At 39.2% G+C, this 72,089-nt stretch overlaps 4 protein-coding genes across 8 annotated transcripts; all 4 read right to left on the bottom strand.

The window, feature by feature from the left end:
* Nucleotides 1-20,529: 20,529 nt before the first annotated feature.
* LOC311084354 (uncharacterized protein) lies at nucleotides 20,530-22,261 on the bottom strand. The gene is made up of 4 exons (XM_084116340.1): nucleotides 21,938-22,261; nucleotides 21,685-21,795; nucleotides 21,452-21,549; nucleotides 20,530-20,943 (listed from the first exon to the last, which is right to left on the bottom strand). Exons 1-4 carry the CDS (start codon nucleotides 22,257-22,259, stop codon nucleotides 20,848-20,850), a joined length of 627 nt encoding a protein of 208 aa, XP_083972466.1. The 5' UTR covers nucleotides 22,260-22,261; the 3' UTR covers nucleotides 20,530-20,847.
* A 4,256-nt stretch (nucleotides 22,262-26,517) lies between these two features.
* LOC311085802 (uncharacterized protein) lies at nucleotides 26,518-28,719 on the bottom strand. The gene is made up of 5 exons (XM_084118425.1): nucleotides 28,668-28,719; nucleotides 28,252-28,584; nucleotides 27,996-28,109; nucleotides 27,271-27,335; nucleotides 26,518-27,085 (listed from the first exon to the last, which is right to left on the bottom strand). Exons 1-5 carry the CDS (start codon nucleotides 28,690-28,692, stop codon nucleotides 26,993-26,995), a joined length of 630 nt encoding a protein of 209 aa, XP_083974551.1. The 5' UTR covers nucleotides 28,693-28,719; the 3' UTR covers nucleotides 26,518-26,992.
* Nucleotides 28,720-41,695: 12,976 nt separating this feature from the next.
* Nucleotides 41,696-43,607, bottom strand: LOC311084352 (uncharacterized protein). The gene is made up of 5 exons (XM_084116338.1): nucleotides 43,526-43,607; nucleotides 43,110-43,442; nucleotides 42,857-42,967; nucleotides 42,625-42,722; nucleotides 41,696-42,115 (listed from the first exon to the last, which is right to left on the bottom strand). Exons 1-5 carry the CDS (start codon nucleotides 43,587-43,589, stop codon nucleotides 42,020-42,022), a joined length of 702 nt encoding a protein of 233 aa, XP_083972464.1. The 5' UTR covers nucleotides 43,590-43,607; the 3' UTR covers nucleotides 41,696-42,019.
* Nucleotides 43,608-44,512: 905 nt separating this feature from the next.
* Nucleotides 44,513-70,920, bottom strand: LOC311084349 (CD276 antigen homolog). 5 transcript variants are annotated; one of them, XM_084116318.1, is made up of 5 exons: nucleotides 70,844-70,920; nucleotides 57,351-57,416; nucleotides 46,204-46,244; nucleotides 45,779-46,111; nucleotides 44,513-45,531 (listed from the first exon to the last, which is right to left on the bottom strand). In XM_084116318.1, exons 1-5 carry the CDS (start codon nucleotides 70,897-70,899, stop codon nucleotides 45,356-45,358), a joined length of 672 nt encoding a protein of 223 aa, XP_083972444.1. In that variant the 5' UTR covers nucleotides 70,900-70,920; the 3' UTR covers nucleotides 44,513-45,355. The 5 variants fall into 5 exon arrangements, 2 of the variants coding, with proteins under 2 accessions (XP_083972444.1, XP_083972445.1); XM_084116319.1 differs by lacking the exon at nucleotides 70,844-70,920 and adding an exon at nucleotides 62,796-62,883; XR_014606489.1 differs by lacking the exons at nucleotides 57,351-57,416; nucleotides 70,844-70,920 and adding an exon at nucleotides 62,796-62,903.
* Nucleotides 70,921-72,089: the final 1,169 nt, after the last annotated feature.

The raw sequence follows: 72,089 nt of genomic DNA, 5'->3' as shown, positions 1-72,089 counted from the left end.
ATTGACAGAACGCAAAGCTTCAGAACCTCAGATCAGCTCTTTGTCTGTTACGGAGGCCAGCAGAAGGGGAAGGCTGTCTCCAAGCAGAGGTTAGCTCACTGGTTAGTGGATGCTATCACCCGAGCATATGAGTCTCTGGGTGAGCCTTGTCCTCCCAGGTTGCGGGCTCACTCTACTAGAGGTGTTGCCGCTTCCTGGGCTTTGGCTCAAGGCGCCTCGCTGACAGACATCTGTAGAGCTGCGGGCTGGGCGACACCGAACACGTTCGCTAGGTTCTATAGCCTACGTGTTGAACCTGTTTCCTCCCGAGTACTCGCTACGGCCAGTGCTGCGAGGGAATAGGTTGTGTCGGCTTGCTACGCCATTCCGTGCCTCGGCCGGATACGTGCGACTTTTGCTCCGTTGGCGCCCTACGTCGGTGAGCCTCGTGAGTTCCTCCATCACCCCTCCGGTGCCAGGCGTGGCGGACCGTCTGGCGCCAGGTCTGCTACCTCTAGTTGGAGTTGCTAGTAGACTGGGTGTTTTCCAGTGGTCTCTACGGTGACCCATTATGCCACGTGCAGTTCAGCCGTGTCTTCCCCTTGACAGACTCATTCTGTCGTCCCTGCTGAGTACGCTCCCACTTCCCTCGGATTGGGACTACCTCAGGGACTGCCATGTGTTTCACTACCCCAAATGGGTTAGTACACATGTGTATTCCTGGCCTTCTCTAGGCAGGCTGGGCTTCCGCAGCGTCCCCCCCCCCCCCCCCCCCCCCCGGGGGGTCAGGGCACGCTTTCCCAGTGTTATCCAAATCCACTGTGCGGGTCTTGCGGAACAGCAGTGTGATTCCCTAGCTAGCTCCCGCAACTAATTCAAGAAACTGCTGCAGGGTAGCTTAGCTGGGCGCTGGAAGGGGCCAGCACCATGGCGTTTTACTTGGGATCCCAATTCGTCAGGGAACTCCCCCGACGACACGTTGGAGTTCCCAGGACGAAAGGGAACGTCTCGGTTACGTATGTAACCCTCGTTCCCTGAGTACAGGGAACGGAGACGTGTCGTCCCATCGCCATGTTGCTGTACCTTCGCAGAGGACTGGACACTGTTCGGCTCCTCAGCGAAAAGCAATTGTGTGTGCGTTGCTTCCGCCTTTATACCCGCGTTGGTAGGCGGGCTGCGGAATGCAAATCCTGCATGCCAATTTCATTGGCTCGTTTTAATTCACTCGTAGGCAATTGGTCTCCCTAGCGTGATCCCAATTCGTCAGGGAACTCCCCCAACGACACGTCTCCGTTCCCTGTACTCAGGGAACGAGGGTTACATACGTAACCGAGACGTTTTCCCTACATAATGTATTACAAAAATGAGTTTCAAAAACACACTTATTGTGTTCAAGCAAGTCTTTTTCATGCTACATCGGCAGTTTGTTTAATAATTCACAGAGTTTGCAGGACACTTGTAAAGTGTGTGTATTTCATGTTATGTCCATAACACTGATAAAATGTATTCATAGTGTGTGTCTGTGTGTGTGTGTGTGTGTGTGTGTGTCTGTGCGTGTATGTATGCGTGCGTACATGTGTGTGCGCGTGTGTGTTTGTGTGTGTGTGTCTGTGCATGTGGATTTGTATGTGTGTGTATGGGTGTGTGTCTGTGCGTGTGGATGTCAGTGTGTGTGCATGCTTGCGTTTGTTTGTATTCCTGCATGTGTGTGTGTGACAGTATCATCCTAAACCAGCAACCCTTCGCTCAACACCACCATCTACAGGCCGATGAGTGTACAGTCACTAAATGTGCACATAAATGAATTTATTTTATACCCCCCCATGGATGAAATTCTATGAAACTTAGCATACCCCCAGAGGATGTCAAGTTAATCATACACATGAAATATGGTGCAGTTCTGAACATCTCAACTGAAGATAGGGGCGATTAAAGCAGAAAAATATTGCATTTTCATTTTTTATGGGAGGGGTGCAAATCACAAATGAGTGATTATGGGCTAGGTTGATGTGGGCCCTTAAGAGCAACATACCATAAAAATTTCTTCATCCTCGGTGCCACGGTTCAGGTAGTTATTTAGGAAAAACTGCATTTTTTGGGTTTGGGGGGGCCCAGTGCGGGGGGGGGGAGTGGCCCCCGGGGACCAAATGAAATTTTTCCGTAAAAGTCTAGTGGGGCTACATGTCCACCAAATTTCATGTTCCCCGGTGTTTCGGTGTCCCTGGTATCGTTGACGAAAAATTCAGTAGATGACGAAAAAAAAAAAAAAAAAAAACTTTGACAATCCGTATATGACCGCTTTCGCTAGCTACGCTAGCGGCGGTCATAATAAACAAACCCTTGGAATTAAACAGGCTGATTTTCCCGCTAAGCCTGCCAAAAGAGATTCATGTTTGTTCAGTTTCATATAGTATAGACATTATGTGCCAGAGAAACAAGCGCACAGCCATCTTTCGAATTTTGTGTTTGAACTTCAGTTTTTGCGGTAGCTCTGTGTATTTCTGTGAGATCGCAGTCGAACAGTAATAAGCTGGTGAAGGGGATTTACTTATTGTTGAGTTAATGAAAGTTATCATGAGCATTGTAATGTTTTAAGTGGATGTCATAACAAATGTCAGTAGACCAGGAAGATTTCACTCAAAAATCCATAAGATCTTACTTTGATGCTCTGGAAATACAAACAGGAAGACACATCGAGTGCAACTCTGAAAAGGGACGGGGCTACACAAGTTTACTGATAATAAACCTATACATAAAATAAATTTACAACACAGTAAAAAAAAATGATGAACACAGGATAAAGGTCTCTGAGTGAATTTCACAACGTAATTTCGGGAGGAGTGAACCCATCTAATCTTCCAATTAACTGCTGGAGCATATAAGCAGCTGCTCACCTTGTTCTGGCATCAGTTGTTTTTGTATCCCTACACCTCCCCAACTCCACCAACATAATTTAGGCATCTTGCTACCATACTCATCATCCAAGCATTAGTAGTCCCACTGGGGGGAATATTTAAGCTCAAGTTGAAGCTGCTTCCTCGAGCCCCTCCACTGCAGACAGCAAGCAAAATACGCTTAACCTTATTAGCTTAAAGATTATATGGGCAAATGAACTCGTAAAGTAAGTTTTAATATGACCTAAATTTAGCAAACAGACAAAATCCACATCCTAAGATTTAGTCCGTGCATTGTACCTTGTGTTTTAAAGCACACTCAGTGAACAAACAAAGGTTCACAACACAACGGAAATGCAAATTGGTTTTCATTTGTACATTTATAGCCAATGTAGTCACTATAGTCAATGTTTTTGATTTATTGCCAGTAAATGTTTTTTGAAATCCTGGTTTTCTTGCTCAACACTGCTCTCTTGTGGTCAGGAGGCATTTCCTTTGTGCTGTGGCTTTTTTTTTTTTAAACAGAAATAAACAAATTACAAAAGCATAGAACAAAGCCAGCAGGGAACATGAAAACATTATTTCTGGTCACATATTCCTGATTCTAGGACATATTATGAAAATGAAAATCTCACATGCATAATTGGGTATTATGTTTTTTATATTGACTTGCCCCTAAACAGCACATACATTGATATCAACCATATTTATAAGCTTTAAACTTTAACAAAGAGAAAGACATATTGTTTTACATTATATTTTCATGTAGCATATCAGTGTTTGTGTTGAGTCTTGAGGTTGTGGCCTACAATTTTGTAGGTCTGTGTCTTGAAATTGTTTCAAGTCGTCTCCATTTCTTGCATGAACAAACACCTTTAATAGTCCTTAAAAGTGAATTCAGATTTATCATTAAATGAGTAGTTCAGCCAAAAACATGATTTATTCACCCACATTTCATGGTTTTGTTCTTTCTGTAACATAACAATTGTATTCACTATAAAGAGCTGTAACTGCAAGAGCTGTTAAAATAAATGTAAAATAGCATACTGATATTATAGTGGGAAATCAAGAGCACAATGTCCACGTTTGGAGCCATACACATAAAATTTCACCAAAGAGCTCACCTATGATCACGATGATCAGAAGACCATTTATGAAAGCAGATATGAAGATAGTAATCTGCCAATGTGTCTGATTCTTCTCAATGTAATTCACCACTGTATGATTCTGGATCTTTGCAGTCGGTTCTATATAATATATAATATATTCAGCACTGTGCATCCATTGAAACATTTAGTTACTTTACATAACGGTCTAAAAAGGATGCATTGTAATAATTCATTGTATGACATCAATATGATCACTGAATGTTCACTCACCAGTGATGTGCAGTCTGGTGCCGTCCATGGCTGGACTGGCCATTGGGCATACCGGGCATTTTCCCGGTGGGCCGACGTGCTTTTCGGGCCGATACATCTCATACTCATATACATAATTTTTTTTTTTTTTTTTAAGGCCCATAAAATTTGTACATCGGCGGCCCATTCGTTTGGTTTTGTTTTGCTTAATTGGCGGCGCTGGGTTTGTGCCGGTATAATGCATTGGTCCAAAAAAGTCAGTGTTAGTTTTTTTTCTTTTTCTGACAGACCAGACCAGAGTGTCAATCTTTTCTTGATTGACACTGGGCTGGCCCAATCACAACTTTAAACGAGTGAGCGAGCGTGCTGCAGTGTCAGTGTGTATCTGTCAAAATAGTCAGCGAGATGGAGAAGAAACGCAAGGAATGTGCAGAGAAATGGCGTGAAAAAATACAACCAGGCCCTTAAAGCAGACGCTTATGTTTTCTGACCTTCACCAGCTCCTGTGATGATAATGATAGTGATGAGGATCAGGAGAGAGATGAGAGAGTGTAGAGCCTGTGGTAAGCAGAACTACTTTCAAAACACTTAGGCTATGTCATGAGTGTAGGAACCCATAACCCAGTTACAGATTATTTCCACATCTGCATAGTTGACGATTACCGCAATTCACTAGAAATTTAATGAGAGGCGTTTGTAAACCATGTTTTCCGCCAAAATAAAAGCTTGATGCAGTTTGAGTCAAAATAAAAGATCATGTGCTTATCTCTTTCAAGTATAGAAATTGGTACAAAACTAATTATGAAAGTTTCCTTTATTTTTTAGTGCATTTGTTTTAAAAAATATGGCAATTACTGTCATTGGATTAATATTATAACTATTATTATGTAGTAGGTGTAATGTAAATAGACACTGTAACTAAAAGAGGTTTGAATTTTTCTTTGTTTAATTTGCACACTGAATATGGGTTGGAGCTTTTAATTTTGAACTCTCAAAGTGCACCAGATTGATGAATTTAACATTAAAATGCACAAAATTTTCTCACGGGGGGGGGGGGCATGCCCCCGAACACCCCTAGAAGGACCGAGGTCCACCCACCACAGTTTTACCAAAAATCCTGTAAGAAACACTTGTATTGCTATGCCAGAGCCGCTTATAGCTTGTTTTAGGATTCACCACTGTGAAGTATAGTTCAACTGTATTAATAAATGTCAAATTTTTACTTATTTAATCTGTTAACTCTCACTCGTTCCTATACTCACTCATTACATGGCATTAGTGGTTTTAATGAATAGGAGTTGGTATGCATATAATTAAGGGCGTGCAAAGATGGGTGGTGTTTATGATCATAGTGGGCCGGTCTGGGCCAAAATACCCGGGCCGATTTTTTGTCCCAGTCCAGCCCTGGTGCCGTCGCTGTATTTTGGAGGAGCGTCTGTGGTCACACAGTAATAAAGTCCTAAATCATCAATAGTGACATTATTTATGAAAAGATGAGGTTTTCTTTGCACTGAATATTTGTGTCTAAATCTATTATTGTAGTAATGAGGAGCTGTAAATGAGAATGTGCGTAATATCAAAACTGGAGAATCTGGTAGTTTCAGTAATAACCAGTTAACCTCCTTTACATCAAAATCACAGTTTATAGTCACATTTTGACCCAAATCTGTTAGTTGATCAGTTAAAGTCTCCGCAGCATCACACCATATGAGCAGATCTGTGGAATAGACACAACAGACACACTAAATATGGATTAATGTGTCATTAAACATTATAAATCAACTTATAAAGAACAATAAAATATTCATAAAGTACAATAAACTCACAGAGGTAAAGCTGCACAATCTTCATGATGTTAAAACACTTGTTTCTTTCACACGACTGTAGAGATGTAACTTTACCTCAGAGCTTTCAAATGAATAGTGTGATTAACCACAATCAAGAGGAAGTGAAAGGCAGGTTTGCTCTGGCCACACGTTTAGACGTTTATGGCTTCTCTCTCTTGAATTTCAATGCTCTCAGCAGCCACTAATTCACAATTAACAACATTTATCCTCGAGGCAAGTGAGAATGTATTTTAATTAATCTGGATTGAATTTATTTTTGCCTAGTACGCCCTCTTTTAACTAGAAAATAGTAGGAAGTGTGAAACTTATTTCTCACATTTGTTATACAATTTATTAATATTTTTTAATGTTAGTTAATGCAAATTCAGCTGTTCATTGTTAGTTCATGTTAGCTCAGGTTCATCAAATAATATTTATTAAAATTTATTTTTAATAATGTATTTCAATAAATTTCAATCAAATTTAATTAGCATGAATTAAAGTTAATAAATGCTGTAGAAGTATTTATTTTCATTGTTAGTTCATTTTTACTATTGAAGTTAACTTATGTTAATAAATGGAACATAAATAATTGTAAAGTGTTACCATGGTGTTTCGTGTCATGTTCACTTGGTTAAAGTTTAAACCACTTCATGCAAGTGTGATCGTGTTGTTCATCAAGTGACCAAACCAGTGGAACACTTCATTTGCACGAAACCATGCTTGTGTTAACCACAAAAAAGAAAACTGTGCAAAAGTTATATGTTAGGGGTGTAACAATATATCGTGTCACAATATATCGCAATACAAAAATGCAACAATATGTATCGTGGCTAGTTCACCCAAAATAAAAATTACCCTGTGAGAAAAAATTTAAGTTTTCAGAGTCAGTACTACATTAAACAACAATATATTATGTTGAATATAATGTATAATAATGGTGGAATATTAGTGGGTCCTGATAATGCTTATGTTATAAGTCTTATGTTACCAGTAAAAAGTGGCCTACATTATTTTAAAATATATCTAGCCAGTGATAGAGTGCAAGCATATTCGTCTAAAATAATTCTGTATTTTCAGGTTCAGAATCATGAATATATTTATTCTGGTGTCACCATTGTCCAAGCCTATTGATTATATATTATATCAAATTTAGCATTTAATCAACAGTAAATATTTTCTTAACCTTTTATTATATGTCTTGGAGTATCGCAATAATATCGTATTGTGAGTTCAGTATCGTGATATGTATCGAATCGTGAAATTAGGGTATCGTTACACCCCTATTAGATGTTTTTAAATATGTGCAAAAAATATTAAAAACAATTAATATGCATGCCAAAAAAATCTTTACATTTATTGACATTTGTTTTCTTGACTTAAAGTTTTGTCAAATCTATGTAAAATATTAAACATAAACTAGCAGAAAATGTCATGATTTCAAAAAAATTGTTGTATGTGATGTGATTATATATCAAGAACAACTACATATTTTGCTGATAAAAAAAGCTGTTTTAGCCCCAAGAAAGCTCATCATCCATGAAGTTTACAACTTTTACTGCTGAGCATGTCAGCGCACTTATAATAGAGAGAGAGAAAAATGATTATATTACTATATATAAGCAAGATCTCCACTTAAAACAGTAACAGCAAAAAGTGTTACTATGCTGGACGACAAAGATGACTTGGAGCTGGGCTTAACCAGGGACAACTTGAATGACTTGGAACTGAACTCATCCCGCGATGACTTGCAATTGGATAGGACCATCTGAGAAGCAAACACCTCCTCATAATTCAGACAACCAGCTTTGTTTATGTTCCTCAGCGAGAGTGTGGGCAGGGCTCCAATGGGGCCTAAAACTCCTGTAGTGTGAGCCAGGCATTAAGGAAAACTTTCTACTACAACAAGACTACAACAAGTACATTTAAACAAATAATAGTTTGTTGAACAAACTTAATTATTTTAAGTTCTTGTGTAAGTAAAAAATACTTGTTGAGTGAACTTAATTAAATTAAGAAAAACCTTTCCATGAAATTGAATTAAATTTTTCCAATGAAAAATAATTACAGTCAACATTTGAAGTGGATCAAAAAAGTTTAAAGTTGTCCTAAGTCAAGAACGGGTATTGTTCAAAATTCATGTATAACTGTGATGAAAGGTTTTGATCCAATTCAAATGTTGACTACTGTAGTTTGGACTGATTTATTGTAGTTTTGTTGTATGAAATTAAATTAATTAGCCAAATAGCCAGGGTTTTGCAGAGCGGGGTGGAGACGGTGGGAGTGGGACAATGGTGGAGGGAAGCAAGAGCCCAGCAGAGCCAGACGGGTGGAGGGTCGAGACACAGCAGCTGACTCGAAAGTCTGAGGGTGACAGTCAACCTGAGGGATGACAGTCAACGGTGGAACCGGGGGAGGCAAGGTAGACCTGATGGGTTAGGGGGCCGAGGTTGAGTCTTGGGTTTGGAGGCTTGAAGTGAAGCTGAGGGATCCAAGAGCCAAGTCATAGCTGATGACTGGGAAGTACCAGGCGGATCCATGCAGCAGAGTGGAACCACTGGAGGAGCTGAGGGGCTAAAGGGAGACCGCGGAGATGATGAACCAGATGGCATTGACAGTGGAGGAGGGAGAGCGATGCTGGGCAGGACCATATACAACAAAGGAGATTTGGTGCTGGACGACAAAGATGATTTGGAGCTGGGCTTAACCAGGGACAACTTGGATGACTTGGAACTGAACTCATCCCGCGATGACTTGCAATTGGATAGGACCATCTGAGAAGCAAACACCTCCTCATACAGCTCATCACACATTAATTCAGACAACCAGCTTTGTTTATGTTCCTCAGTGAGAGTGTGGGCAGGGCTCCAATCCATCACCACAAACTCCACCAATATGATGATGGATGCTGTTGCCGGCTCACATACATTGACAGATTTCGCGTTGGGCTCAGGCTCCAGGATAAAATTGGCCTCTGGCAATCGTTCTGGCTCTGTTTTAAAGGCTGGCTCTGGCTCTGAGTCAGCGGTGGGCTCTGGCTTTTCTGCGGCGTGAATGGCTGACAGGGCTGGGCTCTGGGTCTGGAGTGGGGCTAACGATGTCCTCATCAGCAAGGTAGATGGTAACATGGGAGTCATTTCTAACCAGAACCCACTCCACATACTGAGCAAAGCTCCCTCGAGGACCATCTCGGACAGGCGTGCCTTCGAGGTAGTGAGTGAGGCACACCAGATTGAGGAAATCCCTCATGTGATACTCGAGGGAGCGATCCCCCCAAAATAATCCAATCTTAGCGGTCTTGTGCTCTGTCAGGGGTTGCTTGAATAACGATCCATGGATGATGGAGGAACAGGGAACAGGTGTGACACCAATCAGGGACCATGCAACTAATCAATGACTAAACTCAGACAAATGGTGACAAAAAAAAAAAAAAAAAATATGGCTGTGTCCGAAATCACCCCCTATACCCTTAAATAGGGCACTGTTTGAGGGTACAACCATTTCTAGTGTTGTCCGAAACCATAGTGGACATAATCAAGTGCACTCATTCAACCCCACAATGCACCGCAATAGTGAGTGTACAACTGATGTACGCTCAACGGCTAGAGCAGTGCTGCTCCGACACAATCACAGAATGCTTTCGAGAGAGGTAGTGCTTTGTTTAATTTAATTTTTAATTAACTTAATTTATCTTTTTTTATTCAACGTATTAATAATAAAAAATAATGAATAATATTAAAATATTAAAATCAATTTTAAGTTATCTCGCGGCCCCCCTGGAGGATCACTGAGGCCCCCTAATGGGTGGCGGCCCACAGGTTGAAAACCACCAGGCTAGAGAATACCCAAAATGCACTGTGAGAGTTGTGCACTGAATGAATTCCCGCGTCTCAACAGGAGATGGCGCCGCAGCTGAATCAATCACAAAGTGTGGCAATGATGATCTCAGGTACTGTTTATGTGCTTTGTTTAATGTTAAAAACATGTAATGTGACTTTGAATATCATTAAGTGCTCCCAGCTTTGTAGCTGTAAAAGCAACAATGGATAATTCACCTCAGATCTTGAAATTAAACAAATGGAAACAAGAACGTTCAAACTGTGAACAAACAAGTGTATTCTTTGAAGATTGTTTTAGTAACTCAGTAGCCCATGTATTTTTAATAATGTTTAAATTGTGTAATATTTGTGAATTTGATTATGTAGCCTACTTATCCATTTTCTTGCAAGTGCCGTCAAATTACTCTTTGGTGCTGTGCACTTGCTGCGAGACTCCGCCCACACGCTGTTCTGATTGGCTGTGGGGTTTGATTGCCCCGTCACGTGATGTGAATTTAGCCTGTGGCGGAAAACATTGCCTTTGCGCTAATTGAAATACACGGTACAGTTGCTGTGTCGTTTTCTGTACCGCCAATAAACAAACAAATTATGAATTTAAGTTCTACATCCTTCCTAATAAACACACAGAACCGGAAAGGAGGACAAAATGGCTACAAGCGATAAGGCGTGAGGATGATCAAGGGAAGTTGTGGAATCCCAAGACTAAGCATGTGTGTGTGTGCAGTCGGCATTTCATCACAGGTAGGCTATGTTAACATTGTGTTCATTATTAACATTATCAAAACTGTGTAAGGTTTTTTCAGAAAGTGGCATGCATATATAATTAGCCTCATCATTCTACCTTAAGCAAAACTATGTAGCCTAGTGTCGAACCTAAACTCGCATGAAAGCACGTCTGCTAAGAAACACTTGGTAGGCCTAACCGAGTAGGCCTAACTCTTTCCCTTTCAACATAGTCATATTGATAACTGCTGTCAGATATAATTTAGACATAACCTCCCATATTCATTCGTTTGTTTACACCGTTTTGCTGTAGGTTTTAAAAGTGACAAGGAAGATCACCCGGACTACATGCCATCAGTGTTTCCACAAAGAACACAATCAACGTTGAAATTGAATAGACTGCAGAGACTGAAGAATCGCTCTCGTAAAAAACTTCAATGTGAACTGTCTCAACAAGTCCTCACGCCAGACACAGAGACTACGGAGAGTGAACACGAGCTGGATACCGATCCAGTGGCGCTAGAGAGTCAACAAACACTGCTTCCCCCAAGTGAACACGAGCTGATACCGATCCAGTGCAGCTAGAGAGTCAACAAACACCGTCGGTGCCTCCCATGGAAAATGAACTGCTGGTTGAATCTACCATGCCTCCATGTCACCATCATGGTGAGATAGAGCAGCTCCATGAGGAGATAATGCATTTAAGGAGAGAGCGGGATGAAGCCAGGCAGAAAAGACTTGATGTGGTGATGGAGCTGGAAAGGGTGACATTTTCAGCAAACAATGTCAAGGGAAATGATGAGAAATGCAAAGATATGACAGGCCTGTCATGGACATTGTTTGAGACTCTGCATCAGTTCCTTGCACAATTTGTGGTGCCACATCCTCGGTGCAAGCTGTCAACGCAGGACCAGCTATTCATCACATTAGTGAAATTACGACAAAATCCATCAACAGACCTGATGTGCTATATCTTAAATGTAGCACGCAGCACCTTCCTTGGTATATTCTCCCGTTGGCTGGATTTAATGTATGCCAAAGTCTCTTTTTTGGTTGCCTGGCCAGACAGGGAGTGTATCAGGAGTACAGTTCCTGCCGAGGTTCTGCTTCATTATCCCAGACCAGTATAATTTTGAGATACAAACCAGGTGAGCCCCCAACCCCCCCTCAGAAGTACGTATGGGTATAAATGTTTAATAGACTTAAAACGTGTAAGCGGGACAAACTACTGGACCGGACTGATTAATTACGTCATGTCATTTCTGTGTTATTTCTTTCCTGAAAGAGCGATTACATACTCAAGATATAAAAACTGGACCACTGTGAAATACTTCATCGCCTGTCACCCATCAGGAGCGATCACCTACCTCTCCAAAGGCTGGGGTGGCAGAGCCTCAGATGTACATATTGTGAGGTCTTCTGATTTTCTGTCTTCGAGGTACCATTACATTGGAGATCAAGTAAATTGTTAATTTCAAATGTTATTTATGTCTTATGAAGGCCTACACTGTAGAGACAGTTTCACGCTCAGCTCCCATACTTTGATACTGAATATGTCCATATAATACAGGAACAGTATATTAAAACATTGTTTATATCAGATTCTTGCAGACAGAGGTTTCACATTAAAGGATGACTTTGCCATTTTGGGTGCAGAGCTGATTACACCATCTTTCACCCGTGGTCGAAAAGAAGAAGAAGAAGATGTAGCATATTCTCGTGTGGCATCCAACATCAGAATTCACATTGGTTAGTGTTATTGAGTCATAAGTTAGCTGTGCATTATATGAATAAGGAGTCAGTCATGAACTATTTTTGAGTTTTTTTATTACAAATCCAAAGTAACTGGTGATTAGACAATTGATATGTTCCCCAGAGAGAGTGACTGGTGCCCTGAAGAACCGGTACCACATCCTGGATGGGCCACTTCCTATGCGTCTGGTGAAGAGCCTGATGGATGAGCGACAAAACAGAGAAGAGGCCATGATTGACAGAATTGTGCATGTCTGTGCAGCATTAGTGAACATGTCTGGCAGTGTTATGTACAGCCGCTATTAAATCACAAAGTAAGGATGCAACAAATGAACCATATTTTGATCGGCTACTCTACAATATCATTCTTGCATTCTAATTGTACCCTCTGTTGATTGTCTTATCCAGAAGTGTCTAATGGAACCCTTGACGGGCCTCCTCCACCACCTCCTCCTCCTCCTCTGCACCCTGACGGGCCTCCTCCACCTCCTCCTCCACCTCCACCACCACCTCCTCCTCCTCCACCACCCCACCACCTCCACCACCCCACCTCCTCCTCCTCATCCGCACCCTGACGGACCTCTTCCACCTCCTCCTCCTTCTCTGCACCCATCTTTCAGTCCTTCTCCGCACCCTGAGGGACCTCCTTCTCTGCACCCTGATGGACCTCCTCCACCTCCTCCTCCTTCTCTGCACCCATCTTTCAGTCCTTCTCCGCACCCTGAGGGACCTCCTTCTCCGCACCCTGACGGACCTCCTCCTCTGCACCCTGACGGACCTCCTTCTCTGCACTCTGACGGACCTCCTTCTCTGCACCCTGACGGGCCTCCTTCTCTGCACCCTGACGGACCTCCTTCTCTGCACCCTGACGGACCTCCTTCTCCGCACCCTGACGGACCTCCTTCTCTGCACCCTGACGGACCTCCTTCTCTGCACCCTGACGGACCTCCTTCTCCGCACCCTGACGGACCTCCTTCTCCGCACCCTGACGGACCTCCTTCTCTGCACCCTGACGGACCTCCTTCTCTGCACCCTGACGGTTCTACTCCGCCACCTCCTTCTCTGCACACTGTTATTCTTCTATTTTCACCTCTATCTAATTGTCTGTGTTCAGCTTCCTTGACAGAAAAATGTAAATACAGTATCTTAACATTAACACATGCTATAACTGCATGTTAATTTTGAAAATATGACATTGTTGACATTGAAATCACAGTACATTATTGCAGTTATCCTAACATGATTTTAAATACATTGTTACATTGTTTTGATATTGTTTTGATATTGTAGCCAGGTTTACAATGTCATACAAAGTCACAGTGTGCTACATCAGTTTTCAAAACATGAATAGAAATGAAATAAATTCATAAATAAGGTACTTCCAATTGTAATGACCTTATTTGTTTACAATCAGATTGCAAATGAAACCATTTACCTGTGCATCTTTCAGTTCCTGTAATTTTGGAAAGATGTGCTCTAACCAAAATCTTTCAGTGACGCTGACAGCATTATTGATGAACTCCTCATCCCTTGTAACCCTGAATATCAGGCAAGTCTGAGGAGTCCATGTAATGAAGTCTGCATATGCTCGCTGAATGACGAACATCTGCATCTGGACCTACAAACATTGTACATGTAATGACAACTCTGTTTCTGTAACTGACCAGGGCTGCATTTCCCAAAACCATAGTTGCTAACCTGTTACTTAACTTAGTTAGCAACTATGGTTTTGGGAAACGCACCCCAGGGGGGTACCATTTACAATAGTAATGAAAAATGTGACTTACCTGTGTAAAATATGCATGGTCCCTCTTCAAAGCTGACAAGCTTTCCAAGTGTCCTTTTGGATCTTCTAGCCACTCTTGCCATCCATTAGAATTTTGTTGCCCCCACCTGTAAGGGCAGTTCACTTCGACCACACCCTCACCACAACAGGACACATAGCCATCACAGGATACTCCCATGAATGACATGGCCTGGCAAATTCTGAAACCTGCCTTGGTTATGTTGAGGTTAAGGTGAGGTTGGCCAACAGGAGCACAGATGTATATAGCGGCTGATGTGCATTAGCTGTGGTACCTTCCATCCCAAGAGCATGTTTGTATGTCACCAGGCCATCTTCCTCATGGTGCCTCCCCCACTGGATCCATGGCTTCATAATTGGCCTGTGCCTTTGCTGGCATATGCTGTTGATAAAGGAGCAGCTCGGCACATTAGCCTTCAGGACACGGTGTGCAATGGACCCTGTGATGCGTCCCACTCGCTCTTGGTGCCATTGCACACACGATGCCTGGCTGATTGTGGCCCTCTCCACCTGTTCCACCTCTGCCTCGGTTACCTTGTGCTGGCTAAAACACCATGGCTTTTTTGATGGTGTAGAAAAATCCCGGAAACTTTTCAGTGCCACCGCATCAGACCTTTCAGCCAGCATAGACAGGAACTGCTGCTGCTGTGAAGCAGAGGCTTTGGGGATGGCATGTTTTATTTTTTGGTTTTTGGTCGCTGGATATAAAAAGTGGTGTTTGCAACAAGTGCAGGCTCAATCTTTTTAACACACACCTGATTCCATTCACAGGCTTTACTCGTGCATGCTACTTTATTAATACCCAAGCGAACACGCCTCCAATTTGAAAAGCACAGCAGCTACATGAGAGCATGATTCACCAAGACTGAAAACAGAAAAAGTAGAGAAATGGCTTTGTTGTAGTACAAATTACAGTGTTAATACAAATAAGTGTCACGTATAAAGAATCAGTATAAGTATAATCAACCACATACCCTGCCATACAGTTGCAGTGACCAGTCAGGATGGCCCCGTCCTGCTGTACTGCAATCCAGGTCTTATGTGGCTTGTCTGTTACCCTCCATGACAGCTTTACATCGCATCTCATGAGACATGAGAGTCCTGGCATCTGGTGGTGTAGAACCACCCCAACAAACCCGTTGGTAAAAGGTGTGAGCCTCCAGGGACTTGTCATTTTTGAGATTACAGTGTGAGTAGATCCATGTGTGATATAGTAGTGGCTGTTAAACTCGTATTAGGCAGTGGGCCAGATTTGTCTACATCCCTTACAAAAAACAACTATAGTAATCCTATAAGATTTCTATAGTAGTGTATAATACTTCTGTGATGTTCTGTAATACCTCTATAGTACTTCTATAGTATGTCCCAAAATACTACAAGATTCCTATAGTTGTTTTTCATAAGGGATTTCTCATTCACATTAGCGTTATCAGCTGAAGGCTCGCTTGTTAGGCCAATCGCGAACCTATGGAGTAGTTCGAGGTCTACACTCAATACAGACTGCAGTCTGTGAGTTAGGGATAACTGTCAGCACAGTCCCTCGGCAACTTCGTACTACTGATCACCGTTTTACAAAAGGATTAATAGTTTGGAGTGAAGCATACGTACAATTGGTACAAGGTTTTATGGAGTTATAGTATGCAACATATACGAAAGTTGATTGAGTTATAGGCTAATGTTACCGCTACAGCTACCGCGATGTCTTACCTGGAGATTCAACCAGATAACAAAATATGTCTGGAAACGACACCTCCGGCCATTTGGTTGGGTCATTGACCCTGTTTTTAATTAAATAAGGGCATCATAACCTATTGCAGTTAATTTTGCAATGTACCGTTGCCGGTCGGCAGGCGTCAATGACTCGCAATACGACATTTTTGTCATTCAAATACACACGACGTTCGATGTGTTTTCCCCCCCGCCGACTCCACTCTCGCCACGCCAGACCACGCCCTCAACTATGACTAGATGCCGACTGTATGTATCTCGAGTCTAGTGTGGACAGACTAATTATTTGTCGCTGGAATCTTATCGCATCGCGTCTGGTTAGGACACGGTGTGTATGTGGTTAGGATTGTTGCATTATTCCAAATAAATAGATTTAGATTCACAAACAAATGTAAAGAGATTCTCAAAAATGTATTAAATTCACAAATAAATAGATTAAGATTCACAAATAAATGTAAAAAGTTTCACAAAAATGTATAAAACTCACAAATAAAATAAAATGAGATTTGAAAATAAAATGTTTACTCAAGCCAATCAGATAACGGCCACATTGAGCTGACCAATTGTAGCACGTTCTTGCTACAACCAATCACGTTAGACTTTACACTCAGGGCAGAAACTGAATTTGATTCATTTTGCAGATATTTGCACCCCTGAAAGGAGGTGTAATGGGTGCTTCATTCAAACTGAGCTGTTTGTGTGTGGTTAAAACACCCCATTTCCAAAAGATTGTTGGAGTTTAAGGGTTCTTTATATTTCCATCAGGATAAACTCAGGATTACACACAAATTATGATCATCATAGATCCCGAGCATCATATAACACCCTCTCTACACCGGACGCAAGCGGCGTGACAGCACGTCAAAAGCAAATAGTTATCTTCCCTGCTGCCATAGCAGTGTCAAATAATGTAAAACTAACATGTTTGTAATGTACACATTTTGCCCATGATGTCTGTTTTTTTACCTGCAGTGCCATTGAATGACTTTTTTGATGTGGATGTGGATGTTGCAATCCTGTATTTGTGAATAGTTCTTCAAAACATATTGTATACCTAAGAATCTGCATCTGGTCAGTATTTTTACTTTGGTCAATAGCTCATTCTGCTCATTCTCATTCAAAAATAAATATTTGAAAAAGCCTATCACATTTGTGGTGTATGTATTGCCTTTTAATTGATCTACATTGCCTTTTTATTTACATTAATCAATTTTGCGAAAAAAAAAAAAAAATTGTGCTTGTCAGTACTTACCACTTAAAGGGATACTTCAGGATTTAGCATTAAGCTTTGTATTAGTAGAAAACCTGTAGTATTTTCGAATTACCGTGCTTTCCACCCTCATATCCCCCTGAGATGAGAGATTTATGTATTTTTTGTCTGGAAAAAATCCTCCGATGACGCAAAAAACGTAATTTTGCGTCATCAAAGGATTTTTTGGCCAGAGGCTAAAGACTACAGCCAGTAGTAGGGGCTGTCCCGCATGTTTTCAACCCGCCCATAGGAGGTGGGATCTCACTCACAGAATGTACACACAGTGTCAGCCGTCTTTCTTTGGAAGCTAAGCTAGCAGGCTCTTGCTCTGTGGAGAAAGCTGAGTAGTAGGGGTTACCATCCTCTTTTTCCCGGACATGTCCGGCCGTCGAGATCGTCCAAAATGTCCAGGATTCGGCTTTTGCTTTCTGCAGTCGCCATTCATTGTTTACATGCACACCTTTTGTTTCAATCTAACTGAATTCATTCCGATTGGTGAATCTGAATGTAGTGTTTACATGAACGCTAAACAAGTGATTGGTTGATGTGCGTTTAGAACATTGCTAAGAAAATTCCCGCTCCTCCGTGAGAGATACGAGACCGGTGCGTCTCAGTAATCACGCCACCGGCCTCGCGCCGTTCTCCCGCGCCCCTCAGCCTCGTCCTGCACGCCACAGTACACATAATGAATGGCGACTGTAGAATGCAAAAGCCGAATCCAGGACATTTTGGGCGATCTCGAAATCCCGGGCAAACTCGTCACGGAGACTCACTAGTGGCCTAGCCTTGTTGTTTCACTGCGCTGTCTTACCGGTAGGCGTGGCCTCCTAGGGCAGCGAAGCAAGTGCATTCTGGGAGTTGTTGTCTTTCATCCACATAAGCCAAAAATACATTTTCTGGCTTTTCTCAGTCTAGAAAGCTCCAAATTCAAAAATAATTTCACATTTCTTCTACATAAATGACCTATTTTAAATACACATTCATCTTTCCAGAGGTGAAGTATCCCTTTAATTATCACTTTTGTATCTGCATAGCTCAGCTTATGGGGATGAATGAAACATCAACCTTGAGTAAGTTGATGTGTTTGGGGATTTGTCCATTGACATATAACATTTTAATTATGAACAAGATTCAAAAGATCCGAGTCAGTAAAATGATCTGAACTTCCCATTACAATGAAGTTGAAAATGTAGGCTACAGTATTTGTGACGTAACATGATTCACATGTTAAAACCTATTACAACATGTGCATATATTTGTCACATGAGCTCCACATTATAACCTATAGTAACATGTTTTCCACATGTGCCACGTGCTCCATTATGTTCACAAGTGGTGAAACGTCGTTCACATGTGGTGAAACGTTGTTCACATGAGGTCACGTGATCACATGTAAAATTCATGTGGTTTTTCTGTAAGGGGATGTAAAGTGTCTGCATAATCTTCCTTATTGACTATAGTGCCGGTTATGAAAATGTATAATTCGTGATACTGTCTACACTGGATGATGACACGATGATTCACTGACATTCTTCTTCTGAAGTAGGCAAATGATTTGGTCTAACACTTATGAAATGCAAATTTTAAACCTATTTTACTGTAGCAATTTTATGGGCCTTAGCCTTACACTTTCTATTTGAGCTAATGCAGATGAACGAGCAAAGTTATTTCAGGGCAAGACCACCCTGATTGTAAAACCAAATGTGATTGGTTGTAGCGAGAACGTGCTACGATTGGTCAGCTCAATGTGGCCGTTATCTGATTGGCTTGAGTAAACGGTGGGTGGAGTCCACTTATTTGTGCACGTCCACACTAGAAGTGTTTCAAAATCCACAGATGCGTGAGGGGATTTACAAATGCACAAGAAGAGATTCACTAATGTGTGCAGCGATTTACAAATTCACAGAAAGCGGTTCACAAATAAATGCCAGGCAGAGTTGTGTTTGTGACATAAAACACATTTGAATCTCAATCTATTTATTTGGAATAATGCAACAATCCTAACCCCATAGGTGTGAGACTGAAACTACACAAGACAATGACACTGAATATAACTGTGACAGGTGAGGAGGGAAGCTTGTGCTTAGGTTGTGGGTAGGCCTAGCGGTTGTGCACATGAGCGTTCCAGTCTGATACGGCTGCACACAGAAAGCATAATCTGCATATGGAGAAGAGCAGCACTGTTATCAACTAATCTTAATTCAAGTTACTACTAATAGCTAACATGACACAAGTTCATTCTGAATCTAACTTTCTATAGAATGTGAATATTATGAACAAGAAGTTACTTGTCTCTGCACTGATGCTAGCATAGCTACACAATGGCTCAATGATAAAAGCAACACATGATAGTCTTAATGTTGCCACCCCCAGCCTACAAGCAGACAAATAACCACAATCAAGGGGGAGGTAAAGTTAAATTTGCGCCGACCACACAAGCAGTTGTCTATTCCATTTGATCATTTTCTGAACTAGTTATATATAATCTTTAATACCTCAGTTTTTAGGGAGCATTCGGCTAAAAGCATAATGAGAGCATGTTTTATACAGTTGTTGTCTTTTTTACTGCTGAATGTAAATTAGTGCAGTGTTTCTCCACTGGTTTACTTCTCCACTAAGTGCAAATAGCCCCTCTTGTTGACAGAGGCTATTTATACTAACTCTGCCCTCCATTGTGTCTTTGAGTCAGACAAATTACAAATGAATGCAACCGATGTGAGTTTGAAGCTGCCATTTACCGAACTCATTCTTTTCCCATCGCACATCAGCTCAGAGAGGTGTTTATTCTAAATAAAAATTAAGACATTTTTCGAAAAGTGGAAATAAAGTGCCAAGTGAGTATTTAATAGTGGGAATACTGTGTTTAATGGGTCGGGTTAGTGGTAGGCGTAGAGCAGGGATTTCCCAAACACTGCAGGTTTTGCATGTTAGCGGCGCCAGGAACGTGGTTGGGATCCCCTGATGTAGAGAAGGTAATGTCAACTACAAGTAATATCCCAATAAATCAGCATATTTATGATATTCATGACATATTTATATTTTAATAAATATATTCATTGACACTGAGTACGTTGTTATTGTTGTTTTATAATGTACTACACTACACTGAGATGCAAATACTGTAGTATCTGCCACCACTATTTGCACTTAGTATGAATAGCATCTAACTACTATTTACACTTAGTGCAAAGAAAATACTGCCATTTTCACTTAGTGTACATAAGATCTCCACACGTCTTCACTTGATAAATGTTTAAACCACCGTCTATATGTATGCAAAGTTTAATGTTTGTTTCGTTTATCAACTGACCAAACTAGTGGAACATTTCATTTGCATGAAACCACACTGTATGTTAACCACACAGAAACAGAGCAGAAGTTACCAGTTTTAATACAAGAAGCAAATTATTTAGAACAATTAATATGCAAGCAAAAAATATATAAATAAGATAAAAAAAATACATTTATTAAGCGCTGTTCATGTGATTTCTACTCTAGCTATATGCCAAATTTCTTTAACATACAAATACACATACATAAATTAGCTCAAATTTTCATTTGTAAAAAGTTGCTCTAACACACAGAAACCACATTGCCTTCTAGTTTACTGCAAGCATGAACATCTCAGAGCACTGGCAAGAAGAAAAATAGATAAAAAGGTCTGTATAGAGACAATAATTCCAGAGAATACTTCATACAGCTTTTACGGGCTGAAGAAAAGAGTAGGTGGTCTGATCCTGGCAAGGCTGGTTTCGTCTGGAGCGCTTGGAGAAATCAACTTCAGCATACTGGAAGAGAAAGATCATACAAATGAATGGCCATTACAGTGTGTAAGACATAATGTACAGTCAGCCGATAGGGAATTAAACCCTAATAAGGTGATCAGGACCCCGAAATGAAGCATAGGGGTCTTGTATCATCCTGAAGGACCAATAGAAACAGATGAAGGATGATGTGAGAGATATAAAACTAGCACAATGATCAAATATAAGGTTTAGCACTAATTACAAGAAATATATTTGACCAGAATGCTGCAACTAACCAATCAGAATTGAGTATCCCAGACAGCATGTGTACTATGTTTTTAAGTAATTTTCTAAAACACATTCATATAATTTATTTAATGTAGTACATTATCTGAAGTTGAAAGGATTTAAGTAGATTAACCACTACTAAAAGATAACTATTATATCACTATACTAACCTAAGAGCATAGTGCAAAAATAATGTGGCCAGGTTATATTTAAACTAATATATTAAAAATAATTAAGATAATTTATTTAAGAAGTGTCTTACCTGTGGATCATTTGTGTTTTGAGCTGCAGTGGTACTTTGAGGTTTATTTGAAGTATTTTTAGATCTTCTAGTTGCGTCAATGCAACTCTTCACCAAACCTGAAACAACAGCGAATAAACACCACTGAGACACTTCTTGACAGTTTAAACAAAGAGCAGATATGAAATGGCTGAATTTGTGTATTGATTTAGAGTTTGTCTCCATGTAGTTAATTCAATGAAATTTTTACAAACCTATCACTGCAATGGTCAGAAGCACATTTATCAGGACAGATATGATGGTCATATTTCTCCATGGTATCTGGTGTTGTGGAGCGTCATCTGTCTGATTCCTGTGGACGGAGTCTGTAAAAGGTTTGTAGTTCAGTCTTTATTCAGTTTCAGTCTTTAACAGAACAATAAAACTATTATTAGATCTTCATACAGTATATTCAATCTGGGATCCATCATGTGGTTTATAAAGACATGAAATGATAAAATAACTCACCGCTGATGTAGATTTTGGTGCCGTTGCTGAATTTTAGTGGTTTACTAGTTTTCACACAATAATAAACTCCTAATTCATCAATGGTGATATTTTTGATGAACAGACGACTGTTAGTTTTCACTGAGTATTTGTGTTCAAAGATGCTGTTTTTATTTTTAGGTCCTTTATATGTGCTGTTGTAGCATACGATCAACACTGGAGGATCCGGTAATCTCAGTTTGTACCAGTAAATCTCCTCTATACCAAGATCACAGGTTATATTCACATCAGATCCTAAAGTTACTGGTGTGTTTGTTAGACTCTCTGTGGCTTGATACAACATGAACAGATCTATGACAGAAAGAAAAACACATTTATTAAGATATAAAATCAAAACTGACTCAATCAAATGTGACGTGAGAAACTCACAGATCTGCAGCTGTATGATCTTCATTGTCTGATCCAGATGAATAATATCTGCTATAGTGATCATTCACACATCTCGAACTGTGAGCGGAAACACAAACCTCGACCACACAGACGAGAGGGGAAGTCAGAGATGGCCTTCTCTGAGAACATGATCATTCTTACATTTTTGTTAAATCAACATCATATGTTAAAGTAAGTAATAGTTATGTGTAATGTAAGTCTGTCAGAGCTACAAATCTTATTTCAGATTAATATTTAAGATGGTAAACTGAATGCACAATATTTTTAATAACCCAAAGAGATCGCACTGTCAGATAGTTTGGGAATATTCACACATAACGTATACACATAAAACATGATATCAGAGTTTTAAAATCAAACATTTTAAAAGAGAACAATTTAAACCAATGCAGCATTAAGCTGTGTCGTCAGCAAGTCGTTTCCCATCATGCTTTTGATCAGCGCAGTCGGTGGAGAGCAACTGTGCTCGACTACAGAATCCGACACGTCCGCCTTGCGATCGCGAGAGATTTTTGACATACATCAGCATGACATCAGAGCAAGGCGGACCGCACTCGGACACATTTCACAAGTTTGTCTCTTAAGAACGGTGATTTTACTGATAATAAACCTATACTTAAAATACATTTACAACGCAGTAAAATAAATGATGAACACATGATAAATGTCTCTAAGTGAAGTTCACAACAATTTCAGGAGGAGTGAACCCATCTAATCTTTCAATTAACTGCTGGATCATATAAGCAGCTGCTCACCTTGTTCTGGCATCAGCTGTTTTTGTATCCCTACACCTCCCCAACTCCACCAACATAATTTTAGTATTTACCATACTCATCATCCAAGCATTAGTAGTCCCACTGGGGGGAATATCTAAGCTCAAGTTGAAGCTGCTTCCTCGAGCCCCTCCACTGCAGACAGCAAGCAAAATACACTTAACCTTATTAGCTTAAAGATTATATGGGCAAAGGAACTCGTGAAATAAGTTTTAATATGACCTAAATTTAGCAAATAGACAAAATCCACATCCTTAGATTTAGTCCATGCACAGTACCTTGTGTTTTAACGCACATTCAGTGAACAAAGGTTCACAACACAACGGAAATGCAAATTGGTTTTCATACATTTATAGCCAATGTAGTCAATATAGTCAATGTTTTTGATTTATTGTCAGCAAATGTTTTTTGAAATCCTGGTTTTCTTGCTCAACACTGCCCTCTTGTGGTCAGGAGGCATTTCCTTTGTGCTGTGACTTATTTATTTATTTATTTATTTGTTTCAACAGAAATAAACAAAAGCATAGAACAAAGCCAGCAGGAAACATGAAAACATTATTTCTGGTCACATATTCCTGATTCTAGGACATATTATGAAAATGAAAATCTCATGCATAATTGGGTATTACGTTTTTTATATTGACTTGCCCCTAAACAGCACATACATTGATATCAACCATATTTATAAGCTTTAAACTTTAACAAAGAGAAAGACATATTGTTTTACATTATATTTTCATGTAACATATCAGTGTTTGTGTTGAGTCTAAATCCATATCTTGAAGATTTTGTAGGTCTGTGTCTTGAAATTGTTTCAAGTCGTCTCCATTTCTTGCATGAACAAACACCTTTAATAGTCCTTAAAAGTGACATCAGATTTATCATTAAATGAGTGGTTCAGCCAAAAACACGATTTATTTACTCACATTTCAGGTTTTGTTCTTTCTGTAATATAATAATTGTAGTCACTATAAAGAGCTGCAACTGCAAGAGCTGTTAAAATAATCTTTTTTTTGTTTTTTTTAACAGCATACTGATATTATAGTGAGAATTCAAGAGCACAATGTCCACATTTGGAGCCATACACATAAAAATTCACCAAAGAGCTCACCTATGATCACAATGATCAGAAGACCATTTATGAAAGCAGATATGAGGCTAATAATCTGCCAATGTGTCTGATTCTTCTCAATGTTCTTCACCGCTGTATGATTCTGGATCTCTGGAGTTGGTACTGTGTAATATATAATATATTCAGCACTGTGCATCCATTGAAATGTTTAGTTACTTTACATAACGGTCTAAAAAGGATGCATTGTATAATAATTTGTTGTATGACATCAATATGATCACTGAATGTTCACTCACCAGTGATGTGTAGTCTGGTGCCGTCGCTGTATTTAGGAGGAGCGTCTGTGGTCATACAGTAATAAAGTCCTAAATCATCAATAGTGACATTATTTATGAATAGATGAGGTTTTCTTTGCACTGAATATTTTTGTCTAAATCTATTATTGTAGTAATGAGGAGCTGTAGATGAGAAAGTGCGTAATATCATAACCGGAGAATCTGGTAGTTTCAGTAATAACCAGTTAACCTCCTTTACATCAAAATCACAGTTTATCGACACATTTTGACCCAAATCTGTTAGTTGATCAGTTAAAGTCTCCGCAGCTTCACACCATATGAGCAGATCTGTGAAATAGACACAACAGACACACTAAATATGGATTATTGTGTCATTAAACATCATAAATCAACTTATAAAGAACAATAAAATATTCATAAAGTACAATAAACTCACAGAGGTAAAGCTGCACAATCTTCATGATGTTAAAACACTTGTTTCTTTCACACGACTGTAGAGATGTAACTTTACCCCAGAGCTTTCAAATGAATAGTGTGATTAACCACAATCAAGAGGAAGTGAAAGGCAGGTTTGCTCTGGCCACACGTTTAGTTTTGTTGTTGATTTGTTCAAAACTCAACCCTTGACCTATATATATAATCTCTTGTCTTTTTAAAAATATATATTTATCTCAAAAATTCACTGGCAGCAAAATGACCCAAGACACTGAGAACAGCCCAATTTTCTTTCTTTAGTGTCATACAAACACATATATTATGTTTTCTTCAATTGTAGTATCATTCTAACCCGTGATTATTAACTCATAAGTTTAGAGGAGGTTTATGGCTTCTCTCTCTTGAATTTCAATGCTCTCAGCAGCCACTAATTCACCACCATTAACAATATTTATCCTCGAGGCAAGTGAGAATGTATTTTAATTAATCTGGATTGAATTTCTTTTTGCCTAGTACGCCCTCTTTTAACTAGGAAATAATAGGAAGTGTGAAACTTATTTCTCACATTTGTTATACAATTTATTAATATTTTTTAATGTTAGTTAATACAAATTCAGCTGTTAATTGTTAGTTCATGTTAGCTCAGGTTCATCAAATAATATTTACAGATACAACATTTGTTTTTAATAATGTATTTCAATAAATTTCAATCAAAATTTAATTAGCATGAATTAAAGTTAATAAATGCTGTAGAAGTATTTCTTTTCATTGTTAGTTCATTTTTACTATTGAAGTTAACTTATGTTAATAAATGGAACATAAATAATTGTAAAGTTTTACCATGGTGTTTCGTGTCATGTTCACTTGGTTAAAGTTTAAACCACTTCATGCAAGTGTGATCGTGTTGTTCATCAAGTGACCAAACCAGTGGAACACTTCATTTGCACGAAACCATGCTTGTGTTAACCACAAAAAAGAAAACTGTGCAAAAGTTAGATGTTAGGGGTGTAACAATATATCGTGTCACAATATAATACAAAATACAAAAATGCAACAATATGTATCATGGATAGTTCACCCAAAATAAAAATTACCCTGTGAGAAAAAATTTAAGTTTTCAGAGTCAGTACTACATTAAACTACAATATATTATGTTGAATATAATGTATAATAATGGGGGAATATTAGTGGGTCCTGATAATGCTTATGTTATAAGTCTTATGTTACCAGTAAAAAGTGGCCTACATTATTTTAAATATATCTAGCCAGTGATAGAGTGCAAGCATATTCGTCTAAAATAATTCTGTATTTTCAGGTTCAGAATCATGAATATATTTATTCTGATGTCACCATTGTCCAAGCCTATTGATTTACACCCACAATATTATATCAAATTTAGCATTTAATCAACAGTAAATATTTTCTTAACCTTTTATTATATGTCTTGGAGTATCGCAATAATATCGTATCGTGAGTTCAGTATCGTGATATGTATCGAATCGTGAAATTAGGGTATCGTTACACCCCTATTAGATGTTTTTAAATATGTGCAAAAAATATTAAAAACTATTAATATGCATGCCAAAAAAATCTTTACATTTATTGACATTTGTTTTCTTGACTTCATGCTTTGTCAAATCTATGTAAAATATTAAACATAAACTAGCAGAAAATGTCATGATTTCAAAAAAATTGTTTTATGTGATGTGTGATTATATATCAAGAACTACACATTTTGCTGATAAAAAAAGCTGCTTCAGCCCCAAGAAAGCTCATTTGCCATGTGGTTTATAACTTTTACTGCTGAGCATGTCAGCGCACTTATAATAGAGAGAGAGAAAAATGATTATATTACTATATATAAGCAAGATCTCCACTTAAAACAGTACCAGCAAAAAGTGTTACTATCACACACACACTGCATATTTACATACAAAGAAGCAAAGTCATAAATGGAAATTAAAATCCACACATATAAAACATAATAACAGTAAATTTTAGTTTGTTAAAAAAAAGCATATGTAGGTACACTTTGTCTTCATAAAGTGTGTCACATCATACATTGGCTGTAATAGACAGTAGTGCTCTGCTCCTGACTAGGCCTGGTGTTACTGGAGCACATGAAGAAATCAACTTCAGCACACTGAAAGAGGACGATATTATATATGAATGGCCATATACAATATGATAGACATAATGTACAGTCAGCTGGTCATAAACATTTCAGAGCATTTAATGAATCTTGTGCAGCTTGAAGTTGCACTGTAAGAATCTCCAGGATAATAGAGGACAAAACAAGATAACATATATTAATATTGAAGATCTTACCTGTGGATTATTTGAGTTTTGAGCCGCAGATTTTCCAGTTGCATCAATAAAGCTCTTCACCATTCCTGAAACAGCACTGAATATGAATATCACTGAATTCACACATTGTAACAGTCCAAGAGCTGATTCACAGAGAGTGTGTTTTACTGTGAAAATGTGAGATTCAGACCAGGGGAATGAAAAAAGTGTCTAGAGAGAAAAATGTAAAAGTTTAACTTTTTTTTAGGCATTTTTAGAACGCCATGTGTTTTAGACGCTGCAAAAGAGGCGTGAGATAGAGGAAGATATTTAGAAGAATGTCATTAACCAGACAGTTTCTGGTCTCATTGACTTCCATAGTAGGAAAAAAATATATACTATGGAAGTCAATGAGACCAGAAACTGTCTGGTTACTGATATTCTTCTAAATATCTTGCTTTCTGTTCAGCAGAAGAAAGAAATTCATAAAGGATTGAAACAACATGAGGGTGAGTATATGATGACAGAATTTTCATTTTAAAGTGGAGTATCCCTTTAAAAGTTTAACTTTTTTTTTGGCATTTTTAGAACGCCATGTCTCGCACAAGATGCTGAAACAGTAAGCGTTTACATGAAAAAACAATGCAAAAGTAGCGCAGTGGAATAGAAAAACACGTTCTGTGTGAACCGGCTACATTTAGTAGATCTATAGAGTTTGTCTTCTTGTAGTTCAATGAGACTTTTACTGTAGTAAAACAAGTACAAACCTATCAATGCAATGGTCAGAAGCACATTCAGCAGGACAGATATGATGATGGTCATATTTCTCCATGGTATCTGGTGTTGTGGAGCGTCATCTGTCTGATTCCTGTGGACGGAGTCTGTAAAAGGTTTGTAGTTCAATCTTTATTCAGTTTCAGTCTTTAACAGAACAATAAAACTATTATTAGATCTTCATACAGTATATTCAATATGGAATCCATCATGTGGTTTATAAAGACATGAAATGATAAAATAACTCACCGCTGATGTAGATTTTGGTGCCGTTGTTGAATTTTAGTGGTTTACTAGTTTTCACACAATAATAAACTCCTAATTCATCAATGGTGATATTTTTGATGAACAGACGACTGTTAGTTTTCACTGAGTATTTGTGTATAAAGCTGCTGTTTTCATAGTCACCTCCTTCTAATGTACTACTGTAAGTGCGTAAGATCAACACTGGAGGATCCGGTAATTTCAGTTTGTACCAGTAAATCTCCTTTATATCAAGATCACAGGTTATAATCACATCAGATCCTAAAGTTACTGGTGTGTTTGTTAGACTCTCTGTGGCTTGATACAATATAAACAGATCTATGAGAGAAAGAAAAACACATTTATTAAGATATAAAATCAAAAGAAAACTGACTCAATCAAATGTGATGTGAGAAACTCACAGATCTGCAGCTGTATGATCTTCATTGTCTGATCCAGATGAATAATATCTGCTATAGTGATCATTCACACATCTCGAACTGTGAGCGGAAACACAAACCTCGACCACACAGACGAGAGGGGAAGTCAGAGCTGGCCTTCTCTGAGAACATGATCATTCTTAGTTGTTTAAATCAACAAGTAATTAGAAGATACAGTGTGTGTAAATATGCCAGTGTGTTTTATTCAAATATACAGATGTGTGAATTTTGATTTGCTCCTCAGAAAAACACATAACTTTTATATAACTATATAAAATTTGATTTATTTATTTTTTGCTACCAGCATACAAGTGACATAGATTTACATGAACTAAAATGTCATTGCAAAGGCTCATGCTTAAAGAAAAACATCTGACGATATCTTGATGAACAGATGAAACCAAAGCAATAAAAGTGCACATTTCCGACTGGCAAAACAAACACGTGTGGAGTTTCCACATTTTTATAATGCAATAATTTTGTCTCAGAATTTTGTTTAAATTAAATATAGTTATATATAGTATGTGGTTTGCTTATTTTGTTAATTGTGAACATTGCTAGTCAGTCCCACTCTCACGCTCATATCTTATCTTTGAAGATTTACCAGAGAAATAAACACACTATGGTCCGTTATGCAGCCACAGACATGATCCTCATAACAGAGTGAATATAAAAATTCATCATTATAAATAATTTTAAGAAATGTATAATTATACTATGGGAATTATATACATGAATTATTATTATTCAAAATTACTCAACCCCTTCATGACAAGCATCTTTAGTACTTAGTAGAACATCCTTTTGCTGTGAAGACCTGCTGCAAACAAGATGTATAACCAGACACCAGCTTCTGTCAGTGTTCATTAAAATGAATTGAATTATACCTGGCTCACACTACAGGAGTTTTAAAATCCTAACCGATTGTGAAATCTGGTTTCAGCACACACTTAAGGAGAATCTTTGCAGATTTTCTTCCCTCAAACACAAACACTACAAGATTTGAAAATCGCAGCGCATCACACACTACAAAATGTTATTAAGATTATTGTGCCAGAGGAAGCGGAAAAGCAGATGTAAACAAAATGGATACTGTAACAAGACAACTTGCTGTATCAATAAGAAGATTAAAGTGTGTGGATAAGGAAATGGTTGGGGAGACAGGGTCAAAATGGATTGTCAGTTCTTCAGTGAGAATTGGAGGTAAGAATTGAATTGCCCGTATTACTATCTGGTAGTGTGCTAGAATTTTTTACCGTTATATAATGCTAACGGCTGGCTAGTCACTCCTCCATCTCCGAAGTCCAGGTTTCGCGGTGCAAGATTCGATATGTGAACGCCTCACATTACCAGATAATATGTGCTTAACATTCAAACCGATCGAGGTCCTCGAAAATATTTTTTCTCAGATTCTCGGGAAGAGAAAATCGGGGTTAAATCGGCCTAAAACTCCTGTAGTGTGAGCCAGGCATTAAGGAAAACTTTCTACTACAATAAGTACATTTAAACAAATAATAGTATGTTGAACAAAATTATTTTAAGTTCTTGTGTCAGTAAAAAATATTTGTTGAGTGAACTTAATTAAATTAAGGAAAACCTTTCCATGAAATTGAATTACATTTTTATGACAAATAATTACAGTCAACATTTGAAGTGGATCAAAAAAGTTCAAAGTTGTCCTAAGACAAGAACGGGTATTGTTCAAAATTCATGTATAACTGTGATGAAAGGTTTTGATCCAATTCAAATGTTGACTACTGTAGTTTGGACTGATTTATTGTAGTTTTGTTTGTAGCTTTGTATTGTAGCCAAATAGCCAGGGTTTTGCAGAGCGGGGTGGAGACGGTGGGAGTGGGTCAATGGTGGAGGGAAGCAGGAGCCCAGCAGAGCCAGACAGGTGGAGGGTCGAGGCACAGCAGCTGACTCGAAAGTCTGAGGCGGAGCCAGAGCGACAATAGATCAAGGTGAAGCCAGAGAAATGAGGGAGCCCAGAGGAACCTGAGGGATGAGAGTCAACGGTGGAACCGGGGGAGGCAAGGTAGACCCGATGGGTTAGGGGGCCGAGGTTGAGTCTTGGGTTTGGAGGCTTGAAATGAAGCTGAGGGATCCAAGAGCCAAGTCATAGCTGATGACTGGGAAGCACCAGATGGATCCATGCAGCAGAGTGGAACCACTGGAGGAGCTGAGGGGCTAAAGGGAGACCGCGGAGACGATGAACCAGATGACATTGACAGTGGAGGAGGGAGAGCGATGCTGGGCAGGACCATATACAACAAAGGAGATTTGGTGCTGGACGACAAAGATGACTTGGAGCTGAACTCATCCCGCGATGACTTGCAATTGGATAGGACCATCTGAGAAGCAAACACCTCCTCATACAGCTCATCACACATTAATTCAGACAACCAGCTTTGTTTATGTTCCTCAGCGAGAGTGTGGGCGGGGCTCCAATCCATCACCACAAACTCCACCAATATGATGATGGATGCTGTTGCCGGCTCACATACATTGACAGATTTCGCGTTGGGCTCAGGCTCCAGGATAAAATTGGCCTCTGGCAATCGCTCTGGCTCTGTTTTAAAGGCTGGCTCTGGCTCTGAGTCAGCGGTGGGCTCTGGCTTTTCTGCGGCGTGCATGGCTGACAGGGCTGGGCTCTGGGTCTGGAGTGGGGCTAACGATGTCCTCATCAGCGAGGTAGATGGTAACATGTGAGTCATTTCTAACCAGAACCCACTCCACATACTGAGCAAAGCTCCCTCGAGGACCATCTCAGACAGGCGTGCCTTCGAGGTAGTGAGTGAGGCACACCAGATTGAGGAAATCCCTCATGTGATACTCGAGGGAGCGATCCCCCCAAAATAATCCAATCTTAGTGGTCTTGTGCTCTGTCAGGGGTTGCTTGAATAACGATCCATGGATGATGGAGGAACAGGGAACAGGTGTGACACCAATCAGGGACCATGCAACTAATCAATGACTAAACTCAGACAAATGGTGACAAAAAAAAAAAAACTATGGCTGTGTCCGAAATCGCCCCCTATACCCTTAAATAGGGCACTATTTGAGGGTACAACCATTTCTAGTGTTGTCCGAAACCATAGTGGACATAATCAAGTGCACTCATTCAACCCCACAATGCACCGCAATAGCGAGTGTACAACTGATGTACGCTCAACGGCTAGAGCAGTGCTGCTCCGACACAATCACAGAATGCTTTCGAGAGAGGTAGTGCTTTGTTTAATTTCATTTTTAATTAACTTAATTTATCTTTTTTTATTCAACGTATTAATAATAAAAATTAATGAATAATATTAATATATTTAAATCAATTTTAAGTTATCTCGCGGCCCCCCTGGAGGATCACTGAGGCCCCCAAATGGGTGGCGGCCCACAGGTTGAAAACCACCAGGCTGGAGAATACCCAAAATGCACTGTGAGAGTTGTGCACTGAATGAATTCCCGCGTCTCAACAGGAGATGGCGCCGCAGCTGAATCAATCACAAAGTGTGGCAATGATGATCTCAGGTACTGTTTATGTGCTTTGTTTAATGTTAAAAACATGTAATGTGACTTTGAATATCATTAAGTGCTCCCAGCTTTGTAGCTGTAAAAGCAACAATGGATAATTCACCTCAGATCTTGAAATTAAACAAATGGAAACAAGAACGTTCAAACTGTGAACAAACAAGTGTATTCTTTGAAGATTGTTTTAGTAACTCAGTAGCCCATGTATTTTTAATAATATTTAAATGGTGTAATATTTGTGAATTTGATTATGTAGTCTACTTATCCATTTTCTTGCAAGTGCCGTCAAATTACTCTTTGGTGCTGTGCACTTGCTGCGAGACTCCGCCCAGACGCTGTTCTGATTGGCTGTGGGGTTTGATTGCCCCGTCACGTGATGTGAATTTAGCCTGTGGGGGAAAACATTGCCTTTGCGCTAATTGAAATACACGGTACAGTTGCTGTGTCGTTTTCTGTACCGCCAATAAACAAACAAATTATGAATTTAAGTTCTACATCCTTCCTAATAAACACACAGAACCGGAAAGGAGGACAAAATGGCTACAAGCGATAAGGCGTGAGGATGATCAAGGGAAGTTGTGGAATCCCAAGACTAAGCATGTGTGTGTGTGCAGTCGGCATTTCATCACAGGTAGGCTATGTTAACATTGTGTTCATTATTAACATTATCAAAACTGTGTAAGGTTTTTTCAGAAAGTGGCATGCATATATAATTAGCCTCATCATTCTACCTTAAGCAAAACTATGTAGCCTAGTGTCGAACCTAAACTCGCATGAAAGCACGTCTGCTAAGAAACACTTGGTAGGCCTAACCGAGTAGGCCTAACTCTTTCCCTTTCAACATAGTCATATTGATAACTGCTGTCAGATATAATTTAGACATAACCTCCCATATTCATTCGTTTGTTTACACCGTTTTGCTGTAGGTTTTAAAAGTGACAAGGAAGATCACCCGGACTACATGCCATCAGTGTTTCCACAAAGAACACAATCAACGTTGAAATTGAATAGACTGCAGAGACTGAAGAATCGCTCTCGTAAAAAACTTCAATGTGAACTGTCTCAACAAGTCCTCACGCCAGACACAGAGACTACGGAGAGTGAACACGAGCTGGATACCGATCCAGTGGCGCTAGAGAGTCAACAAACACTGCTTCCCCCAAGTGAACACGAGCTGATACCGATCCAGTGCAGCTAGAGAGTCAACAAACACCGTCGGTGCCTCCCATGGAAAATTAACTGCTGGTTGAATCTACCATGCCTCCATGTCACCATCATGGTGAGATAGAGCAGCTCCATGAGGAGATAATGCATTTAAGGAGAGAGCGGGATGAAGCCAGGCAGAAAAGACTTGATGTGGTGATGGAGCTGGAAAGGGTGACATTTTCAGCAAACAATGTCAAGGGAAATGATGAGAAATGCAAAGATATGACAGGCCTGTCATGGACATTGTTTGAGACTCTGCATCAGTTCCTTGGACAATTTGTGGTGCCACATCCTCGGTGCAAGCTGTCAACGCAGGACCAGCTATTCATCAAATTAGTGAAATTACGACAAAATCCATCAACAGACCTGATGTGCTATATCTTAAATGTAGCACGCAGCACCTTCCTTGGTATATTCTCCCGTTGGCTGGATTTAATGTATGCCAAAGTCTCTTTTTTGGTTGCCTGGCCAGACAGGGAGTGTATCAGGAGTACAGTTCCTGCCGAGGTTCTGCTTCATTATCCCAGACTTACCAGTATAATAGACTGTTTTGAGATACAAATCGAACATTCCAAGCAGCTGAAAACCAGGTGAGCCCCCAACCCCCCCTCAGAAGTACATATGGGTATAAATGTTTAATAGACTTAAAACGTGTAAGCGGGACAAACTACTGGACCGGACTGATTAATTACGTCATGTCATTTCTGTGTTATTTCTTTCCTGAAAGAGCGATTACATACTCAAGATATAAAAACTGGACCACTGTGAAATACTTCATCGCCTGTCACCCATCAGGAGCGATCACCTACCTCTCCAAAGGCTGGGGTGGCAGAGCCTCAGATGTACATATTGTGAGGTCTTCTGATTTTCTGTCTTCGAGGTACCATTACATTGGAGATCAAGTAAATTGTTAATTTCAAATGTTATTTATGTCTTATGAAGGCCTACACTGTAGAGACAGTTTCACGCTCAGCTCCCATACTTTGTATTATGTCCATATAATACAGGAACAGTATATTAAAACATTGTTTATATCAGATTCTTGCAGACAGAGGTTTCACATTAAAGGATGACTTTGCCATTTTGGGTGCAGAGCTGATTACACCATCTTTCACCCGTGGTCGAAAAGAAGAAGAAGAAGATGTAGCATATTCTCTGTGGCATCCAACATCAGAATTCACATTGGTTAGTGTTATTGAGTCGTAAGTTAGCTGTGCATTATATGAATAAGGAGTCAGTCATAAACTATTTTTGAGTTTATTACAAATCCAAAGTAACAGGTGATTAGACAATTGATATGTTCCCCAGAGAGAGTGACTGGTGCCCTGAAGAACCGGTACCATATCCTGGATGGGCCACTTCCTATGCGTCTGGTGAAGAGCCTGATGGATGAGCGACAAAACAGAGAAGAGGCCATGATTGACAGAATTGTGCATGTCTGTGCAGCATTAGTGAACATGTCTGGCAGTGTTATGTACAGCCGCTATTAAATCACAAAGTAAGGATGCAACAAATGAACCATATTTTGATCGGCTACTCTACAATATCATTCTTGCATTCTAATTGTACCCTCTGTTGATTGTCTTATCCAGAAGTGTCTAATGGAACCCTTGACGGGCCTCCTCCACCACCACCTCCTCCTCCTCCTCTGCACCCTGACGGGCCTCCTCCACCTCCTGATGGATGAGCGACAAAACAGAGAAGAGGCCATGATTGACAGAATTGTGCATGTCTGTGCAGCATTAGTGAACATGTCTGGCAGTGTTATGTACAGCCGCTATTAAATCACAAAGTAAGGATGCAACAAATGAACCATATTTTGATCGGCTACTCTACAATATCATTCTTGCATTCTAATTGTACCCTCTGTTGATTGTCTTATCCAGAAGTGTCTAATGGAACCCTTGACGGGCCTCCTCCACCACCACCTCCTCCTCCTCCTCTGCACCCTGACGGGCCTCCTCCACCTCCTCCTCCACCACCACCACCTCCTCCACCACCTCCTCCTCCACCCCACCTCCTCCTCCGCACCCTGACGGACCTCTTCCACTACCTCCTCCTCCTCTGCACCCTGACGGGCCTCCTCCACCTCCTCCTCCTTCTCTGCACCCATCTTTCAGTCCTTCTCCGCACCCTGAGGGACCTCCTTCTCCGCACCCTGACGGACCTCCTTCTCCGCACCCTGACGGACCTCCTCCTCTGCACCCTGACGGACCTCCTTCTCTGCACTCGGACGGACCTCCTTCTCTGCACCCTGACGGACCTCCTTCTCTGCACCCTGACGGGCCTCCTCCACCTCCTCCTCCTTCTCTGCACACTGTTATTCTTCTATTTTCACCTCTATCTAATTGTCTGTGTTCAGCTTCCTTGACAGAAAAATGTAAATACAGTATCTTAACATTAACACATGCTATAACTGCACTATGTTAATTTTGAAAATATGACATTGTTGACATTGAAATCACAGTACATTATTGCAGTTATCCTAACATGATTTTAAATACATTGTTACATTGTTTTGATATTGTTTTGATATTGTAGCCAGGTTTACAATGTCATACAAAGTCACAGTGTGCTACATCAGTTTTCAAAACATGAATAGAAATGAAATAAATTCATAAATAAGGTACTTCCAATTGTAATGACCTTATTTGTTTACAATCAGATTGCAAATGAAACCATTTACCTGTGCATCTTTCAGTTCCTGTAATTTTGGAAAGATGTGCTCTAACCAAAATCTTTCAGTGACGCTGACAGCATTATTGATGAACTCCTCATCCCTTGTAACCCTGAATATCAGGCAAGTCTGAGGAGTCCATGTAATGAAGTCTGCATATGCTCGCTGAATCACGAACATCTGCATCTGGACCTACGAACATTGTACATGCAATGACAACTCTGTTTCTGTAACTGACCAGGGGTGCATTTCCCAAAACCTTAGTTGCTAACTTAGTTAGCAACTATGGTTTTGGGAAACGCACCCCAGGGGGGTACCATTTACAATAGTAATGAAAAATATGACTTACCTGTGTAAAATATGCATGGTCCCTCTTCAAAGCTGACAATCTTTCCAAGTGTCCTTTTGGATCTTCTAGCCACTCTTGCCATCCATTAGAAGTTTGTTGCCCCCATCTGTAAGGGCACTTCACTTCGACCACACCCTCACCACAACAGTCACAGGACACATAGCCATCACAGGACACTCCCATGAATGACATGGCCTGGCAAATTCTGAAACCTGCCGTGGTTATGTTGAGGTTAAGGTGAGGTTGGCCAACAGGAGCACAGATGTATATAGCGGCTGATGTGCATTAGCTGTGGTACCTTCCATCCCAAGAGCATGTTTGTATGTCGCCAGGCCATCTTCCTCATGGTGCCTCCCCCACTGGATCCATGGCTTCATAATTGGCCTGTGCCTTTGCTGGCATATGCTGTTGATAAAGGAGCAGCTCGGCACAGTAGCCTTCAGGACACGGTGTGCAATGGACCCTGTGATGCGTCCCACTCGCTCTTTGTGCCATTGCACACACGATGCCTGGCTTATTGTGGCCCTCTCCACCTGTTCCACCTCTGCCTCGGTTACCTTGTGCTGGCTAAAACACCATGGCTTTTTTGATGGTGTAGAAAAATCCCGGAAGCTTTTCAGTGCCACCGCATCAGACCTTTCAGCCAGCATAGACAGGAACTGCTGCTGCTGTTAAGCCTCATTCACATTAGCGTTATCAGCTGAAGGCTCGCTTGTTAGGCCAATCGCGAACCTATGGAGTAGTTTGAGGTCTACACTCAATACAGACTGCAGTCTGTGAGTTAGGGATAACTGTCAGCACAGTCCCTCGGCAACTTCGTACTACTGATCACCGTTTTACAAAAGGATTAATAGTTTGGAGTGAAGCATACGTACAATTGGTAAGTGACAAGGTTTTATGGAATTATAGTATGCAACATATACGAAAGTTGATTGAGTTAGGCTAATGTTACCGCTACGGCTACCGCGATGTCTTACCTGGAAATTCAACCAGATAACAAAATATGTCTGGAAACGACACCTCCGGCCATTTAGTTGGGTCATTGACCCAGTTTTTAATTAAATAAGGGCCATTTTAACTACTATTGTAGTTAATTTTGCAATGTACCGTTGCCGGTCGGCAGGCGTCAATGACTCGCAATATGACATTTTTGTCATTTAAATACACACGATATTCGCGGTGTTTTCCCCCCCGCCGACTGCACCCTCGCCACGCCAGACCACGCCCTCAACTATGACTAGATGCCGACTGTATGTATCTCGAGTCTAGTGTGGACAGACAAATTATTTGTCGCTGGAATCTTATCGCATCGCGTCTGGTTAGGACACGGTGTGTATGTGGTTAGGATAACAAATAAATAGATTAAGATCCACAAAAATGTATAAAACTCACAAATAAATAAAAATTTTACTCAAGCCAATCAGATAACGGCCACATTGAGCTGACCAATCGTAGCACGTTCTTGCTACAACCAATCACGTTAGACTTTACACTCGGGGCGGGAACTTAATTTGATTCATTTTGCAGATATTTTCACCCCTGAAAGGAGCTGTAATGGGCGCTTCATTCAAACTGAGCTGTTTGTGTGTGGTTAAAACACCCCGTTTCCAAAAGATTGTTGGAGTTTAGGGTTCTTTATACAGGTGCTGGTCATAAAATTAGAATATCATCAAAAAGTTGATTTATTTCAAGAATTCAACTTAACAGGTGAAACTAATATATTACTGTATATAGACTCATTACATGCAAAGTGAGATATTTCAAGCCTTTATTTGTTATAATTTTGATGATTATGGCTTACAGCTTATGAAACCCACAAAATCAAAATCCCAGAAAATTAGAATATTACATGAAATCACACAGTAATTACACAGTAATACCATAGTCATTGAACCAGGTTTTGGTTCTTTTGGCAGTGTGGGCAGGTGCAAATACTGCTAAAAACATTTTAAAAAGCCTATCACATTTGTGGTGTATGCATTGCCTTTTAATTTATCTACGTTGCCTTTTTATTTACATTAATCAATTTTGCGAAAAATTTGTGCTTGTCAGTACTTACCACTTAATTATCACTTTTGTATCCGGCACTAGACTGCATAGCTCAGCTTATGGGGATGAATGAAACATCAACATCGCGCAAGTTGATGTGTTTGGGGATTTGTCTATTTTAATTATGAACGAGATTCAAAAGATCCGAGTCAGTAAAATGATCTGAACTTCCCATTACAATGAAGCTGAAAATGTACAGTATTTGTAACGTGGTAACATGATTCACATCATTCACATGTTAAAACCTATTACAACATGTGCAAATATATGTCACATGAGCTCCACATTATAACCTATAGTAACATGTTTTCCACATGTGCCACGTGCTCCATTATGTTCACAAGTGGTGAAACGTCATTCACAAGTGGTGAAACGTTGTTCACATGAGGTCACGTGATTACATGTGAAATTCATGTGGTTTTTCTGTAAGGGGATGTAAAGTGTCTGCATAATCTTTCTTATTGACTATAGTGCCGGTTCTGAAAATGTATAATTCGTGATACTGTCTACACTGGATGATGACACGATGATTCACTGACATTCTTCTTCTGAAGTAGGCGAATGATTTGCACATTCGCTCTGTCCAGTGTAGACAGGCTTGCACGGGGTAGACACGATGCAAGAAATGGCAAAACGGATGATTTTGACTTGACTTGAATCACAATCTTGGTCTAACTCTAACGAAATGCAAATTTTAAACCTATTTTACTGTAGCAATTTTATGGGCCTTAGCCTTACACTTTCTATTTGAGCTAATGCAGATGAACAAGCAAAGTTATTTCAGGGCAAGAACACCCTGATTGTAAAACCAAACGTGATTGGTTGTAGCGAGAACGTGCTACGATTGGTCAGCTCAATGTGGCCGTTATCTGATTGGCTTGAGTAAACGGTGGGTGGAGTCCACTTATTTGTGCACGTCGACACTAGAAGTGTTTAAAAATCTACAGATGCGTGAGGGGATTTACAAATGCACAAGAAGAGATTCACTAATGTGTGCAGCGATTTACAAATTCACAGAAAGCGGTTCACAAATAAATGCCAGGCAGAGTTGTGTTTGTGACATAAATCACATTTGAATCTCAATCTATTTATTTGGAATAAAACAACAATCCTAACCCCATAGGTGTGAGACTACATGTAAAACTAAACAAGACAATGAAACTGAATATAACTTTGACAGGTGAGGAGGGAAGCTTGTGCTTAGGTTGTGGGTAGGCCTAGCGGTTGTGCACATGAGCGTTCCAGTCTGATACGGCTGTACACAGAAAGCATAATCTGCATATGGAGAAGAGCAGCACTGTTATCAACTAATCTTAATTCAAGTTACTACTAATAGCTAACATGACACGTTCATTCAGAATCTAACTTTCTATAGAATGTGAATATTATGAACAAGAAGTTACTTGTCTCTGCACTGATGCTAGCATAGCTACACAATGGCTCAATGATAAAAGCAACACACATGATAGTCTTAATGTTGCCACCCCCAGCCTACAAGCAGACAAATAACCACAATCAAGGGGGAGGTACAGTTAAATTTGCTCTGACCACACAAGCAGTCTTCTATTCCATTTGATCATTTCCTGAACTAGTTATATATAATCTTTAATACCTCAGTTTCTAGGGAGCATTCGGCTAAAAGCATAATGAGAGCATGTTTTATACAGTTGTTGTCTTTTTTACTGCTGTATGTAAATTAGTGCAGTGTTTCTCCACTGGTTTGGTCCTTCAATAAGTGCAAATAGCCCGTCTTGTTGACAGAGGCTATTTATACTCACTCTGCCCTCCATTGTGTCTTTGAGCCAGACAAATTACAAATGAATGCAACCGATCTGAGTTTGAAGCCGCCATTTACCGAACTCATTCTTTTCCCATCGCACATCAGCTCAGAGAGGTGTTTATTCTAAATAAAAATTAAGACATTTTTCAAAAAGTGGAAATAAAGTACCTAGCGAGTATTTAAAGCTACACTGTGTAATATTTTAAGTTGATTTTTAGCAAAAAACACTTTGTTCTTTCAAAATTATACGTTCTCATTAATGTGTAATCACTAATCACAAGTATTCTCGTAAGCGTATAATCTGCCATTTAGAATACATACGAGCGAGTCGCTCGAATGGCGGAAGCCATGTTGTGCATCCATCTTGAAAATATATTAGACAAAGAGGGACATACCTGGAAATTCAAGCTTCGCCTTTCGCGTTTTTACACTCAGTGGCACCGTGACGAATGTGAGGGGGAGATTACTCACGACTGCCGGCAGATTTGAAATAATACGGCCACCGTAGGAGTTAAAACGCCCTTGGAATGGGAGGGGCTAGAAAGTAATATTCAGTTGGTAGTCATATACAATTTCACCGCTAGATGGGAGAAAATCCTACACAGTGTAGCTTTAATAGTGGGAATACTGTGTTTAATGGGTCAGGTTAGTGGGAGGCGTAGAGCAGGGATTTCCCAAACACTGCACATTTTGTATGTTAGCGGCTCCAGGAACGTGGTTGGGAACCCCTGATGTAGAGAAGGTAATGTCAACTACAAGTAATATCCCAATAAATCAGCATCTATTTATGATTTTAATAAATATATTCATAGACACTGAATACGTTGTTATTATTGTTTTATAATGCACTACACTGAGATGCAAATAGTATCTGCCACCACTATTTGCACTTAATATGAATAGTATCTAACTACTATTTACACTTAGTGCAAAGAAAATACTGCCATTTTCACTTAGTGTAAACAAGATCTCTATTATTAGTTAGTGTAAATAGCATCTATTGCTAAGCAAATTCAGCATTGTTTTTCCAGATTTACCTGAAATATATGGTCTATTTTTGCACCGCAACCCACTATATTTTAGCTCAGAAGTTGCTGGAAGAATAATATCATAAACTGAATGTCATTTTCAGCAAAGCTGTCAAGTCTGTACTTCCTGATTCTAAAACACAGGGTGATGGTTTTGCTGAGCTTTTCGAAATAGTCACGGGAAACTGAGTAATTAAAAGGTTCAAGTAAAATCTTTTTAGAGTTTTGTTTATAGAGGCAGAAAGTGCTCCACACGTCTTCACTTGATAAATGTTTAAACCGCCTGTCTATATGTATGCAAAGTTTAATGTTTGTTTCGTTTATCAACTGACCAAACTAGTGGAACATTTCATTAGCACGAAACCACACTGTATGTTAACCACACAGAAACAGAGCAGAAGTTACCAGTTTTAATACAAGAAGCAAATTATTAAGAACAATTAATATGCAAGCAAAAAATATATAAATAAGATAAAAAATATACATTTATTAAGCGCTGTTCATGTGATTTCTACTCTAGCTATATGCCAAATTTCTTTAAAATACAAATACACATACATAAAGTAGCTCAAATTGTCATTTGTAAAAAGTTGCTCTAACACACAGAACCCACATTGCCTTCTGGTTTACTGCAAGCATGAACATCTCAGAGCACTGGCAAGAAAAAAAAGAAAAAAAGATAAAAAGGTCTGTATAGAGACAACAATACCAGAGAATACTTCATACAGCTTTTACAGGCTTAAGAAAAGAGTAGGTGGTCTGATCCTGGCAAGGCCGGTTTCGTCTGGAGCGCTTGGGGAAATCAATTTCAGCATACTGGAAGAGGAAGATCATACAAATGAATGGCCATTACAGTGTGTAAGACATAATGTAGAGTCAGCCGATAGGAAAATAAACCCTAACAAGGAGATCAGGACCCCGAAATGAAGCATAGGGGTCTTGTATCATCCTTGAAGAGTAAGAGGAAAAGAATGAAGGATGATGTGAGAGATATAAAACTAGCAAAATGATCAAATATAAGGTTTAGCACTAATTATAAGAAATATATTTGACCAGAATGCTGCAACTAACCAATCAGAATTGAGTATCCCAGACAGCATGTGTACCATGTTTTTAAAAGTAATTTTCTAAAACACATTTCATATAATTCATTTAATGTAGTACATTATCTGAAGTTGAAAGGATTTAAGTAGATTAACCACTACTAAAAGATAACTATTATATCACTATACTGTAAGAGCATAGTGCAAAAATAATATGGCCAGGTTATATTTAAACTAATATATTAAAAATAATTAAGATAATTTATTTAAGAAGTGTCTTACCTGTGGATCATTTGTGTTTTGAGCTGCAGTGGTACTTTGAGGTTTATTTGAAGTATTTTTAGATCTTCTAGTTGCGTCAATGCAGCTCTTCACCAAACCTGAAACAACAGCGAATAAACATCACTGAGACACTTCTTGACAGTTTAAACAAAGAGCAGATATAATATGGCTGAATTTGTGTATTGATTTAGAGTTTGTCTCCATGTAGTTAATTCAATGAAATTTTACAAACCTATCACTGCAATGGTCAGAAGCACATTTATCAGGACAGATATGATGGTCATATTTCTCCATGGTATCTGGTGTTGTGGAGCGTCATCTGTCTGATTCCTGTGGACGGAGTCTGTAAAAGGTTTGTAGTTCAGTCTTTATTCAGTTTCAGTCTTTAACAGAACAATAAAACTATTATTAGATCTTCATACAGTAAATTCAATCTGGAATCCATCATGTGGTTTATAAAGACATGAAATGATAAAATAACTCACCGCTGATGCAGATTTTGGTGCCGTTGTTGAATTTTAGTGGTTTACTAGTTTTCACACAATAATAAACTCCTAATTCATCAATGGTGATATTTTTGATGAACAGACGACTGTTAGTTTTCACTGAGTATTTGTGTATAAAGATGCTGTTTTCATAGTCACCTCCTTCTAATGTACTACTGTAAGTGCGTAAGATCAACACTGGAGGATCCGGTAATTTCAGTTTGTACCAGTAAATCTCCTCTATATCAAGATCACAGGTTATATTCACATCAGATCCTAAAGTTACTGGTGTGTTTGTTAGACTCTCTGTGGCTTGATACAACATGAACAGATCTATGACAGAAAGAAAAACACATTTATTAAGATATAAAATCAAAAGAAAACTGACTCAATCAAATGTGACGTGAGAAACTCACAGATCTGCAGCTGTATGATCTTCATTGTCTGATCCAGATGAATAATATCTGCTATAGTGATCATTCACACATCTCGAACTGTGAGCGGAAACATCAGCAGCTTTAGATAAAACCTCGACCACACAGACCAGAGGGGAAGTCAGAGCTGGGCTTCTCTGAGAGCACGATAATTCTTACATTTTTGTTAAATAAACATCATATGTTAAAGTAAGTAATAGTTATGTGTAATGTTAGTCTGTCAGAGCATGTGTGATGTCACATCCAATCCACCATAGGTGATTAAACTAGACTACCTCTACTGTATCTCTGTATCCCTGTCTCTTATTCCAGGAGATCCAGTCAGGCAAAAACATATTCTTTTCAGTTTTTTATATTAGATCTAAGGAACACTTTTATTTTCCAGGTTATTAGTTTATTTGTTGTAGTTTACATAACTGAAAATAAATTTCATAACTTGATTTAAAATAAAATAGTGATGCAACTTTTCACAAGGATATTTTAATTAAACAATACTTTGCACAATTCTAAGAATTACTGTAGGCCTACATGTCGTTTTTATTTAGTAAATACAGAGTAATAAGGATACACAGTGTGTATGTGATTGTTTATAGCAGTGAATCAAAATTTGTATTTTTTTCCCCTTTGAGATTTAATGGCATGCATCAGAAGGCTACACGGTACACACTCATATGTTAACATTTTCACTGGTGTGTGATGCTGTGAAATCCATTCCTGTGGATTGACAGTAAGTGGGCTGTAAGCCAGAAACTAGTGAGGTATATTTTCACAACAAACACTGTAAGCTTATTTTTATGAAAATCAACCACTAAAGAGTTTTTTTTTTTTTTTTGCCTTTATTAATAGGACAGCAAATATATAACAGAAAATAGCAGTGGAGTCGCAGTCATCCCTGAGCCAACCGATCTTGCATGTGCAAAATCCACTACACCCCAACTTTGACCATGGAAACTGATGATTAAAAAGATCCATAAGGTAAATTTTTTTATTATTTTAAAACAATACTTCTGATTGATTACCTCAGAATGCTGCACAGTCACTTTATTTATCAGGCTTAATTTATACAGTGGAGACAAAGAATGCATGCTCTGAGCTCTATGATTACAAACAAGAAAAAATAAATAAAAATCTGCATACTTTAGGAAACTGTAAAAATACATATACATTTTTTCATTTAGCAGACATTTTTATTCAATCCTGCTTGCAAAAGAAGGACATAACCAGCAAGTTATCATAAGAATACTTGTGCACATACATGTTTTTACTGCTATGTACTGTGTGTATATATTTACAAATATGTTGCTGTTCTTTTTCCATAGTTAATCAGGCTGAAACAAAAACAAACACACCAGAAAATAATGTAGAAATAATAAAACCTGGACGAAACTTGACGGCTAACAACATGGTAACACATATCATGAGTTTTGTGCTATGCATAACTTGTCTGTCAGATTCTTGAAACTATAATAACTATATACTGACTCATGTGTGAAAATAATCATTATACTGATGATCTAAAAACATAAACATTCAAAAAATGTATAGCTAGCGAATATGTTAAGTCCCTTCTAACTACATTAACTGGCCTTGTGTGCACTCTCAGTGTGCTTTATTTCCCCATGTAACAGATCCTTACCATTAAAGGCAAGAATTACCTGTTCTGTATCAGTATCCGTAACATAATCCATAATGGGTTTGAACTTCAAATAAATAAAAATAAAAGTAATATTAAACATCTATATGCTTAATCATTTTGGCCACAGTTTCATACAGCAGTCAGAACATTTTGGGTCCAGGTACAAACGATTGTAACTATACGTTAAAGAAAGGCACTACAGCAATACAGCAGTCTAGCAAATTGATATAGTGCAAAATACAAAACAGCAACAGGAAAGTTACAATCCCTTCTGGCTGTGCTCTCATGGAAGAGCTTCCTGTATTCACTGTTGGTTTTGGAGTAGACACTGTAGTAGACACTGTAGTAGACACTGTAGTAGTCATGGGTGTTAGACAAAAAAAAAAAAAAACACACAAAAAAAAAACATATTACTATTGAGACGCAGTAATTGTCTAAAAATGCAACAAAGGCATACAATGCACATGCTGAACGATATTTGACAAAAAATAAATAAAAATAAAATAAATGTAAAAATATATTTGATCAGCCATTACACATTACTTCCTTTTATCAAATGACTCAAACTGCCTATGCGAGTGATAACTGTTTCCACGTACCTCTGACTAGCAGCGTTAGTTCATATTTCTTTAACTTTTTTGGTATAGAGCAGGAGAACTTTCCTGCATCGGTGAGTCTCAGATCGGAGAGTCTGAGAGAGAAGTTTCCATCCGCATACGCTGAGGGAAAACTTTCTATTCGACCTTTAAACATTGCATCCTGTTTTTCTGGTAAGGCAACGCCTTTTTCAATATCATAAACTTTTCTTTCTTCTTTGTATCTCCAAAACACATTAATTTCCTCTGTCTTTAGCTTTCCTTCTTTGTATGAACATGGCAAGATGACAGAGCCTCCAACAACACCATTGATTTCAACAGAGTCCTGCAGAGACACTGGAGACAAGAGTAACAACTTTAATAAGAAAACCATAAACAAACTGTTACATGAAAAAACATTCTGTAAACTGAGGTCTGTGAACACTAACCTTTGTCTAGCAGATGTAGAAATAAATAAATGAACCAGTATCTGCGGGAAAAAAATAAACAAAAGAAATGTTATTATTCGTCTGACACAGTGGTTAAAGTGGGATTTGGCAGGTGGGGGAACCCTCAAATTTTGTGTAGGTGCAACAGGGAAAAATGACTCACCGTGGGACAACATATTGAGTGGTATAGCAATACTTTTTGTGTGCAATATGAGTGTCACTGTGGCACCAAGTATAACAATACTTATAGACCCTTTCCAAAAAATTAGAATATCATGGAAAAGTTTATTTATTTCCATAATTCCATTCAAAACGTTAAACTTCCATAGATTATAGATTCAGGGCCCACAACTTAAACGATTTCAAGTATTTAGTTGTTTATTTGTACATAATTTGGGCTTCCAGCTCATAAAACCCACGAAAACAGGATTTCAAAAAATTTGAATATTACATGAAATCACACAGTAATTACACAGTGATACCATGGTCATTGAACCATGTTTTGGTTCTTTTGGCAGTGTGGGCAGGTGCAAATCCTGCTGGAAAATGAAGGAAGCATGAAGTGCTCTGAACATGTCCTGGTTTGACTCTGGATTTAATAAAGCACAGTGGACCAAAGTCCTCTTTTCTGATGAGAGCAAATTTTGCATCTCATTTGGAAACCAAGGTCCCAGAGTCTGGAGGAAGAATGGAGAGGGACACAATCCAAGATGCTTGAAGTCCAGTGTGAAGTTTCCACAGTCTGTGTTGGTTTGGGGAACCATGTCACCGGCTGGTGTTGGTCCACTGTGCTGTCCAGTTTCAGAGCACTTCATGCTTCCTTCAGCAGACAAGCTTTATGGAGATGCTTCCTTCATTTTCCAGCAGGATTTGCACCTGCCCACACTGCCAAAAGAACCAAAACATGGTTCAATGACCATGGTATTACTGTGTAATTACTGTGTGATTTCATGTAATATTCAAATTTTTTGAAATCCTGTTTTCGTGGGTTTTATGAGCTGGAAGCCCAAATTATGTACAAATAAACAACTAAATACTTGAAATCGTTTAAGTTGTGGGCCCTGAATCTATAATCTATGGAAGTTTAACGTTTTGAATGGAATTATGGAAATAAATAAACTTTTCCAAGATATTCTAATTTTTTGGAAAGGGTCTGTATTTACTTGATATTTTAATGGTTTTATTTTGGTCCATCTACATCTACACTGATATGATGACGATACTATATTAAAATTGCTGAACACCACAATATGGAACACAACCTTGTTTTTCACAATGTAAATTTAAATGGAAAGTCCAAAACTGACTCAAACTTAACATACCAAAATGTCTGAAGACAACTATAACAGACATAAATCAATCACAATTATGGAAATTTGGCATTGACCTACTTCACCTTCAACATCCACTTGCTCTGGCTAGAACAGCAACAGTCAGGGATGGACTGGGACAAAAATTCAACCCTGGCACTGTAGCCACACCAGCCCATAGACACGGGCATTCAAATGTGAGGTAGTTAGGGGGATTCGGGGGCATGCTCCCCGAGAAAATTTGGATTTCTCTGACCTACATGTGTGCAATTTAGGACTTTTGAAGGCCAAAAAATTAGTAAGAAATAGCTTTAAAACCTTGTCATTAGATCATTTGTCAATACCTGCTCTCTCCTCATCTTCATGTTTTTCTCTGTCTCCTTATCCTGCCCTATTCCTTCCCCTCCTAAAGCTGAACTTTGAATGATAGTCCTTTCATTTTCATCTGTGTCAGTGAAGAATTTTCGTCTGTGTCAGTGAAGAAAGAAAACATAGGCTCAACTGATATTTATGTTTTATGTTTTAAACTAATTCTGCTATTGATATCTTTGTAAGACTGCAGTGCCGACCATATAGAACAGTGGCAAGGGAAAAGAAATGTCCGGCGAATATCGAACCTAAAACTAACTTTACCGCGCTCAACCACCGTGAGTGCGTTTCACGCATTAGTAATCGCTGGCGTTCAGCGGGGAGGGAGGAAGGACTTTGTCTGCATGCGTGAACCCGCATAGATGTACTCAAGTCAGAACCATGACTGAGAACATAACGTCGGATAGCGTGTTTGTGAAGGCGGGGTCAGGGGGTGATATTACGTTTTGATGAATGATGAGAATCATTGAATTTGATGAGAATGATTTGATTTGATTTGATTTGAATCTATTTATTTATTAATTTATCTGAGGTGCCGGAACACAGTTCCGGACCGTTCCGGCCCACTTTAACCCCTGGTCTGACATGATTATTAGGCAAAACTTGTCTACTCAAAGCAACATTTTTGTTTTAGATAAACTAGTTTCATTCACTTTAGCACTGGACACTGAACATCATGCCTAGAGGAGAGCATGACATCAGAGACATGTCATATATGGGGTCTGATAGTAAGAGAGACATATTTTAATTGAATAACAATGGATTAAATCAGCACGAAAAAGAAGTTGCAGTAGTATTTTACATATATCTAAGTAAAATGGCTTCGTGAAAAAAAAAATGTAGTGTGGGACTTGATTTTATCTATGTGGAATTGATTGGATGGTTGTGGTTAGAGAGAGAGGGTTAGAGAGAGAGAGAGAGAAAGAGAGAGAGAGAGAAAGAGAGAGAGAGAGAGAGAGAGAGAGAGAGTGAGAGAGAGTGGGAATATATTTACAAATAATATATATAAATAAGCTGTGAATTTTATTTTTTTGGGCTAACTTAAATTTTGTAGCCAAATTGGCTGGTGGGTAAAAAAAGTTACTTTCAAAGCCCAAACACACACACTCACACTCACTCTCATATATATATTTGAGTGCTTCGCCTGTGCTTCCCCCCAATATAGTCCCAAGTCAATATCTGCGTAGGAAATCGCCTAGTCTTAATCTGCATTGCTATTTGTACTTGTTGTGAATATGCAGGCCACAAGAAGTAATTCGTTTTTTTATTTTTGTTTTTTTTTAATCACTTTTACTCATGACATTCTAGCTGGCAACAAAGGATTCCATTCATTATGCTAAGCTAAGCTAGCGGTGGCGCTGCCAAACTTAAACAATGCATGCACTGAGACAAAATAATTTAATAATTTTATAATTTGTTACATTTATATAGCGCTTTTTCTGAGACCTCAAAGTGCTTTACATAGAAGGGGGGAATCTCCTCAACCACCACCAATGTGCAGCATCCACTTGGATGATGCGACGGCAGCCATATTGCGCCAGAACGCCCACCACACACCAGCTTACTGGTGGAGAGGAGACAGAAAAAAAATGTGTTTGCCCACCTATCTAAATGTAGGAAAGACGGTGAATAAGTCCTATTTCAAAAAACAGTGGAGTGTTCCTTTAAGCTGTGTCGTTAGTAAGTCGTTTCCCATCGTGCTTTAGATCAGCGCAGTCGGTGAAGATCAACTGTCAGCGTGACATCAGAGCAACCGGCATGCATCTCGCGGTGATCACTGGTAATCGGTTCTGCGCAGATTTTGCTCGTCTCAAACGAGCCTAGCATCTCTGTATTAACACATGCTCTCAAAATTGCATGATGAAATTGAGCCATATTCAGAAAATTAATAACTGATAATAAAAACACATTATTCTTTAAATTCCAGATGTATTTTGAAGAATGCTGGTAACCAAACTGTTGACGGCACCCATTGACTTCCATAGTATGAAAAAAATATTATGGAAGACAATGGGGACCAGAAGCTGTTTGGTTACCAGCATTCTTCAAAATCTCTTCTTTTGACTTCAGCAGAAGAATGAAACTCATACAAGTTTGGAACAACTTGAGGGAGAGTAGATGACATAATTTTCATTTTTGGGTGAACTGTACCTTTAAGAGACAGTGTTGACATAATGTTTCCTGTTTTAGCCTCGAGACTCCTCGTGATGCTATTCATCTGTACTTCTGCTAATTTTAACACGCAATTAATTTAAGCATTAAAACCTAACCATAGCCACCAAACCAAATAAGATTTTCTTACGTCCAGACAAGTTGTTTTTATTCCATAGAACTAGCTTCTAACAAAAAAGTTGGGTTCTAATAGATCACTACACTGATCTATCACAGGCGGAAGTTACATTGTTACAAAACTTTTCGTAGAATCTTGTTTTATGTATAACATGTGAACCTTAATTTTTCATATCTAATGTCTCTAAATTAAATATCGAAAATGTACACCGACCAAGCTGTATGATAGGAAAATTGAAAACATGTCGGTTATATTTAGCTACACTATAAATGTGTACATACCTTACAAACATGACTCGCGTATTATCTCTCCGTGTTGATTGTCCTATTGTTAGGCCTGTGGGACATTAACGTTAGGGGAAACGAAACCGGGCGGCTAAATATCGGAAGTCCTAAACGTTACTGCTTCCGGGTAAAACGAAGCTTTTGGAAAGTTTGAATCGACTGAACCAAATGATTCACTATTTCGAAGCGCTTGACGCTGGTGACGTCTGCTGGTCAGAAGCAGAACAGTGTAAATGCAACAGTGTAAATGCAGCCCAAACATGCATAAAACAACTTTACAAACGAACTGCATATGTTTTATTGAAGGTGTACTCCATTTAATGCAATGAACAAATCATCTGATACCATTAAATATTTAGAGTCTTTATAATATTATTTTATTAAAATGTAGGGCTTGTTTTGTTTTATGGGTGGTTTGTTTATTCAGACCAATAGTATATTAAGAGACTAGGCTACAACGTTTCCTTTTTAATATACAAATGCGTCATTGAATGTCTACAATTTTCGAAATTCATCCGAGATCAAGTAAAAAATCATTGGTTCATGGGTTGACAGATGGAATGCGACAGAGGAGAAATGTTGAAAATTCGAAACAGTTATGACGAAAGGACGTGACGTGAAATCACGTGACAGTTCGATACGCTCCGAATCACTTGTTCGAAACAAATGATTCGCAAACATTTCAAAGCTTCAGAAAGCGTTTCGAAAGCACCCAGGCCATCACTAACCCTTGCTCACTGATGACCGTTTCTGATGACATGACAAACGTCCTCGCTCGCTTGTGCAACGCCACTACTGGTTTTTGTGAACAGCAGAAATTATATCTTAAAAATATATATTATTTTGATACAATTTAATTTGTTATTTTGCAAGTAAATGAATAAACCAAAAATAATTTACAAACTTCTCTCTAATCTAATTTAAGATGCTAACATCCACCAAATGCAAATCTGGACCTAATCAAAAATAAATTAATAAAGTAAGGATAGTCTCATAAACGTAATTTGCAAGTGGTTGTAGTGTTTCAGTGTTCTACATTGTACATTCTACATGTCAGAATGAGGTCCATTTTCATCCAAATGTTTGATTTACACTTAACCTAAACTAAACAAAGTCTAGAGAAAGAAACTACTTACTTAATGGTCTATTTTCAGTAAGACTTATTAAATATAAAGTTATAAAGTGTTTGCGTCTCTGCCATTGTGTTAAACTTGCATCATGCTAGATGTACGGTGGCAGAGAGAGCTCAACATGCAGCAATCGAAGAAAACACATGCAAATAGAAAAAAACCCAGCAAATTAAGTAAAACCCTTCATCAGTTTGACAACACATGTCCTACAAACAGGGTGGGAATTATACCGCGGCCACGCGGCCATGGCCGCCGTTGCCCTACACTTTGGCCTTCATGCCCCGTGAAAAAAAAATCATCGTACGGCCACAGTGGCCTGTGTGCCCTGGCCCTGTCCAAGTTCCACCCAAGTAGTCTCTGAACTTCAATTAGTTTGTGGATTCGCGCAGGTGCAGTGTCATAATCACATCGATGATCTCACGCATCAAAACAGCAGTGCAAGAAGCATGTAACGTCAGCACCAACAGAAGAATGACACTCTGTTGTCGACACTGGTGCATAGATATATACACTAGATTTCGCCTTGGCTACGGCATTCGTTCATGAACTGCCGTAGCCAAGGCGAAATCTATATGTCTATCTATGCACCAGTTTGCGCACACGTCACACAGCAGGAAGCGCGGGCGCCCTCAGATCACTTGGACGTCGTTGTGTTACAAGAGGTAAAAACGATATAAATACTGTTCGTTTTCTCACACAAACCGCTCGTTTCGTGTCTTAGGCCATCAATGTGTACTTACGATGGGGAATTGTTTAATTTGGACGATGGGGAATTGTTTTAATTTGGACTCTGTGGATGCTCTTTGAGACCGTGACCATAGACCTGCATTATATGACTGACAGACAAGAACGGTTTGACCTAAAAATATCAAAATCTATTTGCTAGTAGATAAGTGCCCTTTTCAGAAAAGGGCCCTATGCAAGGTTCCAGAGGTAAGTTAACGGCGTCGGCGCACTGAAGCGTTTTTTTTTTTAATAGTTCAAAGTTACTATAAGATTTAATGTTATTACCTTGACAAACTATAACTTACATCATTAAAAAGATATAAGACTCACGTTTCAGTATTTGACCACTATTGTATTCTGAGAAATTTATATTGACAGTTATGTCTTAATTTGTGTCAGGAGTTATGAAATGCAAAAATGAGTCGATACCTCAGACGCTCCCATTCATAAAAAACTCCTGTGCTGTCGTCATGAAAGCGATTCACAAAACAATGTCCATCACGGCTTTTAGCTCAAAAGTGTGCAGATTTGGAGAAATATTGATATATTCTCAGTTTACATCAGATTTCTATTGACAGGAATAATATTTTATTGAATTTATAGCCAAATGCGTCGATGTAATCATTATGAGCGCTGTATACTGATGTGCTGTGTTTTCAATTCATACCAGCAGCCTGAGGGCGCTCTACTGAACATTATAGTCCATATTTGAAACACATGAAGAAGAGCGTTCGACAATGCAGGAAATTATTAATTTATTGGCATTTGTGTTGTTTCTGAATGCTTTTATTGGCATTTGTGGTGTTTCTGAATGCTTTTATTGGCATTTATGTTGTTTCTATTGTTGTGTGAGGGTGTATACCTTCTGGATGTAATGGCGCTCTCTCTCTCTCTCATTAAAAAATGTTTTTTTTATTAAAAAAGTCATAATCCATGTCTTATTCCAAATTAGTATGTTATGCTATCAATCTGAATGGGAAAACCATCGAATTGTATGATGGCCTTTGTGCCCTGTCATATGGCCTTGGTGCCCCTAAAAAAAAAGAAAAGGTGGAGGCCAAATGGCCTTGCCCCTAAAATTACATAATTCCCACCCTGCCTACAAATACTCACAACGCAACCAAATACACAAATTAGCTGCAAAAGTTCACAACACAACCAAATACAGACACACGCTGCAAAAGTTCACAACAACTGTCACAGAGCTGCCCTCTGTTCCCAGTGTTCCCCATGTTAGCCCCTTTGTATAAGAAAATGAACACATACTTGGGTTTTTAAAAGACTCTTTATTTACTTTGATGTGTCAGCGAGGTGCAGAGATGGATTACACACACGCACACCTACAACTAGACTGCTGTGTCTCAGACTGGCCACCTGAGCACAAAACCAGTTGACATTTAAGCTTTTCTCAAACTGTTGACTTATGCCTGGATCAGCATACATGTTATAAGTCGACAGTTTGAGAAAAGCTTAAAGGGATGGTTCGGAGTAAAATCAACCTAGGGTCCTTTGCACCATGACCTCGAGCCTAACCTAATCCTGGCTTAGTCTAAGCCTTGTCTGTGAAAGTTGAGAATATGAATTGTCTCTAAATATGCTTGTTTACAGTTAAGACTAATAAATTGAAGTTCAAAATGGTGGTTTCTGTGAATTCTTATGCTAATCTACTAGCAAGACTAGATACCAGCATAATCTTGTGAAAAAGTAGAACAAAGCGCGTATCAAGTACGCAGCGCAATTTCTCATGAAGCTCCGTGCCGGAGCCCGTTTTGTTTTCAGAGAAACACGTGATCAACGAAAAACGAAGCCTCACTTTCTTTCCAGTCACGTGAATGCTTCACTTTGCGTGTCGGAATGTTTGAACCCAGACCCCTAGGTAGACCCAGAGTTCGAAGTTTAAGTCCATTTATTAACATATGAATATATGATCATGTAACAGGCTATAGGCATATATATATACACTGCTCAAAAAAATAAAGGGAACACTTTTTAATCAGAGAATAGCATCAAGTCAGTTAAACTCCTGGGATATTGATCTGGTCAGTTAAGTAACAGAGGGGGTTGGTAATCAGTTTCAGCTGCTTTAGTGTTAATGAAATTAACAGCAGGTGCACTAGATGGGCAACAGTGAGACAACCCCCAAAACAGGAATGGTTTTACAGGTGGAGGCCACTGACATTTTTTCCCTACTCATCTTTTCAGACTGTTTTTCACCAGTTTTGCATTTGGCTAGGGTCAGTGTCACTACTGGTAGCATGAGGCGATACCTGGACCCTACAGAGGTTGCGCAGGCAGTCCAGCTCCTTCAGGATGGCTCATCAATACGTGCCATTGCCAGAAGGTTTGCTGTGTCTCCCAGCACAGTCTCAAGAGCATGGAGGAGATTCCAGGAAGACAGACAGCTACTCTAGGAGAGCTGGACAGGGCCGTAGAAGGTCCTTAACCCATCAGCAGGACCGGTATCTGCTCCTTTGTGCGAGGAGGAACATGATGAGCACTGCCAGAACCCTACAAAATGACCTCCAGCAGGCCACTGGTGTGAATGTCTCTGACCAAACAATCAGAAACAGACTTCATGAGGGTGGCCTGAGGGCCCGACGTCCTCTGTGCTCACTGCCCAGCACCAGGGAGCTCGATTGGCATTTCCCATTGAACACCAGAATTGGCAGGTCCGCCACTGGTGCCCTGTGGTTTTCACAAATGAGAGCAGGTTCACCCTGAGCACGTGACAGACAGGAAAGGGTCTGGAGAAGCCGTGGAGAATGTTATGCTGCCTGTAACATCGTTCAGCATGACCGGTTTGGTGGTGGGTCAGTGAGGGTCTGGGGAGGCATATCCATGGAGGGACGCACAGACCTCTGCAGGCTAGACAATGGCACCCTGACTGCCATTAGGTATTGGGATGAAATCCTTGGATCCATTGTCAGACCCTATGCTGGTGCAGTGGGTCCTGGGTTCCTCCTGGTGCACAACAATGCCCGGCCTCATGTGGCGAGAGCATGCAGGCAGTTCCTGGAGGATGAAGGAATGATACCATTGAAGGGCCACCACGCTCACCTGACCTACATCCAATAGAACACCTCTGGGACATTGTGTTTCGGTCCATCTGACATCACCTGGTTGCACCTCAGACTGTCCAGGAGCTCAGTGATGCGCTGGTCCAGATCTGGGAGGAAATACCCCAGGACACCATCCGTCGTCTCAGTAGGAGCATGTCCCGACGTTGTCAGGCATGCATACAAGCACGTGGGGGCCATACAAACTACTGAGAACCATTTTGAGTTGCTGCAATGAAATTTCAGCAAAATTGACAAGCCTGCTGCATCATTTTTTCACTTAGATTTCCGGGGTGTCTTTGAATTCAATCCTCTGTAGGTTGATTATTTTCATTTCCATCAAACGATGTGGCATCCTTTCGTTCATAACACATTACCCAGTCCATATTAGTAGAGATATCCAGCATGATATTTTTCCCCATTGAGATCTGATGTGTTTTCAAAGTGTTCCTTTAAATTTTTTGAGCAGTATATATATATGCCTATAGCCTGTTACATCATCATATATTCTGATAAACCGCATAGAAACCATAAAATAATTAGACCAACATTTACTTGCATCAAGCAACTATTTTAATTTATTGCCACCCTTTAATATGTGAATTATATTATCAGAAAACTGAATATTTAGCGTTACCAGGCTTTTATTTGTGCTTAAATAGATAAAACAACAGCGCTGCGCACTCAGCTGCTCATAAACATGGCTGATGGCTGCTATAAATTTGACCTGCCACAAGATGGCGCTGTTTTCGACACTCTTGATGCTTCGAATCTTTTCCCAAAACATTCAGGGAAAAGCCTCAGTGCTTCATGAGGCTTCATTTGCCCATCCCTAGAGTAATGGTAGTGTACTACAAAAATACATTGCTGAAAACACATCACCTAAAATAAAGGCAGTTCGGCAGCCATGTTATGACCGAAAAGCATACATGTAACACCTGTTGTGGTAAATGATTGGTCTGAAAGATGGTCAAATATTATCACAGCACTCATTCACCACATTACAAAGGGTGGACAAATTGAATAATGGAGAGCAGCTGAAACATTGATCAGACCCTTTTGTTCGAGAATGTAAACAGGACTGAATTTTCCACTCTGCAAGCCTATATGTGCACTAGAGAAACAATGATATTAACATGTATTTTAAAGGACAGAGCGAAAGGCAATTGCTTAGACCTGCATTATTAAAGAAACTAATTAGCCTGGAGTTATTTTGGTTTGTCTAATGATCCTATAAGAGTTGCCACATGGCTAGTTGTTGTTATTAGCGCATGGAAAAAGGACAATTTTACATTTTAAATACTGAAGTTCATAATCTTGTATACATGTGCATTGCTTCCAGGTTGGCCTAAAAGATGTTACTAATATTATAAAATTAATAATATATTAATAAATTAATAATTATATTAATAAATTAATAATTAGTAAAAAGTAAGGGGGCACAGTGACTCAAGTGGCCAGTTTCTTAAGCTTACGTTCTGCAAGTGAACAGTGCTTGTTGTACAGTACCATCCCAATGAAGCACAAAATCACTTTCACAGACATTTTGACTGTTCTCTGCTGATGACCTGCCTAACTCAACCCGAGCTGCTGAGTCTTTGGCCATTTTCAAGAAACTGCTGAATACGCATCTTTTTCATCAACACCCACTAATACTAACATTTTCAATTCTAAAAAAAAAAAAAAAAAACTCGCAATATGTACTTTGCTAGACTAACTGGGACTAGTCACAGCACTTACATCTTTGCCCTATTGTTGGTTTGATTGCTCCTATTGTTCTCCTCATTTGTAAGTTGCTTTTGATAAATGCGCCTGTAAATGTAAAAGCTGTTTGGCACACTAGCTGTTACACTGGCTGTTTACATGGGTTATATGGCTAAAAGACATTACCTATGTAAATCCATTGTGCTTTTATTGTAGCATAATGCATATACAATAGCAGCAGTAGTATGTGCTTTATTTTAAACTGATTTCAAACCCACCTCTTTTCTCTCACATCCTTGTGTAGGACGTACACAACCATGAAACGCATTCCCATCTGAGCCTCACTGCATGTTATCGAGACAGGAGAAAAGAAAACGGTTTTGCACAGTGATAATGTGCAATATAAAACATGAAAATGCATCTGATATGTTATGTCAGCTGAAAGGGAAAATAAAACCCAGAGGTGTAAAGTTTGCCTGTTAAAGGGGTCAAGAAAGAAGGATCACATTTCCCCGGTCTTAGCATCTGGCTAAGGTCTGGCTCCCGGTGAAATTCAGGTTCGTTTTTAAAACTCAGATTTTTTTATTTTATTATTATTTTAACTTCTGTTGTTTTTGAATGAGCATTATACTGGTAAACACTGGTTGATTTGACTAAAATAAAAATAAAAACTGAACACCTAAAAATTGCAATAAATCAAGGTCGACACAACAGACTCTTAAACTCCTATAGACACTCAGACACTCAAGTCTCAGTTAAGCCCAAGTGCTCTAAAAGGGAAACCCAAAAACAACTCCAATATAACAGATAAATAATGTTCAGTAAAATTAAAAAGTCAACGCCTTCTTGCACTGCTGCTGGTTGAGACTGTCCTCGCTGCAGCCTGTAGTGCTGTAACATGCTGAGAAAGCAGGCTGATGCACAGATCTAAACACAGGGTTTTTAATGAAGTAACGCATTAAACAGATAACAGACCTCAAGGAACAAAAGAACAAAACCACAAGGATCACAATCAGAAGCAACCATTACATGTACAACAACTGACAAAGTAACAAGTGAAACACAAGGATACACAGGGGCAAACACGCTTAAGGTAATGAGGAAACAAGATACACCTGGGGAGACTAATCAACATGAAAAACTACAAAGAACTACAAAACATGGCAAGAAACAATGAAATGTCCACACAAGACAAGGGAACACAAGACTGGAATCATGACAAGCGTGATGACATAATTGATTAATCAAATACGTAGTTCATGTCCGACGCATGCACGGAATGGGATGTTTTTAACACGCCTGCATTAATCTTGTATTTATTGTAATGTAAACTAATGCAGAGTTAAAGATAGAATAAATAGATCAAAATGGTTGTGTTTCGTTTGACAAATTATTCTGTAATTTTAAATCATAGCTTTAACGTATTTAAACTTTAACGTATTTAAACTTTAACGTATTATGCAACGAGGGCATAGTGTTTTGAATAGCCTAACCTAATTAATTCCTTGGAAAATATCCATAACTTTTGTCTTAATTTTTTAGTCTGTCTTATAAATAGTCTTCTGTGTTATTTGTTTCATAGTTCCGTAAAAGCAATGTGGCATTTTTTCATTCATGAATGAATCAAAAAGGAATGGAATGAATGGAAGTCCAACAAATTCACAAACTGTCAGGTAATATGAATACAATGAAAAAAATATAGCTGCAAGCAGCCATTATCGGGGCCAAGCGCAAAGAAGACGATAAGACATGCCAACATGGCTGGGAGTGTCAGACCAACTGCAGCAAGGAGCAATTAAAGACATTTAAAGATGAATTGGCAAAATGGCTGAAAAACCATATACATTAACTGAAAATATGATTTAATGGATTATCACTTTCGACCAATAGGTGGCTATCGTCACTAAATCCATAACTTTTAGTCGGCACGGTCTGGAGATGATACTATTTGATGTTGGTGAAAATCGGACAAACGGGGTCTAGGAGAAGTTAGAAAAAGTAGGTTTTAAAGAAAATAAAGATGGCGGACAGGAAGTTTGGCTGACTATGGCAAAATTGATATCTATGTTTTTGGCATAACCCAAGGAATCTATTAAGACCAGTGTCACTGTTACAATAGGCAAATTTATTCAAAAGCTATTAGCATTTTGGACATTTTTTAATAAATGTTTTACCACAAAGTGGCGCTGCCCCAAAACTATTTAAGTACCTTCAAGGCATGATGCCAATAATGCGTTCATAAAGTATAATTTTTTTTATCACAATACTGTATTGAAGTCAATGGCAATTTCACGTTTTGTTCTATTATAGCGCCAACAAGAGGCACAATCCTTTAAAAAAAGCTTTATAGACATTTATATGTATAAACACGCAAAAAATTACCCACACCTGACTTTGTTTGCATTTTTATGCCACTTACTATTTGGACATTTGGACATTAACATATGGCCATGTTTTCAAACTTTTGATGGTGGTTTCGTCAGATATTGGCTTATAACGGTTTCGAAGATATTGGCAAATGTTTTTTTAAGCACTAAATAACAACGCTACACAAACCGGAAGGCGGAACCTAGCATGTTTGGTATCATTTGACTCGGCAAGGATTCAGGAACCTAATAAGATGACTCCAGTGAAAATCAGTCAACCATAACCAGATTTATAAGCATTTGAATTTTTAATTTTACTGCTAGGTGGCGCTGGTTCGAAACTTCTCAGGCTCCTTCAGGACATCGTAGTGATGACCCATACCAAGTTTTGTAACAATACGTTCATGCGTTCACAAAATACAGCATTTTAGTGCAAAAATCTAAATGGCCAACACCCAAAATGGCCGATATGGAAAAATTGGATATCATTTGACTCCGCATGATGCCCCAAATCTAACGAGACCGCTTATATGATTTTTGGACAAATTGTTCAGAAGTTATAACAAAAAATAGCCATTTTTCGTATATCCGGACCAGTAGGTGGCGCTACGCCGAAACGCAGGCTGAAAGTTTGCGCAGTATTCCAGAACAGTTTGACAAATCGGCATGATTTCCATAACTTTTTGTTGACATGGTCTGAAGATGATCTGGTTCAATTTTCGTGATAATCGGAGCAACGGCCTAGGAGGAGTTTGAAAAAGTAGAGTTCTCTGAGTCATAGGGTGCAATCGAACGGGACGGCTCGGTACGGCTCACTTATGGCGCTTTTCCACTGCATGGTACGGTACGGCTCGGTTCGGTACGGCTCACTTATGGCGCTTTTCCACTGCATGGTACGGTACGGCTCGGTTCGGTACGGCTCACTTATGGCGCATTTCCACTGCATGGTACGGTACGGTACGACTCGCTTTGGCTCGCTTTAAATGGTACCTGGTCTGTTGAGGTTCCAAGCATACCGTAACGATACTAAAATGTGACGTGAAAGCACTGCAGATCACTAATTGGTCAGACAGAATCATCACTACCAGCGTAATTGTATTTGCGACACGAGACACTAAACCCGCTAGATTTAAATAGCCAGTAGACAACAGCCAACGCTGTAGCACCTGTTTATAAAGTACTTGCTTGAAAAAAGAAGATTTTTACTAACTGCAGTGGAAAAGCAACCGAGCTAAAGCGAACCGAACCGTGCCGTATCGAGTCGAGTCGTACCACGCAGTGGAAAAGCGAAGCAAGCCGAACTGTTTCGCGCCAAGTCGAACCGTACCATGCAGTGGAAAAGCGCCAATAGACTCCCAGAGTGGAAGAAGAAGGAAGAAGAATAATAAGACCTTCGGTGCTTGGCCCCTAAAAATCATGTTTTTTTTATGCAAATGAAATCCCTAGAGATAGATAAACGTTCTAGTAACTAAAGACATTGAATATGCATATAGCATTGAATGCTCTACAAATAATTATTATTAGTTGATAACAAAATATATTAATTAGCCTACATTACACTTTGCATGAAAAATATCAATGTGCCTTTATCCAGGGAGCGCTCAATCTCTATCTAAGGCAGATTTTTTCCTTCAAAATAATTTGAAATTGAGTGTAGTTAAACATAGGATCTCCGTTATTGTTTTGAGCGTTTTAGACGATGAAACATTTAGGCTATTTGACTTGACTGAGGCGTTATTAGTCATGTGAGACCATCTTTTCTTTCATTTTAATGTCATTTTTTGTTATTTGTATAATGTAATAGGTAATCGTGCGTATGCAATTTTAAACTTTCATGACGTAATCGAAACCTACTACAGAGCATGCGTGTTAAAACGTCAACTACGTATTTGATATCAAGTACGTCATCGCGCTACAGGCTGCAGCGAGGACTTCTTGACAAGTTAGGGTTAAAACCAAGTGGCAACCTGCATGTCTCTCTCTTGAAACCAACACGGAAGTGACTTAAACTGCAATTCATCGACTGGTCGCTAGAGGCTGGATGCAAAACAGAGTCAACTTTACAGCAGAAAAAAAAATGTGTTTACAACCTGGTGCAAAAAGTGATTTGGTCTATATAGCTAATTTTGCCCTTCATTACAACTGTGAGGGTGGTGAATTTTTTTATAACTCATCCGTTTAAATTATATTAAGCCTTAAAATTCTGCATAATTAAGAGCGTGGCCACTTGAGTGACAGGTGGATTGCCGCTGCTGTCACTACTAGCCGTTTGTCTGCTGTCTGTTAGCCGTCATGTCACCTCAGCTTATCCCGCCTTTTTGCTCTTTTTCGTTTATCCGGGAGTGACGCACTACCAAGATGGCGACGTCCGGCTCCGCCCACTTTGGGCTTCAAAAATGCTCTTCAGAAACCTACGGGTGACGTCACGGACACTATGTCCATATTTTTTTTACAGTCTATGATTAAAAGATATAGCACATTCAATGCCCTAGATGGCGCTATTGCTTATTTTGTAGCAGAAATAAACGGCTGCAGAAAAAGTTATGTGCCATGCAAAATGTAAGGAGTATAGGCATTACAAATATATGGGAGTAAAGATATACTTATTCAATAATGTAGTCAAGTAGAGAGTAAAAGTATTTCTTTGACACTCAGTAAAACTACAAAGTATCCAACAAGATACTTAAGTACAGTAACTAATTACATTTACTTAAAAACCTTACACCACTGATAAAACCAAGATTGTAAGGTCAATTTTAAAAAGATTGCATATTTATTTGTTTATCTGCATCATGTAATGTGACCTTTAACTGACATTAGAGAACTGTGAACATTCAAATGTGTTGTTAAATTACTGAAATATTTACTTAAAATGTTTTAGGTTAAGGGGTTCAGCTGAGAAAAAATGTTTTGGAATCTCTGCTATTCTTAAAGCTGTACTTCAATGTTGGTCTTTTGACTCCATAGGCTGCCAAAGGGGTTGAAAAGAAGCATGTACAAACTTGTACCATTTTTTTTTTTTTTTACTATGAAGCAACACCCATGTGCACTTGGACTTTGGACAACAGTTTTGTTGAATGTGTTAAGTTTAAATACAGACATAAACTTTATTTATTTATTTAGCTTCAGAACCTGGATTTTACATTGAACAATTGTGTATTGACCCAACACTTACCAAAATTGTAAACAACACAAATTACCATAAACTGCATGACATGCACAAACTGTGATTTACCAGCTAAGCACTTGAAATGTGTTTGAAACTCTACAATAGTATTGATATTAAAACTATAGTAAAACTCTGATAAAACCACTTCTCCATAATAATCAAACTATATTAAAAATAAAATCACGTACCTATTACTGGAATCCTACGGCAACCCTAAAAGCTTTCTCTCGTTCACATGGGGAAAAAATGTACACTAGCTAAACTAGTTCCACAGTCTGTTGCCTAAGCACTTTGTCCCTTGCTGTAGAAATAGCCCCTCCCTCACAACCATAAAAGGGCCTCTGTGAAAGGGCATGTAATTAAAAGTGTTTAGAAGCAGCTTAGGCTTTTGTATTTTTTTTTTTATATAAGCCTACTTCATTTACCTCAGGAGTGTTTTCTATGTGGCTGCGAGTGGTAAAGAAAGTGCACAACTTGAGACTGCTACAATTCAACTATGACCATGGATTAACAATCAATATTTATTTTCATATGGCTTGTCATGAACTGTGACAGTATTGAATGCACAGTGCAGGAGAATACAACAAAAACAGTCTTTAATTGTTAATGTTCCAATGGACACGCAGGAGAATAAAAGAAATCCACATGAAACACCATCCCCTTCGTCGTTACACATAGATGATACCAGACCATGAAAAACAGGAAACTGAGGGCTTAAATACACAGAGGATTATTGACTGGAACACAACAAAGGAAAAAGGGAACACAGAGCATACATGTAATACATGACAGTTACAGGACAGCTTAAAATCTACTACAATAATCATAAACATATGTTTTAATTCTATTCATTAGATACATAATGTGTTTTTAGTGCTGTCAATCGATTTAAAAAAATAACTAGATTAATCACACATTTTTTTCTGTGATTAATAGCAATTAAAAACACTTATGTTTTTTATACATTTTATAATAAATTAATTTCACAGTTAATCTCCAATGTATGAGACAACATAAAGACAGTATATTTTACTTGTTTAATGGCATCTTTTTATGAATGAAGGCCAGTATCACTGATTTTTGTTTACATTTTTTTTATTTTACATTTATTAGGCTTCAAAAATATATAACTTTTAATTTAAGTGAACTTCAAACAATCCTCACATAAACCCATAATACATGTCATATTTACCTGTGTCTAACAGGTAGAACATACAGAAATTGTCTAACAGGTAGATCATAAAGAAATTGAATAGTTATCAAACAATCTGCACATAAATTATCAATTAAATATAGATTAATCCTTATTAAAGCTACAAAATCCATATTAAAGCTACAAAACTTATTTAGTCAAGAGCAGTGAGTAGTTCCCTTTCGAAAGAGAACTCGCACTGCATCAGAGCGCTAGGGGGAACGCCTCACCGTGACTGATGACTGAAACACTGTATAATTACGACAATCGTATTCAGCCGTGACGTCATCCTCTAGCACGACCAGGAAGTGTAAAAGAGGCGCCTAGAGAACATGTCATCCTCTTTTCGACTTCAGGGACTGTTTCACTGACACTGTGAGTTACGAAAAAACTGAAACAAGCGCTTTAGAAAGTGTGCCGACCCATGTGAGAGGTTTCTCACACCTGGTGACACTCACAACCTATGTGTGCTTTGTCTGGGTGAAGAGCACGCGTGCTTGGTCCTTGAGGGGATGGAGTGCGCAAACTGTGTCCATTCTTGTCTGTCTCTTTTCTCGAGGGAGTAGTCATCTTTGCCCCGCGGTTCGGGTCCCGCTCATTGCAAGCTATCTCTCGCAAGGGGAGACATCGACACTAAGAGCTCCAACCCTGCCATATAGACCACTTCAGACCACATCTCATCTAAATGGCAGGGCATACGCGGCGGCAGGTCAGGCCGGTGCTGCGCTGCACACAATGGAAGGGTAAGGGTTTAACCCCAGGCGCTGTGGCTAAGTTGCACTGCCACCACAGACCTGGCTCTCCGGGCCACCAAACAGACGGCTGCCGCGATCGGACGTTCGTTGGCAGCCATGGTGGGCAAGGAGAGGCATCTGTGGGTGAACTTGGCAGGAATCGGGGAGAAAGAGAAGGCTTTTCTCCTCAATGCCCTAGCCCTAGTATGTAATCGCCTCCTTCCCTGTGCACACCCTCCTTTTCCTCTTTTCCTCTTTCCCCCTTCGCCCATAACATTAGGCCCAACGAGCTGGACCGATGATGTTTTTGATATTGGAGTAGTGATAAGCACAGGTAACAGGTTTCCTCCCTGTGGGCTTAGAGGCGTGGTTAGGCTTCCTCTCACTCAAGAGAGTTATCTGCTGAGGCCTCCGCTCTCTAGAGCTCGACAGAGTATCTATAAATTCTAATTCACTTTGTGATTTTTTTTTTCAGGTCTCCTCTCATGCGAGAATCATCATACTGAGGCCTCCACAGCCTTAGAGCCCCATGCAGGCAGCCCGGCCCTGCTGCAGGTAGAGGTAGATAAGGGGTTACTCTCTTAAATGGCAGAGAGTTTTTTGGTCCTTCGCCTCTCGGGCTCTGAGCTGGATTTATTTAACATAGTTGTTTTATCACAACAGAAAAACTAGTTTAAGACCACTTGGGTGTGAGTATGGCAGGCCTCCTCTTCTTAGAGTCTCTCTGTTAAGGCCCCTGCTCCCCATAGCTCTGTGGAGGCGGATTACGTCTCTAAATTTGAGACAGTGGTCAAATCACTTCTCTTAGGATAACGTAGTACTCCCCTAGTTAGCAGGGTATTTATAAAGAGTGCTCCATCTCACGGATAGCCGCCGAGTAAGCCTAGTACTCCCCTGGTTCCCCTGGGTCGTTATGCAGAGTATTTAACCTCTTGTTGAGTTTCTAGCAGGCCCTCACAAAGTTTGGGCCTCTATGCTCCCAGTAGGCAGGTGAGTTAAGGTTAAGTTAAGGCTTCCAGTGTTAGCCTCCCTTATATGGCCAGGCCTCCCCAAATGCAGACTCCAGTACTCCCCTTAGTCTAGGGTCGTTAAGCTGAGTAGCCGTAGTAGTAGTAGTATGAGCCATATTTCTGAAAAAGCACATAAGGATGTCGTAGGCTTCCTCTCATTTTGAGAGTTGTCATGCTGAGGCCTCCATCCTCCAGAGCTCCGAGCAGATAGATCTGGTCTCTGCATCGAGAAGAGGCCTCTCTCTTAATTCAGAGAGTTGTGTTTAGGCCCTTTGCTTCTTCAGCTCTGTGTTGTGCATAGCTAGAGCTTAGCTGATTCTTAAAAAGGTATGGTAGGCCTCCTCTTCCTTAGGAGAGTCATTCTGCTAAGGCCTCCACGCAAACAGCCTTCCAGGTAGAGCTTGAGAAGTGGTCCCTCCCTCTCTGAGGAGGGGTTTTCAGGCCCCTCGCTCCCTGAGCTCTAGTGGTAGTCAAGCTAGCTGTCCTAACTACATGTGTCAGGCCTCCTCTTCTTCGAGAGTCATCCTGCCGAGGCCTCCATATATACAGCTTGGTAGAGCGTGGAAGGGGTTCTTCCTCATATCATGAGTAGCTCTTAGACCTGTCGCTCCCTGAGCTCTGTGTTGATGTTTTGAGATCCTCGGTGTCCAATAGATCTTTGGTGTGAGTCTGGCAGGCCCCTCTTATAACTAGACGCGGCAGGCACGAATTTGATGCGCTATTCGCGTCCGGTGTGAACGCACAGTAAGATTTTTCGTTAAATAAAAATAGCAGCCCTACCTCAACACTTCAACACCTTGTCTAATTTTTATTTTAAAAAAGCAACATATCAACGTGATGTGGGGTCAGTCTGGAGCGCAGCCTGTTGACAGTCAAACGCGAAGTGTATTCGCATTGCGTTTTACTTGCTCTAGATTACTTGCGGGATGTTTTTCTTGTTTTTCGCGTCACTCGCGAATAAAAACATCCCGCGAAAAGGAGTGTGTCATCATGATCAACAACAACACAATTTCTTTCTGCCATAATTTTTCCATCATGTCTGAAATAAATGATATTGCTGCTCTGTACTTGTTGTGGAAGTCCCAAATACGGAGGAAAGCCAAACGCCGACGTGTCTGGTTTCACAGCACCATCCAGAGGCGCACTCAACTCGGTGAATTTCACCATCTTCACGCGAATTTTCTGCTCGAGTTGAAATTTTGAAAATAAGCTATATAGTATTTTATTTTTAAACCATGCAGCAAACTAAAAAAAAAGAAGCTTAAAAAAAAAACGTTTTAAACCGTTTAACTGATAGTATTAATCGGTCAAAATTTTTACTTTCGGTTAACGGTTAAACGGTCAATATGAGCATCCCTAATCTAGCCTGGCAAGCCAGACCTACATCAAGATGTTAGGTCTGGAAACTCACCATAGACGCGGTTTAATCCGAGGGGTGGGATAAACGGCTGTCTTTCAAATTCCCTCTGCACGCAATAGGACAGCGCTTAAACCAACCAGAGCGTTTTCCCAACAGCGGAGCTTAGTTGATAGATTCAACTTTTGCCATATCTGGCCGGCAAAACGACGAACACATCTTCCTTTTTTTAAGAATGACTTAAGTGCCGTTCTTTGCTCTTTTCTCAAAGAAAAACTTAACTCCAAGTCCTCCAGAGTCGCGGCCAAAGCCGATTCGAAAGACCGTTGTTCTCCAGCAGCAGCCGTCATTCTTTGTTTTCAAGTGGCAGCCGTCGCAACTCTGTCGTCATATGTTAAGCCCGCCCCCGCCTACTCTATACACGACGTGACTGGCCTGACCCAATTTAGGTTTTTGCAGCTAGAAGGTCTATTGAGAGTTGCTAGACCCACCTGGCTGCGAAATACATTTTGCTGCCGCTAGGGTGCGTCTAGATTTCTAGGCTATCCCTAATCCGGAGCAAATGAAACGAGTGAGCGAGGGGAGGCGGGTTTGTGTGTAAACTCGCTGTCGGAGATATAAAAAGAGTGAGAAAGTGCAGCTGGTATCATGTATCTATTCTGCAGAAAATTTGTATTGGAATCATTTCAGATATTTCAGTATCGATATGTATCAAAAAATGGATATTTTTGACAACACTACATTGCACTTAGTTTATTATTTCAGATGACTTTTTAAAAGTAAAAAAATGTATATATTATATTTAAATTCAACTCACCAAAGTGGCTAGTAGGAGTGATTGTGTTTCATGCCACTGCTGAAATCCACCCGCATTTGGCAATTATATATATATTAATAGTTTGTAGTCACCATGATGGAGATCAGTATTTGCTATGGTCTCTTGACACTTGACTTTTTACCTTTAGTTTCTCTCTGGCTGCTGTAACTGTGGTTTATAAAGCACATTTATTATGGCAAGAAAAGGTCAAGAGGAAGTTGATCAGGTGTTTTTGGCATCCTGGACATATCTGATTTTCTGATCTCATTCTGTATATAAGTTTTGAATTTAAGAGTATTTAATATTTATCATATATCTGTGAATCTACAACATGAAATCCAGCAATGTTTTTGTAATCAGTTATTCTGAAGGATATTAAAATCATATAGTGCATTAAAACATTAAAACTCCTACTTGACTTAGACACACACAGACATCAACAATCAGCATATGAATCTAAATAATGGTGACAATCAAAAGTTCCATGTAGCAATACATGCTTGGTTCTAGTATAAAACTCCCAGCATGCACTGCTTCATTAATAACAAAAAAAAAAAAAAAATTGCCACCATTGTTGAGAGACGTGCTGATTTTTGATATCTCTGTGCTTCTACAAAACAGTGTAGCTTTGTTTCTTTGGTTGTGCATGATGTGTTAAAAAAAATGTCATTGTAACTCATTGCTGTAGTTTCACAGTGGTCGTTATGTAACACTTTTGATACAGGATTAAACTCTGAATGAGATTAGTGAATGAACAGGCTATATGATGATTTTGTCATCATAATCAACATAACAAACTGCATTCACAAACTAAAGCATCACAGCTAAAGCAAACACTGATCTGCATAATGTTTTTTTTATTTATTTATTTATTTTTTTTTTTTTATTTAACCTTTATTTAACCAGGAAAGTCCCATTGAGGTTAAAAACCTCTTTTTCAAGGGAGTCCTGGCCAAGAGGCAGCAAAAAACAGTCAATTACATTTATAAAAGTTATACAATACAAATAATTAAAAACATTTACAATTTAAAAAGGTCATTTCAGGTTTTCTCAATCTGGACTTAAAAGCATTTAAGGAAATAAGTTCAGATAATTTCAAGTCTTTTTGCAAAAAGTTCCATGCAGAAGGAGCGGAGTAAACAAAAGCCCTTTTTCCCAGTTCTGTACGGGCAAATGGAACAAAGAGCAGCAAGTGATCATTTGATCGCAATGAATAAGAACCAACACTTCTCCATGTGATTAAACTACAGATGTAGGATGGCAACAGACCAAGCATGGCCTTATAGATAAAAATATGCCAGTGCCCTGATCTCCTGTTGGACAACGATGGCCATCCCACTCTGGAATACAATTCACAATGATGGGTCAAGTTTTTACAATTCGTAATAAATCTCAGAGACGCATGATAAACAGTGTCAATCTTATGCAGACATTGTGCTGAAGCGGTCCTATACGGTCTCCATAATCTAAGACAGATAAAAATGTTGCAGTGACTAACTGCTTTTTTGCTTTAAAAGAAAAACTAAATTTATTTCGAAAGAAAAAGGACAGTTTAAGTTTGAGTTTCTTCACGAGGTTGTCTATATGAGGCTTAAAAGTGAGAGCATCATCAAGCCAGATACCAAGGTACTTAAGAATGAACCACCTCTATGACACTTCCAGTCAGAGTGAACACAGGAGGAGGAGCTTGAGAAACCTTCTTAGTATTACTAAACAGCATCAGTTTGGTCTTATCAGCATTGAGAACCAGGTTAAGCTGCATAAGCGTGCGTTGAACCACATCAAAAGCTTTCTGCAAAGACTCAACCGCTTTAGCTGGGGATGATCCAAAACAATAAATAATTGTGTCATCAGCATAGAAATGCATATTAGCATCCGACACATTGTGGCCTAATTCATTTATATACATAATAAACAAGAGAGGACCTAATATTGAGCCTTGTGGACCTTCACTAATGCAGAACATAGACCATCACATTTAAAGCACTGAGTCCTGTCACTCAGATAATTCATGAACCAGGAAACTACACAATCAGACAATCCCAGACAAAGAAGCCTATGCTTTAGAAAAGCATGGTCCACTGTGTCAAAAGCTTTCGACAGATCAAGAAAAAGTGATGCACAGAATTGCTTTCTATCAAGAGCGACAAGTATGTCATTAATTACTTTTGTAACAGCAGTGATGGTACTGTGCTTTTTCCTGAAGCCTGATTGCAGTTTAGAAAGGAGTTCATTTGAGTATAAAAACTCTATTATTTGGTAACTTCAAACCAAACATTTTCAATTAAACATTTCAATAGCAACTTCTGTAGATGTATGATAGAAATAAAGTAATACTGGTTAATAATAAGTGTAATAATGTGTAATGGCTGGAAATCAGTTATAGTTCTTTCCTTCAGTGATTCTGCTTGTTAACAGCAGGTGTTCATCACTAATGCTCAACAATCACTCACATGTTCACTTAATTATCTCACTGCAATTTAAGGCAGTCGGTTTCTGCAAGTGAAATTAGTTATCTTGAGTTTTAATTTAGTGCATTTTTACAGTAACATTCTGTAGATTACAGTAAATAACTGTACAGTTAACAGTAAATGGCAACAGTGTTGCCAGTATTTAATATGACCTTGCACACAATTTGAAAAGACTCAAACAGACTGGATTTTTTTCGATCAGGTATGGTACAAGTGATTTGATTTCACAACATTTCAGCCAGTTCTAATTAGATTTTTGGATGCTGTGAACATGTAAATAAACTGAAAGGGAAATAAAGTTATGAAACTTAACTTTGCCCACAGCCAAAACAATTTGGCAGGAAAAAATAATAGATTCATGGTTAGGTGACCAGATTTGTGAAACATGCTACCATTGAATTCTCTTTTCTTTTCTTTTTTTTTATTCTGGCTCAGGAAACTTGTCTGTCTCAAGTTCACATAAGTCTCCTACTGCTGCATCCTCAATAAAAGAGCAGGGCAAGAACACTGATCTTGGCTGGGCAGCGACTGATCACGTTTCACAAGAACAAGTACAGACAAGAACGCATATTTAATTAAACAGTTGTTTTTACTACTGTGTCTTTCAGATTTGTATTAAAACACCCTCTCTGAAATAATATCTTTGTTTACTTACAAGCTGTGGGTTTTCTTTTGTGTCCAGTGTAGTTCCCTCAATGTAGCTCTCCACATACTTCAATAACAGGCGGTTAAGATCAGACCGAAATGGAGACGGAAAGGATCTGAAATATGCAACAGGTACTAAACAACAGGTTCCCCAATTTTTTTTAGAGAAGAGTTACGGCAGATGAGGATGGACATTTAAAGAAATGAGAAGCATCCCCTTGATGACAGTGATAGTGATTATATCTGATCACCTGCATGGGATTTTATGGTATCCTGTGTCTGTAGTCTCTTGCTCCCTGATTACACAGCTTTCTCAAGTAATCATTCATATTTCAGAATCAGTAAATTAACAAGCAGTTAATTCATAAGTCACTAAATGAAGCATGTTTTAGGTTACCTGAGAAAACATTTTTTTACAGTGTAGTGTTAACTGAGCCAGTCTTTACCAAAAAAAAAAAAAAAAAAAACATTTTTAAAAAAAATGTTCTTTTCTTGATTTTGTGACAGAGCTCTGACACTCCTGTTTTGTCTGTTTTGTTAGTGACTCAATTGTCTATGTGCCTTGTTTCATGTGCGGGCGTGTTTGGATTCGGTCTAGTTCGGCTTCCGTTCTGTGTCAAGATTCGGACACTCATGCTCTGCGTGTTTGTATTCTGTTGTGACCTGATTATTGGTTCATTTGCCCCACCTGTCCTCCCTCGTTACCTGGATCGCTGTTTAATGTTACCTCTTATGTCAAAGTCAAACTCGAGCCGAGCTAAGCCTAGCCTAGCCTAGCCTCTTGTTTTTCCCCCTCTGGGTAGTTTTTGTTTGTGGTTTGTTCTTGTTTTTTTATTAAATAAAAACCCATCAACTCTGCTCCTGAGTCCTTGCTGCTTTCATCACACCCGATACCTGACAGATATAACATAATGTAATTCAGAATATGAAAAAAATTAAGCACTTTCTCTGAGATGGGTTTGGGACAACCTTAATGTGTTTTTGTATGGTCAATTATTGGCTACAGCAGGCAGCATTAAACCATCCAAATTAAATGCTTATTTATTGCTTATGAATTTGCAAGATTGTCTATATCAGGGGTTTTCAAACTTTCAATGGCAAGGAGCCCTAAACAATCCCCTTGTGAGATATAATATGTTACAATTAGGCTTGGGTATTGTTTGAATTGTAATGAATTACGAGTCTGCCTATTGATTCTGATTCTTATTGAATCCTAATTTTGATTCCAATTAGGTACAAATAAATAAAACCTATTT

This window comes from Abramis brama (genome assembly GCF_963993115.1).
Source record: "Abramis brama genome assembly, chromosome: 6".
In the NCBI taxonomy this organism is placed as follows: Eukaryota; Metazoa; Chordata; class Actinopteri; order Cypriniformes; family Leuciscidae; genus Abramis; species Abramis brama.
The sequence above is the reverse complement of the archived record's forward strand: the minus strand, read 5'-3'. Positions and strand labels throughout refer to the sequence as shown.

Coding starts and splice junctions, on each gene's coding strand:
- LOC311084349 (XM_084116318.1), bottom strand. CDS start 70,899: ATGTGGAGAGCTACATTGAGGGAACTACACTGGACACAAAAGAAAACC. Junction 57,417..70,843: donor CAAAAGAAAACCCACAGCTT/GTAAGTAAACAA, acceptor GATAACATGCAG/TGAGGCTCAGATGGGAATGC. Junction 46,245..57,350: donor AAGGATGTGAGAGAAAAGAG/GTGGGTTTGAAA, acceptor TTTTTCCCGCAG/ATACTGGTTCATTTATTTAT.
- LOC311084354 (XM_084116340.1), bottom strand. CDS start 22,259: ATGTTGTATCAAGCCACAGAGAGTCTAACAAACACACCAGTAACTTTA. Junction 21,796..21,937: donor CACCAAAATCTACATCAGCG/GTGAGTTATTTT, acceptor AACCTTTTACAG/ACTCCGTCCACAGGAATCAG. Junction 21,550..21,684: donor TCTGACCATTGCAGTGATAG/GTTTGTAAAAAT, acceptor CTGTTGTTTCAG/GTTTGGTGAAGAGTTGCATT.
- LOC311084352 (XM_084116338.1), bottom strand. CDS start 43,589: ATGATCACTATAGCAGATATTATTCATCTGGATCAGACAATGAAGATC. Junction 43,443..43,525: donor GATCATACAGCTGCAGATCT/GTGAGTTTCTCA, acceptor TTTCTGTCATAG/ATCTGTTCATGTTGTATCAA. Junction 42,968..43,109: donor CACCAAAATCTGCATCAGCG/GTGAGTTATTTT, acceptor AACCTTTTACAG/ACTCCGTCCACAGGAATCAG.
- LOC311085802 (XM_084118425.1), bottom strand. CDS start 28,692: ATGAAGATCATACAGCTGCAGATCT. Junction 28,110..28,251: donor CACCAAAATCTACATCAGCG/GTGAGTTATTTT, acceptor AACCTTTTACAG/ACTCCGTCCACAGGAATCAG. Junction 27,336..27,995: donor TCTGACCATTGCATTGATAG/GTTTGTACTTGT, acceptor GTGCTGTTTCAG/GAATGGTGAAGAGCTTTATT.